The sequence below is a fragment of the Panthera leo genome, chromosome C2, assembly GCF_018350215.1.
Source record: "Panthera leo isolate Ple1 chromosome C2, P.leo_Ple1_pat1.1, whole genome shotgun sequence".
In the NCBI taxonomy this organism is placed as follows: Eukaryota; Metazoa; Chordata; class Mammalia; order Carnivora; family Felidae; genus Panthera; species Panthera leo.
The window spans coordinates 113747884-113819972 of NC_056687.1; the positions used below are offsets into that span (position 1 = coordinate 113747884).

At 43.6% G+C, this 72089-nt stretch overlaps 2 long non-coding RNA genes across 3 annotated transcripts; both read right to left on the reverse strand.

Moving 5' to 3' along the window:
• Positions 1-11386: 11386 nt before the first annotated feature.
• LOC122198634 lies at positions 11387-34795 on the reverse strand. Of its 2 annotated transcripts, none has more exons than XR_006193072.1 (5): positions 34700-34795; positions 33489-33880; positions 18447-18620; positions 13255-13356; positions 11387-11665 (listed from the first exon to the last, which is right to left on the reverse strand). It is a non-coding gene; the product is annotated as an uncharacterized LOC122198634 (long non-coding RNA). The 2 variants fall into 2 exon arrangements; XR_006193073.1 differs by lacking the exon at positions 34700-34795 and adding an exon at positions 34118-34218.
• Positions 34796-37378: 2583 nt separating this feature from the next.
• LOC122198635 lies at positions 37379-49439 on the reverse strand. The gene is made up of 3 exons (XR_006193074.1): positions 49050-49439; positions 38720-38902; positions 37379-37433 (listed from the first exon to the last, which is right to left on the reverse strand). It is a non-coding gene; the product is annotated as an uncharacterized LOC122198635 (long non-coding RNA).
• Between the last annotated feature and the right edge of the window lie 22650 nt (positions 49440-72089).

Below are 72089 nucleotides of genomic sequence, written 5' to 3' on the forward strand. Positions count from 1 at the left end.
TTCCTTTGTTCCCAATAGCCACATCCATTTGAAGATCAAGGTGTGAAATGTAGTCTGTATTCTGTACAGCTATGTACTCAGCTAAAAATGATGGGAGTGGGGGTTGTTCGAGTCTAAGGAAGGAGGCAAGAAAGGACATGGGAGGACAGTTAGCACTCTCAGTCACATAACCTTAACTGTCCCTTCTCCCTCCTACAAGCTCACGGTTTTCTTCTTCCTGACTTCTCAGGTCCCAACATCACCCCCATCCCTGGTGATAATCTTGGTGCTACTGCTGATGTCATTTTTTGTCACTTTGCCCACTCCCCCTCCCTGGATTATTTTGCTTAGAGTACTTCCCTTAGCATTAGTAACTTTACTTTTAAAATTCTTTCTGGGGCACCTGGGTGGCTCAGGCGATTAAGTGTCACCCAACTCTTGATTTCAGCTCAGGTCATGATCTCACAGTTTGTGAGATTGAGTCTTGCATCCGGCTCTGCACTGACAGTGCAGAGCCTGCTGGGGATTCTCTCTCTCTGTCTCCCTCTCTCTGTCCCTCCCCTACTCAAGCCCTCTCTCAGTCTCTCAAATTAAATAAATAAGCTTTTAAAAAAACAAAACAAAATAAAATTTTTTTCTCCATCAGCTTAACCCTGACCATCTGACCCTCCCCCTCTCATCTTTTAGGGCTCCTGAAAACGTAATACACAATCTGTGCCTCAGGCCAAACTTCTATAAACCCTCTTGTAAAGTCACCTTGACCCGGTTTCTAGATCCTTTTCCAGGAAGGGCTTCAGACTGTATTGCCCTTCTCCTGACCCATCATTTTATTTTGCCCTCTAAAAGCCCCTTTAAAAGTTCCTGACAACATCTTCCTTGAAACTTCTTTCAACGAACCACAGCGCTTTGACACTTTGCACAGAGCTGCAACCAATGTCCCTTCTGTGCCTTTCCAGGGCTACAAATTATTTTCTGCAATATAAACTGCATCTCTTCTGATTTGCAGCCAGTATTCTTTTGGAGCCCTTTAGTCTGTGAGTTTTCCCCAACCATCTTTTTCTCTTTGCATTTTTTTTCCCTTTCACATTAAAAACTGCTCAGGGAGTGGGGCCCTCTGACCTCATAAATATATGAAAACAGATACTTTATTCATGCATTCTGTTGAAGTTTCTCTCTTGGCTCCCTTTAGCCTGAGCAAGACTCAGTGACCATCTTCCTGCATCTTCTGGGACTGTCACGGCTCTTATCTGCAACACTTTGGACTTCTCAAAACTTAAGGCTTTAAGATGCAACTGTAGTCAATCAACTTCCATGCAACTCCCTAGAGAAATGCCCTGGCTTTGCAAGCTCCTGCTGCCTAAATAAGGTGAAGATGCTTTCCCAAGGAAGTTGAGGATTCTACCTCAGTGTAATTCTGTGAGTGCAACAGGGCAAGGAAAGGAGACTCTTCTGGGCCTCCAGCAATTACAATAATCCAGGTTATGTTGCTGGAAACCCTCAACTCTTAGTGGCTTTAAACCAAAGAGGTCGATTTCTTGTTCATGCTACTTATCTCTTGTGGCAGGAGGAGGGGGGCTGGTGGAGAAGCCACCATCTCAAATACTGGTGGTCCCCATTCCAAAGAGGAAAGAAAGCTCTGGAGCATTTTGCATCAGTAATTCAATACTCCAGCCTGGAAGAGACCCTTATCACTTCTACTCATTAGCTAGAACCACATGGCCCTATCCAACCACAAGGAGACCAGGAAGTGCAATCCACCTTGTGCTTGAAAGGGCAGAGAACTGGAAATATTTAGAGAACAGCACTAATCGTATCTACAGAACCTAAGAAAAGTTGAGCCAATTGTGATAACTAACCTTCCTAGGCCACTGTTTGGCCCAGACTAACTTGAGGCAATTGCAATCCGGATTTCTAAACCTTGTGTTTCAGTCAGAGGAAAGAACTTTCAACATTTTGCTCCTAATTACCCTGTATCCCTCTCAAACTGTTCCTACTTCGAGGTAAAATGTTTTGAGAACCCTGGCGCAAAGTCCCAGGACTGTCTCCGCTTCCTCGCTAACATCCTTGGCACTTGGGCTCTCCTTGAGCATCCCCCCCACCCCCACCGCCAACCCCAGCCTCCCCTGCCACCCTGGGAGCTGCTTGCATGCATCACTGTTTCAGTGGATGGCAGCAATACACAAGGGCACCTCATTGTTGGAAAGGAACTGCCTTCTGCCTGCCAAGGACAAATGCAGACACACAAAGCTGTATCAAGCAAGACTTCACATCAAAGGGAACCCTGCCTGGGCTTGCCAAGAGCAGGGCTGCTTCTGAGCCTCTCCCCTTAGCCTTGTTAGTATTCTTAGGGCCCAAGGGGCCCCTGGTGCTCCTGGCAGGCCCCCTCATTTACCCAGCACTCCTCTTCACTCCGACACCTGAAGCCCAGGCTCTCCCTGAATTTGGCCTCGACCACTTGACAGAGCAGAATGCCAAGTGTTTAACAACGTTGAGCGATTAGGAAAGAAAATTCATGAGAAATATTTACTCTGTGAACTCCATTTGAGTAGAACAGAATACTTAACTTCTTTGGTGCAACAACACACAGAAAATCAAAAAGTTCCTGCCTGAGGCCTCAGGGAAAAGAGCACCAGAAGGAAAGCTTACCTACTGACGAAGCAAGGATGCTTTAGGAGCAGAGGTTGGGAGCGCTGGAACCAAGGTTGAAAATGGAGACTGGCCAGTTGTAGGCATTTAGACCTGGTGAGAAGTGGTGAACTAAAGATCCAGACAAACTTTCTACTTTAAAATCGACATAAGAATTCAGGTCCTATTACTTTAAGGAAAAGAAAAGGTCTTTGTTTTAAAAGAAGGATGAGGGAAAAATTGAATAAGGGACTGATAGCGACAGAGAAAGGGATAAAAACTTTTAATTTAGAAAACAGTTAAGGCCTTCTGTTCTGGAGGCCGAAGAACGCTTTTGGAAAGAGACATTAAGTATCAAAATACAATGGAAGTTTTAAAACACTGTAAAGTCACATATTATGAGAGCTGGAAGGGGAACTTGGAGATGGTCTTTTCCAAATGATTTCTTTAAGAAAATCTGAAACTCAGGGATGTCAAGGGGCTTTTTCACAGTCACATAGCTGGTTAGTTGCAAAGCTATAGTCAGAGATCCTGACTCTCAGGCTTGTAAGGGAGAGCAATGCTTGGCATGGCATGTGATCAGAATACATAGGTCTACAACTACATCAGGTACAGTATTTCTAACGCAGTGGCTTCAACCCTTTGACTAAGAACTTCCACTGTGGCCAACCCTACCACCCTGTTCCAACAGCTTCCCAGAATAGTAATTATAGCAAAAAAAATAAAAATTAAAAAAAAAAATGATGGATAGGGCCCAGAGAAAATGTCACATTTCTAGAAGTGGGAGGAGGTGGAGATAATACATTTACATCATTTCCAACTTTCAGAGCACTTCATGTGACCATGGGTCCATGGAAAGAACTCAAGCATTCCACGGTGGGGAAAAAAAGGTTACATCTTTTATTAACCTCCCACTGAAGGAAGCATTTCCTTCATTACAAATGTAGGCAACAAACCACAACAGTATTTGCACTACTTCTCTTTGTCACTCACAGAAGTAATAAGCATTCTCATATTATATTAATTGTGGTGGAGATCTTGAAATATCTTTACCCTCATTACCACTCTGCAATTATGGTAGTTAGATCTCCCACTAGATCTTGTTATTTAGTGTTTAATAAGTGAGCACGTATATTACTATGCCACAGATTTTTATAAATATTTTGATAACAAAATTTCAACACCAGATTCCTTTATAATTATGTGTTTTATTTTATTCAGTTAAAGGTATTATTCTGAGAAGGCATCTGTAGATTTCACCTGGCTGTCAAAGGGGTAATTGGCATAAAGATTAGCAACCCCTGACATGTGAGGGCTAAACAAGTGTCAGGTTGCTGTCGGACACCCATGACACTTGGTCCCACATCCCTGCTCCATCGCCCTGTGGGCTCAGAGTGACAGGGATGCTCACTTGTCATTCTGGGTTGGAGAACTGCCAGTGCCTCCTGCCACAGCCCGTGTTTGTAATTTCAGGGCACACCAGCCTTTGAAAGCTGGTATGACTACATTACAAAATGTGACAGGAGAGACTCCATTGTTGGCATTTTTATTACAATTAAGGCTGATAGGGATTTTGTGACATTGATTTTAAGAGGGTTGTGTTCACACGTCCCACGGAAGTTGACTTTTCTCAGGGAATTGGCACTCCAAGTTCTACTCAAAAGGAAACTAGTTTTTTCAAAGATGGATAAGCTGGTTTGGCATGATAAATAAATACTTCAAGGAACCATTTTCCATCTCTCAAATACGCAAAGAATTTTTAAGATGATAATTCTCAGGATTGGCAGAGTGTAATGAAATGGGTATTTTCGTTTTTGTAAATTTCCCACAAGACCAAGGGTTGGCGTAACTTTTCTACGTGGTAGTTTAAGCCCTGTGTTTTAAGTATTTTTCACCCAGTAATTTCACTTCTAGGAATTTATCCTATGAAAAGAATATAAAGATTTTCTTACATATATTTTTATGAATATCCTTGAGACAGTAAAAAATCGGAAACAGGAATGCCAACAATGGGAGGCTGGTGAAGTAAATTATGCTACATCTACATGACAACTTATGACAACTTAATGTAGCTAACTTAAAAAAAGAAAAAAAAAATAGCCATTCCGGGGCGCCTGGGTGGTTCAGTTGGTTAAGTGGCCGATTCTGATTTAGCTCAGGTCACGATCTCACAGTTCATGCAATCAGGCCCAGCATTGGGCTCTGTGCTGACAGCACAAGAATCCCAAGCCTGCTTGGGATTCTCTCCCCTCCCTCCCTCGCTCTCTCCGCCCCTCCCCCGTTCTCCCTTTCAAGATAAATAACCAAACATCTTTTAAAAAAACAAAAATAGCCATTCCAAGAATATGTAACGATACGGAAAAATGTGTAAATATAATGTTCGGCTTAAAATGCAAGGCATAAAACTGCAGGTGTAAGATAATCCTGTTTTTTAGTTGGAAAAACATTCGTCGGATTTCTTTGCAATCTTACTTATGTACATATGCCTGTAGAATATATAGGTGTTTAGAAAAGCTAGCAGGGACTGTGTCTAAGTGTTAGTGTTGGCAGTCTTTGAATAGCGATATTTTAATTATTTTTATTTTCTTTTTATACTTTTTTGTATAATGTAACATTAGCTAAAGCTGTAAGACATTGTTTTTACAAGGATGTTTTGAAGAAGATGAGCGGGTGCCACACGAGCTGATCTGTGTTTGCAGTGCCTTCTTGTTGCTCCAGACAAAAGTTTGTTTTGCTGGTTGCTACTGAGTGTTATTTTTCTCCTAACCTTTGCTCTCTTTCTCCACCATTGGCTTCCAGATGTCTGATTGAACCAAGTTCGGGGCACTCAACTCATGTCATTCTTTCCTCTCGTTTGGACAGAAACTTCAGAAACGACACCCCGGCTGCCAATCTGATAGTCGGCACCCACATGAATGTCAATCAGAAACCTCTTGGCATAATGAAAAATAGTCCAATTGGGAATTTGAAGCTTTTGTAAACACAACAGAGGATTGAGGTTAAAATAGGGTGCGAATCTGGGGAAGCATCTGCCCCTCTGCTCTCTTCACCCTGGACTGCACCTGCGTAGCCGCACTTTGTGCTTGTCCAGGACCAGGAAGGGAGATGAGAAAACATCTTGCGGAATCACTTCACCTTTCGCTGATATTTGGTTGAAAGGGGTACAGTTTTGACTTCCAGTGATTATTTAGCATGTAGTATATAAATCAGCTGGAAAAAAAAATCTGGAGAGATGAAGACATGTTTTCTCTTGGTTTTACCTTGAAAGTGAGAATTATGAAGGTAGTTTTCCATATGTACATGTTTAAGGTTCTACTATTTTGCGGTGCCACTTAGAATTTTGAAACCACTAGAGCCCATATTCCATTCCTTCTCTCTTTCTTAAACTTGGATCGATCTTCTCCTGGGTGAAGTTTAAAATAATAAAAACCGAGAAAACCATTTACTCAATGCCTCTGGTTGCATAGCAATCTAAACAAACAAGCCCCTTTCCTCTGTTAAGAACTTCCAATAAAACAAATCACAAAGGTTGTGTTTTAAAAAGATGATTTCCAAGCCGTTTTTTTTTTTTTTTTTTTTAAGGAAGCTTTAAAAAAAAAAAAAAAAATAGAGGCCAAAGATTGCAGGCAAAAAAACTCAATTGGCTTTTTAGTGAGTCACTTCACTTCTCATGCTACTGAAGGGATTTGAAAAGGTTTTTGATTGTGGTGAGGCCACAAGGGCTGAGCTGGATACAGGGATACCAAACCGACCGAAGCAGGAAAAACACTAAGAAATAATAGTTACTGTCAAGTCTTCAGTGTCTTCTGTGTGCCAGGCTCTGGGCCATGTCAATGATCTGATCCCGTAACAAACCTTCCATGTGGGGTGTCTTCCACTCGCACCCCTGGGTCACTCCCTACTCTTCTCCATCCTGCTCTCTGCCCAGGAACCATGACCTATACGGACTGAACAGAGGGGCCCTTGCCCAGGGCACTGGCAGGAGAGAGGAGGGAGGAGGGAGGAGGGAAGATGGGGTATTGATTTTCCTGGCTCCTTCCCTGCTCGTTACAGCAGGTTGGCTGTGTCCCTCCACCCAGAGCCACAGCTTCTGCCAGGCAGCCTTTCCCTCCCTGAGTCCAGGAATTGGACCTCACCCTCTGGCCCTTCAGAGCTCGTGGTGGGAAGAGCTGCCGGCTGTTGCTAGCTGCAGAGGATGACTCTACCCCTGACGGCAGAGTCCAGCCCTAGCAAGACCTCTGGGAAGAGTCTCTCTGTTAACCCTTTTCAGCCAGCCATTTTGTGTATGTCATTGGTTTTCCACTTGTCTGTTTTCCCTGCCACCACCCTCAGGGAGACCAGTGATGGTTCCGGTTAAGGGGACTGCACCGGCCCCCTAATTGACTCTTACTTTCCAGCTTAGGAAATATACTCTTGCAGAGCAAACCTTTCAAAGGCACTACTAAGGCCCTCAATCAACCCCCAGTCCCCGGAGGAAAGTATTCAAATCTGCCATCTTCAGACTTTCCTGAGCTCTTGGCTTTGGTCAACCAGTTCGTGCTCTATTTCTCAGAGAGATGATGCAATTTTCTCCTTCCACATGATTGCTCACACAGTCAATGGGCCTTTTCTACCCTTCCAAAATTACACTCATCCCTCAAGGTCGTCTTCTAACCCCACCTCTTCCAGTCAGACTTCTTTCCCTGATGTTCCATCTGGAAGTGAACTCACAGCAATGCCTTCCCATGCGATGTGTTGGGAAATTGTTCAGCTATCACTTTGCTATACATCTTCTGGTGTCTTTGGAAACATTAATTTTAAAATTATTTGTCTTTTCAAAATCATTGGCTTTGGTGCTAAGGCATTTCCGCCTTAACTATAAGTTCTGTCAACATTGGAAACTCGTACAAGTTATTAACCTGGCAGAGTCTTCCTCACTCAAAATGAAAGAGTTATAGTAATACCTGCCTTATACTATATTGTGAGGATGTTTTTATATATATAGATATATATATATAGATATATATAATGTATATATATATAAACATATATCTCTATATATTATATATGTATATATTATATATAATATATAATACAATGTATGTAGATGTTATATATGTATATATGTTTATATGTATATATGTATATATATATATACGTATATATATACGTATATATATATATAATTCTTATTACACAGTATGGCAGGTAAATATTTTACTTTTTTCCTTTTTCTTCCAAATAGTGCTCAAAACTAGCTAAAATTCATTGAGTGCTTATTTATTATGTGTCATGTACTATTCAAAGCATTTCATACATTATATGTACTATTATACTCCCTACTTTCCAGATGGAAAAACTGAGGTACCAAGAGGTTAGGAAACTTGTCCAAAGTATACCAAGGGCATAAGATGGGAGCATTGATTCACAACTAGATTGTAAATTTTTGAAGCAAAGATCTATTTTATACAAATTTCTTTCTCTCTTTCACGAGGTCTAGTGTGATGTCTTACATAAAATATAGTCAGTGTTCAATAAATGTTGATTTCATTCCAAGAGGCAGAGGCAATTAGGCTAGTGTCGCAATAGGCAGGGGGCTAGAAACACACTTGGGCAAAGCAGCAGCTGTCTGCACGAAGTGAGCGGTACCGTGTGCAGTCAGGAAGGGCTAGGATGGGAGATTCTGGCAATTGAGAAAGGCGGCTGCTGCCGGAAGTCAGAGAGCGGCCAGCGAAGGGCTCGGCAAGAAAGAACCTGAGCAGGGAGCTCGGCCACAGTGGAAAGTTGCTCAAATGAAGCCTCGACTCCTCTCTCAGCAGTCCTCCCGGGTCTGAGGAGACAGTAAATCTCACTCCATCCTGTGGTTATGCCACTGGAGCATCTTTAAAAATACTTAGCCCCAAGCTGATGAGCCCTTTCCTGCTGCTTTTCTACCTGAGCCAGCAACCTCAGAGCTTTCTGCGATTTCTGTTAAAAACACCCAGATCCCAGGAATCATTCCCCACCGACACAATTGTTGCTCACGCCAAGCACGGGACATATGGCCGAGCATCTGGGAGGGGGCAGATTAGCCAGGAGTGCTGGCGAGCGGCACATGCTTTCATTAGGATGGATGTGTCACAGTAAATCATTTTGTAAAATGTTCCCTCCCTTCTCTCTGCATAGCGAAACATAAAGGAAGATGAATTACCCCAAGCACCATAATGCTGTTTGAATATGCCAAAGCTTGTGCCTGAGACACTTACTGACATTTCCTTAAATATCTTTTTAATATCTTGGCCAGGTCAGGCATACCAATGGCATTACAGAGCTTGCAAATCAATGCCCCAGCTGTTTTGGTTTTTTAATAAAACTGAATGTGATCTCTTTAAAATGATTGCCTTCCGCCCCCCTAGCTTTTTTACAGGGCTTTCAGAGAGCGGGACTGTGGGAGCCCTGAAGTCAGGAGTTGGCTCTGAAAGAGTGGTTGTTCCTTTGGCGGGTGGGGGTGGGGGTGGGGGGCAGAACTCAACCATTTGCTGGATTGTTGTCGTCATCTTTTCCTAGTCCCCTGCCTCACAGATCCCGATCTACACGATTCCCAAGACCAATTTGCGGTTTGCTGTTTTTAAGAAACGAATTGACCAAAATCTCGCTGAAAAATCTAGAGGTTTCAACTTCTAAAAATTCATCCCATCGGTTTCTACATCTGGGATCAGCCCAAGTGATTTATTCATAATTTTATTAGAGATCCTTTTCCAGGGAAATTCTTTGTATCAACATAATAGAAATTGAAAGAACCCCCTACCAAGAATCCGACCATATGCATGTGACTTTTGCCCCCTGAAAAAAATGGGATATGTAAAACTGTCATCAACAGTAACCATCTTGGCCACTGGATATCCACAGTCCCCAGTCACAACAGGAATTCCTCATGCAAATAGGGACGTGGTCCTGTCAAATTTGAGGTCCCAGTAGGAGGAAAAATCCAATATAAGTGCCTATAAATCAGAGTTTTATAATGATATTAGTTGACTGCTACTTATGTGGGTCATAAATGTGACACCACAATAAACAGTCAAGTTTCTTTGAGGATATTTGAGCACTCTTTTATTGGCTTTGAGGAATCACAGCACCTCCATCAGGAAAGTCTCATTTGCTTTTGTGCTTTAATGCTTTTATTTTCTGTAGTTTGTACAAAATGTCTAAGCTTTTTCCCTTCCCATATTTTGCCTGGGCTACATTAGTGCAAGTCTGTGTTTTCCCTGGGCCTGTAGAACCACAAGCCAAATTAAGACAAATGGGGAGCCGGAGCCTCAGCTGGGCCCCCAGAGAGGCCTCCTCCCTCTGCCTTCCCCTGCGCCGACTTCTCACAAACCAGCTTCGAAGCAACTGAAATTTCCCTTTTTGATTTTTTTTTTTTTCTGACCACAGGCAAAGTCCTGTCTCCTCAGTTCTCTCAAAGTTATCCGTTCCCGAATTTTACCCTTAACCACAGTGGAGGAAAGGGAATAGCTGAGGTTAGGAAATATGGAAAGAATGTTAGCAATGTACCACTAAAATATACATTAAGAATATTTTCAGCAAGTATAATCTCCACGTTGAACTTCTAAATCTAGAATTCTCCTGTCATGTGACCATGTTCACATTTATGTGCGCCCCTTTCGGCCTCAGTTCAGCCCTTCCTGAATGAACTCTCTGTCAAAGGTAGGACTGATTAAAAATAGACAGATTAAGTTTCCAAGTTTTCCTTCCTATTCAACATTTGGCTGCACCAATTATAAATGTCACAGCGGTTAGGTTAAAATAGTTGTCTTTTGCATGAGCCAGGACGTGAATATCATCAGAGATTTTTAATAGGCAGAAAAACAGAAGTGAAAATATACACAGAGACAGTGCCTTCAATCGAACATTATTTCTGTTAATAGAAATTCAAAGTCATGAGTACTTTTGCTTTAAGATTGTCACCGAATATTACAATTAGAAAGGGACTTAGAGATCTTTTCATTCATTCCCCCATTTTATGTAGGACAAAATTAACAATAGTCACCATGGCCATTGTATATGTATCCCCTCATTTGGTCCTAACCACCCTAGAATGGGTCACCCCCATTTTGCAGATGGGAAACAAGGCAGAGAGAGGTGAAGTAACTTGCCCAAGGCGAAATGGTAGAGGGAGGATATCGGGTTCCTAATTCAAACATTAGGTCAGAGAGCCTCCAAGGCCTTGAACCCTTGTGTCCAACAACTGGCCTCTTTGCTCTGCTCTGGGGCATGTGGAGGGCTGCTGGCTGCCCGGCTTTGCCGGCTCCTTCTGTGTGACACGTCTCCCCCTCACGCTATTTTCAGGTTGGTCTGGAGTGGCTGTCATGATCCAAGATGAATCTGCCTTGGTCCCAAGGGCCGTAGCCAGCCTCCCCAGACATGCATGCTGGGCTGCATCTGTTGCTAATGGCATTTCCAGATTTCTCCCTCTTCGTGAGCCCCCCGCTTGGCAGCCTTGCATTTCCGTGAATCTAATGTGTATAGTCGTGCTCCTCAGCTGTTCCAGTCTTGGCAAGAAAGCAGTGATGTCTGTGGCCAGGTTAACTCTGAGGGCAGATGCATTGTGGAAGAGATGGCATCTTACAGGGGTTAGGTCTCTGAGTCCATCTCTGCAGGGCTGAAGCTACCTTGGGAATGCAACGTGTGTGATACTGATGGCCCCGGACATGCCCAACACTCATACATTCTTTCTGTGTAAGTGAATTTTCCTTAGAGGTGTTTTCCCTCCCCCCCCCCCCCTTTTCTTAGTGATATATTATAGTCACTTGAAGGTCACGGTCTTGTTCAACTTTTTTCTCTGTTAGCTAGCAGAGGGCATTCAACTTTGGAAACCAACAAATGGTTGTTACATGCAAAAAAGAATAGCCTGTAGTAAAGCCCTCTTTTCTTATTTGATGTGCGTGGTGGATTTTGGCATTTCTCAGCTACCCACGACAATGCTGTATCCCAACTTCCCTTTTAGGGAATTCTCTCTCTCTCACAGCATGAGACTTTAGCAGTCTGTAAGTTCAAGCAGCCACTGTCCACTCTGGAAGCTGAAAGGGGAGGTCCCTGTCTCCTAGGGTAATAACAAATGTGTAAGGAGAGAATTCAGAATAGCATCTAAAACATGGAGTAACTGCTAAGTACTTGTCTTTCTTCTTCATCTTGATCTTGCTTGCCTTCTCTTTTTGTTCCTATTATTCGATGACTATTCCTCTATGGCAGCCAGCAGTCCGAACTTGGCCACTCAGACTCTTTCCCCTAGTGTATTGAATGTTGTAGGATTGACACAGGACAGGAGGTAGGGTCTTATTTTTTAATTGTGAAATATTAACAACACTCCGGGAAGAGTGCATAAAACCATATGAAAGGTTTACAAGTAATTGAAAGCAAGTGTCATGTAGCACCACTGTCAGGATTATTTGCCTCCTGAAGCCTTCTATGTGCCCCTCACCAATTGAAACCCTCTTCCTCGCTCAGGGATGGCTCCATGGGTGTGGCAACCTGTGCAGCCACACAGGACTTCATGCTCAGAATCGTCCGGGGCTTCGTTTAATGCTCTGCAGTTGCCATCTTGAAACTCTATAATCTTTGAAGAAATGATTCTGCATTTTGCACTGGGCCCTATCCTATTTTTACTTCTAAATAGGCTAATCCTATTTTTACTTCTCGAGGTAACTATTATCCCAACTTTCGTGAAAATGATTTTCTTGCTTTGCTTTATAATTTCACCATCTACCTGAGCATCTGGAACTTTCATCCCAGTGGCATGCTCTGACACACTGCTCCTTCTGTAAAGGCTTGCCAGTCCCACGATTCCTGTTTCAAAGCCCCCATGTTTCCTTTCAGTATTCTCCCAATAATTTTACTTTGCTTAGATTTGCCGGTATTGATTTCTGTTGCTTGCAACCAAAGAAACACAACTGGTACTGTTTGTTACTAAAAGATGCTTGATGGAGAGAAAGTGTATAATAGGTTTTCTTTGTTCTGTTCCTTTTTGCACACACCCCAAACTCCTATGAAGGTTCTACAGATTTGAGACTAAAAACCAGCTAACATTCAATCTGACACATTCTTATCTTCTAGCAGAAGAAATTAAAACTTGAAATTGTGAAAGCATTTACTTATATTTAGGAAAATATCATCTTCAGGACAGGGTATGAAGCCCAAAGTACCTGCCAAGGGCACTTTTTTTCTTTTTGGAAATATTACTTCAGGTTGCTAATGGGTCACCACTTTCTTGGAGACTACCCACCCCCCCCCCCCCCAACATGTGGCTGAGATAGGGCTCTAAATCTCTGGCAACATGTGTGTCCTATCCCCCTAACCTCAATGATTGGTGCAGGGATAGGCATGTGACCTAAAAGAACCAATAATAATTCTCTCTAGAAGTTTTCTGCTTGAACTATCAGGGAAGTTGATCTCTTATCTTTGGAGATCCTGGAAAGATATAGGTTTAGGATCGCCAAGTTGTGGAGATTGAGGTCAACACACAATAGGCGGTAAGCAGAAGCCATAAGCAGTAGAAGCTGTGAGGTACTCAGGGATTTGGTAGTTGGTTATGGCATAAAAGCAGAGGCAGAGAAATGCCAGCTACCAGACTGCTTTGAGCCTCTTGGGTTACTGTGGGGTCTAGAGGAACATTTAGTGCTCCATGAAGCTCACCTTTGTCTCTGTCAAGATGGTTTCCTCTGCTTCCTTACTTCCTGGCATGTCCTCAAGTCAACTTCCAACACCTGTCTCAGCCTCTACCATCAGAACTCGTGGCTGTAATGAAAAACAGTTACAAACCCTGGACTTGGTCATTTCACTTGAGACCCTTAAAAGAACCCTTCTGCAGACTCACAGGGCTTAACCAACCACTGTTCTTACGAACTAGGAAGCTTCTCTAGGCTCAGTCCCTGATGAGGGAAAACAGCTCAAAGTCAACAACATCAAAATGGTAACCTAATGAAGGGGAGCTGAGAGAACAGCCTACAACATTGGGATATTGACCTGATGAGTCCCGAGTTCTTTTTTCTTCATCTCCACGCTCTCTACTGTATTTCAGGCTATTAGAACACTTCATCTGGATCAAGGTTGCTCTCCCTGCTTGCAGTCTGATTCCCCTCAACTCCATAGAGCAACCAAAGCAGACATTATAAAGTAATATTAAAGCAGCTTCCCATTGCTCTCAGGATATGGCCCGAAATTCTTAGCATGATTTTGATACATTTTTCATCTTGGTCCTTGCTTACTTTTACTTCCCCAGCCTTGCTCCCACTTCCCCAGCCTTGCTCCCACTTCCCCACCTCCACCCCATAGCTTACATTCTCTGTTCCAGAGCATCACCCTCTTCGCTGAACTCACTCTTTTGCCTTTCTCACCTTTTATGCAACTTTCCTCACTTCTTTAAAAGGTTTTAGCTTAATGACCCTTCCTCCAGATTTTTCCCTGAGCCCCAAAGACTGGGGCATCGAATGCATCCATAGAGTTCTTCGTTTTAAATTAGGAGAACCCTTTAACTCGTCTGTCTCTTGTAAGTTCCTTGAGGGTGACTGGCTCATGTTTGGTGCACAAGTGCAGGTATGAGATAAGAAACATGGAACGCTTCTCTCCTGCAGCTGGAGCCCAAGGCTGTGGAGAGGGTAAAAGGAGACCAGAGGGCTGTACTAGCTGCTGGGACAAAAGTTGGGCCAGGGGTCCCACCCACTGGTCTAGTAAGATTACTAGGAACCATGAATTACTTGGTGAACTACCACCCCAATCAGTTTCATTTAAGGCAATCCGGCAAACCCAACCCATCTTCTTTTCTTGAGTATTTTAACTGGCAGAAACTAACAGCCCTTCCCAGCCAGTCAATACTTCCATGGCGGACAAATTGCCGATCTCATCATTTCTAATAAAAAACAAAGCCAAACAAACCAAAAAAGTAACAAAAATCACAAACTAGGATGCCTGATGAGCTGTACTAAAATCCTGGCTTGGGAGCCCATTAGTTGAAATTGGACTGGTGGCAGCAGGAAGTGGAAATTGTTAAACAGATTCCTTAAAATCTGTTAAAATAGGAGGAAAGATAAAGAAAACCAGAACTGTCACCTCTAGCCTGGCCAACATGGGAAGAGTTGATAAGTAGATGACAGTAGATTTTCAGCAGATAGGAATGTTGGTTTGTTTTCTTTCTCCTTTTAAAAGATTCCCTTTCTTTAGGAGACCCTGATATAAGCAAACAGACAGACACTGGAAGGTAACAGCTTGTTCAGAGAGCACCGAGCTGACAAAAAGATTCTGGGAAAGTCACCTGAATTCTTGGAGCCCCAGTTTCTTTATCTGTAAAATGGGATTAATGATGACAACCGAGCTTTCCTGCCTGCTGAGAGATGCCTCAGGAGAGAGTGTTTTAGAAACAGCTCTGCAAAAGCCAGAGGCCTCTGTAAATGCAAGGTGGCTTTAACCCTACCCATCATGGCCTACAGAAGAAACAAAGCCAAGGAAATGGGGTCAGTATGCATTAGATTTGGGGAAGTGTTTCTGAACAAAAGTGAGGAGATCAAACTTTATGATAGCCGTAAGTAGGAGGGAAGCACAGAAATCACATTTGCTTTCAAATTAATTATTTTAAATAAATTCCCCTTATCAATTGTGGTCTATTGTTTTGGGGCATCCCAGACGGTTTTATGCAACGTCATGTTGTGTTTAATGCTCTTTGTTCATCAATTTATTTTTATTATTTTTTAATTAAAAAATTTTTTTTAACGTTTATTCATTTTTGGGAGAGAGAGAGTCAGAGCACGAGTGGGGTAGGGCCAGAGAGAGAGGGAGACACAATCTGAAGCAGGCTCCAGGCTCTGAGCGGTCAGCACAGAGCCTGATGTAGGGCTGGAACCCACGCACTGTGAGATCATAGCCTGAGCCGAAATCAGACAGCCAACCGACTGAGCCACCCAGGAGCCCCGTTTTTGTTCATCAACTTAAATCAGTTGGCAAAATAGTTGTAGGAATGGAGGTTCCCCTCTCTCTTCAGACAGAGAGGGGACACCAAAGGAATGTTCAAGAATGTATTTCTATCTGGGTCTAAAGTAAAGGTGGACATTGGTAGCAGTCAAAACCCGACTGAGGATAACCACAGGACACGCACGTAGCTACATCCTCTTACCATAGCAGACATCGGCAATCAACCACAGCACCTTTTCCCTCCTTAAGCCTGGAGATGGCCTCAGAACCCTTCCTAACTCAATGGTAACTTGATCAGGTCAGGGTAAAATCCATTTGTCATGCCTGGTCTAGAGCTGAAGCGTGACTCTTCATAATCAAAGTGTTAAGCAGGTATTAGGTTATGCCTTAATTCCCTGTGGAGGAAATTAAACCAGCAACTTATGAGTTTGTGACTTATTCTTTCATTTTCAGAACACTTATTGGTTGTGCTTAATTCTAGGCGAAGCAAACAAGTTAGCAGAGTTAAAACGAAATGCCTGGGTTGTAATTCCATAGACGTTCCTCTCTCTTCATGCAGCTATCCAGGATATTTGATCCTTCTGATGCCATTAGCTGTTGGCTTCAAACAACTGCGAAGAAGAGGAGGAAACCTGACACTTTAGTTGGATGATGTTTATACAGATGCAGCTTCTTCCTCAGCATATTTGGTTAGGAAGAGCTCAATGAGCTCGAGGCTGAATCTCAGGAATGTGTAAATAAAGTGACATTGACACAGACCTTTAGGAACATTTACAAGCCCCATTCTAACCCCACTTAGAGCAGAGGTTCTTAATCTTTATTGGGCATGGACCACTTTGGCAGTCTGGTGAAGTTAATGGAGAGCCCTCTCAGAATATGGTCTTTAAATAAAACAGTAAAAGAAAACACATGGGTCATACAGGAATCTGGTTGTATTGAAATCGTTATTGGAATATTTTTTAAAATCGATGATATAATAATGTATGTGCTTTTTAGAAAATTTTCTTAATGTTCATTTTTGAGAGACAGCAAGAGCGAGCACGGACAGGGTAGGGGCAGAGCGAGAGGGAGACAGAATCCCAAGCAGGCTCTGTGCCATCAGCACAGAGCCCAATGCAGGGCTCGAACCCACAAATCGGGAGATCATGACCTGAGCCGAAACCAAGAGTTGGACACTTAACCGATTGAGCCACCCGGGTGCCCCATATATGCTTCTTTATTAAGCAGTAAAGATGTATGGGACAATTGTCATGTTCTATAAAATTATCTGTAATTTAATTTTTTTTAATGTTTATTTTTGAGACAGAGAGACAGAGCATGAATGGGGGAGAGAGGGAGACACAGAAGGTGAAGCAGGCTCCAGGCTCTGAGCTGTCAGCAGAGCCCGACGCGGCTCGAACTCACGGACCAGGAGGTCATGACCTGAGCCGAAGTCGGAAGCTCAACCGACTGAGCCAGGCAGGCGCCCTAAAATTATCTGTAATTTCTATTGGTGGCTAAGTCACAGGTACCGACCGCTAACACTGCTGTGGTTTGTGAGCACATATAAAAAGAGTTAATGAGTTTCAGAAAGAGGTTAGTAAAAATGAAGACGGATTTTTGTGCCCCGCATCCAACTAATTGAAGAGCCCTCTGCAATTATGTCCTCGGATCCCAGTTACAAACCTCCGACTTCAACAACTTTGGACTTGGGGATCTCCAGGCTTAGGAGGGGCAACATCCTTACCCCTAGTGCTTCATTTAGAGAACACTTTATGCAAAAGAAAACAGTTCTACAGATTGCTTTGCTCTGGTGTGTGACTGCCAGGCTCTCTGCTGCCAGTAGAGAATCTCTTCTACTTTCAGAGTGTTTCCCTCGAGGGTCACACACAGCTTAAACACATTCTCTGGCATAGAAACTGTGTGGATGTGCGGAAATGGGGGCTTAAGCAGGTTAAGTGACCTGACCTACCGAACTAAACAATGGCAAAGCCATCATAGCCTGCAGCCTCCGGTTTCTAGAGTCAGGAGGAAGTTCTGTTACTGACGGCCATTTTCTATCCCTGGCAAATTGAGGGTTAAGAAGGCCAGAGGCTCTTTCTAGATCTGACCTGAACCAGAGGTCCAGGAAAAGAATTTCGCAGATAATCAGGGACTCCTCACAGTCTGGTTGGGTTTATTTGACACAGCACCTACCCTTGAAATTTTCTACAGGCTTCTGCAGGGAGATTTCAAAGAGGTAAATGACCCCCTACGCCCACCAGGTGTTGGTGGAAGTACTCTAACAGTATTATTATTGAAGCATTGTCAGTGGTAGATACTTGTGTTTTGTGGTTGGTTTTATACTAGGTCAAATGAAATCATGGGGTATATGGGTAGGGGTGGGAACTGGGTAAGAGGAGACATTAAAAAAAATTTTTTTTTAATGTTTATTTTTGAGAGAGAGAGAGGGACAGAATGTGAGAAGGGGAGTGGCAGAGAGAAAAGAGGGAGAGACACAGAATCCGAAGCAGGCTCCAGGCTCTGAGCTGACAGCACAGAGCCCAAAGCGGGGCTCAAACCCACGTATCATGAGATCGTGACCTTAGCCCAAGTCAGACGCTTAACAAACTGAGCCACCCAGGTGCTTTTTTTTTTTTTTTCCTTCTTTTTAAGAGGAGACATTTAAGAAAATATTATCCTTGGGTCCAGTAGCCTCTGACACATTATAATTTACATTCATGTTAGAATTTAGGTTATATTCTTTAGGTCAGCATTAAAGTTGATTAATGATTTATTTTCATTGCAATTTCACTTTTTTATTTACTCATAGGTAATCACAAAAAGTCTCCCTAGAGTGACTTAATACTAGGAAAATAACTCCTGAGAGTAAATCAAATAAACCCTCTCCCTTCAGCAATAAGGATGCTTGCAAACAAGTCCAGTACTCCTAGGACACTGCTTACTCAGATTCTTGGTGTTGGCATTATTCATGATGGCACTTGCAGAGGTGAGCTTCTGGGGCATCTCAGTTTCTCCTGGATTTAGGTGATGTTGGGGAGTGATGGGAAGGAGTAAAGACCACTTTCTGGGACTTCTTGGAAGAACTTGGGCTTTTGATTCAGTTGCTTTTTCTCCCACTGGCAAGAAAAAGTTACCCAATATATGCTCATGTAAAAAATATAAATAATACAGAAGTGAATTAAATAAAAAGTTAAAGTCCCTTTTCTTTTGCCATCTTCCAACCCCACTCCCCTCCCCAGAAGTTGAGTATCTTTCTATGAACCTTTTTCTATATATAGGTAAGTACACAGAAAATACATAAATGCAAATAAAACACATAGCTCTTTACATAAATGGGAACCTGTTAGAATTATGCATATTTTTATGTTCCTTTTTTATTAACAGTGTTTCTTAGATCTCTGTGTTTGCACACAGAGAGCTATCTTATTCTTTTAGGTTTTTTAACATTTGTATTCATTTTTGAGAGAGAGAGAAAGACACAGCATGAATGGGGGACGGGCAGAGAGAGAGGGAGACACAGAATCTGAAGCAGGCTCCAGGCTCTGAGCTGTCAGCACAGAGCCCAACACAGGGCTCGAATCCATGAACCATGAGGTCATGACGTGAGTCAAAGTCAGACACTTAAGTGACTGAGTCACCCAGGCGCCCTTAGATCTTATTCTTTTTAATGACTACATGCAGTCCATAAGGTAGCTGGGTATACTGTATTTGTGTAACTAGTTTTCCATGCCTGGACATTCATGTTGTTTGCAGGTTGCGTTTTTGTTGGTTTAGTTGCTATTAGAAACTATATTCCAATATTATTCTACCTCTTTTAAGCTGCTAAAAACCCTCCTTCAGTGTGCCTTGCCCTCTGCAGGAATCAGGGCTGAGTGAGAAGAATAGAGAAGTCAGAGGATGCAATCAATCCCTTTTCTTCCCGCTCGCTGATCCTGATCCCTTCCTTTCCCCTTTCCATCTCCCACCTGAGTTTGGTCCAATGCACAAAAGGAGAGCTCCCCCTGCTGGGAATGCCCTTCGCTTCCTCCCTCTCACCTGGGTAACTCCTTTCATCCTGCAAGCCCGGCCTCGAATTTTATCTTCCAAGGCCAGGCCCCACCGCTCTGGTAAGTGGGCCCCTCCTCCCTGCTCTCTTGGCTCCTGCTCCATCCCAGATCATTTTAAAATCGCCTGCCTGTACACCCGGCCCCTGAGCGGAGGGAAGGAACTCACTGTGGTCACCGTGTGTCCTCAGCTTCTAGTAGCATAATTAGCATGTTGCCCAGTGACAATACAGGTGACCTGAACTGCGGGGCCTTCAGGTGAGCAGCTCCTGACATAATGTATGCTTGGTCTAGTTACCTTTAAATGTGTGTTGAAGCCGACATTAGATTATGAATCATCTGGATAGCATCTGAGATGGAGCCAGGTGTCCAGATGAAGAATAACATTGCAAAAAGGTTATAATAACACACACGGTTGCCAGCATCGGTCAGTCCCCTCTGTGGCCTTCCTCACTCTCATGACATCCATGGGGATCATTCTGATCTCGGCAGTAGGCTCCAACAGACTCAAGAAGAGCAGTACCTGTTCTGCAGGTTCTATTTTAAATTTTTATTAGCATTTTCACCCATGCCCTGCCTGCTATCTCTCAGGCACGTTGCTCCCCCACAACCGGTTCAGTTATTCCCTTCCCAGCAGCAGCCCTGCCCATCCTCACGCCTCTGTCAGGGCTGCTGGGATGTGAAGGGCTTCCCGCTCCCAACTCTGTGACACAGAGACGGCCGGCAGGCAAACAGCTGGGGCCCAAAGGGGACTGCATTTCTGTAGCCTGCTTGACCTGGGAAAGCAGAGCAGGAGAGGAGGGAAGGCAGAGAGCACAGAAGGGCTGGAGAGAGAGGCAACCTGAAGCAGCTGTTGAGGCTGAAGACCCCAGGGTTGAGGCTGACATTTTGAATCCTGAAACTCCAGACTATAAGGTATCCTGGGGATCAGCTGGTAAGTATTGGAGCCAACGCACAGCTTGGGTACAGGCAGGGAGGACACCGTCCTACGTAAAGCACAACGCATTCCAACTCCACCCCTTCCACCAGACTGTTGCTTCCTAATTCAACCTGCATAGAAATTCTGGGGTGACTTGGGAGTAGGCCACAATTTCCCACTCTGGCTTACACAGCTGGCCAGGAGGAAACTCTTATCTATACAGTGGCCCCAACAGTGAGGGAGGAGGGAGAGGAGGGTGGAGGAGGAGGAGGAAGAGAGGAGACGGTGGAAGAAATGGTGTGGACCGGGGCCTCCTCCTAGCCTTCGTTCTGCAGAGACTCAAACTGACACCTAGAAAGGTGAACACCCACCCAAGTCACTCGGATGCTAAACCCGTGATAAACCTCCACACTAGTCTCTGCTCTTTTCCACATCACACGTTTCTAAGAAGGTAGAACAGGCATCAGCCACACTTCTGGGATAATCTAGGTCTCGGGGAGGGGTGTAGTATGGCTAAAATGCCTCTTCCACCAGCCTTGCAATTCCTCGTATACAGTAGTTTTACTCACTGATCTCATGTTTGGTTCTTTTACGAATGCAGACACCCTGGGGAGAAGCAACACAATCTCATCAGGAATCATTTCATTAAATCTTTTCTGTACAGGGGCACCTGGGTGGCTCAGTCGGTTAAGTGTCCAACTTCGGCTCAAGTCACGATCCTGCGGTCTGCAGGTTTGAGCTCTGCATTGAACTCTGTGCTGACAGCTCAGAGCCTGGAGCCTGCTTCGGATTCTATGTCTCCCTCTCTCCCTCTGTACCTCCCCTGCTCTCTCTCTGTAAAAAATAAGAAACATTAAAAAATTATAAAAAAATCTTTTCTGTAAAGCAGATTTGAGCAAAGCTAAGGTGTAGACTAATAAAGGCCTGGGGAAGCTATGTGTGTGTGTGTTAAGGTTTCCAACACTCTGAGGGAATACAGATGCCCAAAGGAAAGAGGTTTCAAGGTTTACTTCTTGCCTAGAGACTATCTGACTCTTCCCCTGAGAGTGTGTGCATGGTCACTCTGGCCACAAAGTACAATATGGAGTCACCATAGTTCACATCCTGGGCTAGCTCTCCTACAACTAGAACCTCCCACTGACCCACATACTTCTTGGCAGCGCACAGGAAGGTGAGTCTATGCTGATCAGCTGATTCGTTCTTTAAAGTGGAAGACAGCCAGGGAGATGCGTCAGCCACGGTCTTTGGCAGCAGAAGGTGGGAGAGCCGCCCTTTCGAGCAAGGTGCATCCTGGGCCAAGAGCTCGTGTCCAGGCTCCTGAAGTCATGTGCTTGTTCCCATGAAGTAAGGAGCCCCCTTTCCTTCCTCATAGGTGGACTTACAAGGTCATTGCTTTGCTCCAAAGGGGTCTCTCTAAACCCTGGCAAGTGCTCACATTCTGGTGGCTCTACCTTTGATAGTTATTTTAGGTTGCTTCTAAGCTTTGTCAAGTCTCCACACATCTCCTTAGAGAAGTCCAGAATGGAAAATAAACATGGTGCTATGATAGCTGAGCATGTCGGGAAGACTGTTTAGAGCCTAGCCCCCTCATTTTCTTCGTGTCCCTTGTGAGGATGAATAAAAGAAAGTAATGTATCCAAAGCTCTCTGAGCTCCTTGGGGAGAGGGATTACGAATGCCCAGATTCCGTGGTTATACAGGGCATTTAATAATACACTAACAGCTAGACTTTCCCCTCCTTGGCAGAATTTGATTACATGAATCTCCCAAAGGTCTCCTCTGAAATAGAATTTTCTAAAAGTCAACAAAAGTGGAAAACATTACAGTCTTCCAATAATGACTGACCCCAGACGAGGTTCTGCTAAATCTGGGGGAGGGGCTGCATTTCCTATGGGACTCACAGAATTCTTCCTCTCTGGAAAGTCTCAAAGACTGGAGCGGTAATGGGAAACACAAGAGCGAGTTTGACTACTGAGACTTAATAAGGCCTGACATTTCTATGCCTAATCCTCATATATATTCCATTATGGTGATTTTCAAGACAGACACTAAAATGAGTCCCTCTTATGTACATGGCAGGGGGCGTAGGGGTGGTGCAAGGCAAGGGGTGAGGGAGGAGAAACTATAATCGTAAAAATAAGAAAAATCACAATTAATCCCAACCAAATTTCTGGAGAGACCAGCACTGACTTCTATTTCTCAGAACACTGCCCCTTTAACTTATCTGCCAGGTTTCAGTGAAATCCTAAACTATGTTCTCATATACTTACAATACGAAATCCAACGTAAAACCAAATGTTTTAGCAGTAGAGACGCAAAATGACATTGTGGAAAGCTGGGAGAAAGAAGGTTTGGTAAGTCGACTCTTTAAAATATCCGAGCCTGCCTGGGCCTGGACAAGGGAGGAGTTTGGACCCCAGCTGCCCAGCTTCTCCCTGTGGCTGCTCAGACATCCTTTGGTGGTTCTGGTGGCAAAACAAACAAAACAAAACAAAACAAAAAACCCAAACACGAAACAAAACAAAAACCAACATATAACTTGCTGCACAAAAACTGAGCCGCTCCCAATTGTAACCGTTAGAACGTGCAGAAAATCGCGACTATATTCACGCTGGCCCCATCAATGGAAGATTACATGTCTCATGTAAAGCTGCAGTACCGTCCACCCTCAAACAGGAGTAATTTTGTGCTATTTTTGGATGGTGTGGTTCTTTAAAACAAAGTGATAAATTAAAGTGGCCTCAGTAATGCAGCAAAAATGTTCAGCTGTTTTAAGGCAAATGGAAAATGTGGTCTTCGTGTACAAAGGAGGAGTCAGCAGATGGAAAGGTTTGGAGTCGGCTCTCAACTGAGTTCAAAAGAATTTCAGCCAGTCAGTCTGGTATTGAACTTTGGAAACTATGCTGTGCCCCAAATTGTGCCTGGGCATGAGGAGTTATTAAGGAGAATTGTTTTTTTCTTCTGGAATTTCCAATTAATAGAGAATTCCTTGAGGGCAGGCACAATGCCTGTTTTTTCATGATAGGACCCTGACTTGCCTAGCCATGTTAATGGTCCACCTTCTCCGGCTCTCCCAGACCACTCAAATGGCTCAGTTTCGGTCACTGGCAGCATCCGTCACCTCTTCCAATGTTCTCCAAATGCAGGCCCTGCTTCTCCGCATTTCTCTTAGCTAAATCCTACATCCCACGCATCCTTCAAGGTCCAAAGTAAACCCTCGATTGTTTCTTAAAGTTTTCAGCCTGTGCTGGCCCCTCCTTTTTTCCTCTCCTATTGCACTTAGGGTTGGATCCCAGGGAGGAGTTTGGCTGAGCAGCAGGGAGAAGGGGAACATCCAGAAATAGCAAGGGCAAAGGCAGAGTAGGTACACCCCAGTGATGCTGAGGACGGGGGAGAAGGGGAGAGGATGAGGGGAGCAGGAAGGCGGTCTTAGAAGATGAATCCAAGTTAAAGTCTAGGTCACTCCGTACCTGAGTGGGTCATTTGGGGGCAAAGGAGGTCATGTGCTGGAAAGCTGCGTTCCTCTACTTGCAGAGACCTCCCTGGGGTGAGTGCCCATAGTATCCGTAAGTCAAATAAGTGAATTTATGCTAAACCCATCAAACCTAAATCAAAGTGGTGCATTGGCATGAGGAGGGGATGAGGTAAAGGGAGTTTCAGGAAGTCTTTCTGAATTAGGGTCTCCCCCACAATCCCCTCCGCAACACCAAGTTCTTTTGTTGCTGTTGCTGTTGTGCTGTATCAGTTGGAGCCTGGAGAGGTACATGTATGCATGGGTGTCTGGCTCCCTCCCTAGGCTGTATGCTCCCTGGACAGGAATGTGGTTATTATTTCACTCACTGTCGTATCCCCAGGGCCAAGCCCAACACCTCAATACGTATGTGTGAGATAAATGAAGGAGTTCACCCTCGATGAGCTGGTAGCATTTAAAGAGCGCTTTAGAAAGAGTGTTCTGGCAATGGTGTGCTGTGCAGGGGGAGAGGGGGAGAGGGGGAGAGGGGGAGAGGGGGAGAGGGGGAGAGGGGGAGAGGGGGAGAGGGGGAGAGGGGGAGAGGGGGAGAGGGGGAGAGGGGGAGAGGGGGAGAGGGGGAGAGGGGGAGAGGGGGAGAGGGGGAGAGGGGGAGAGGGGGAGAGGGGGAGAGGGGGAGAGGCTCAGAACCACAGCTTCCGTAGCGTATCTTCTGGACTTGAGAAATTTCTGGGATTTGTTGTTGCATTGTATTTCTTGCCTAGGAGAAAACTCCTCTTCTCAGTCCTAGCAGGATCTTCCCAGACAGCCCTCCATGCAGCAGCAATTAACTTCATGTTTGGTCCAACGTGATGCATCGTGCTTGGTGTATGGTAGACACTGTCCTAAGGACTTGACAGGTTGTTAGTCCAAGTTCTCCAGAGGAACAGGAACAATAGGATATACACACACATATGTGTAAAAAAAGATTAAGGAGATTGGCTCACGTGACTATGGAAACTGAGAAATCCCAAGGTCTGCATCTGGCAAGCAGGCGACCCAGGAGAGCCAAGGGTATAGTTCTAGTTCAAGTTGCGTCTGAAGGCAGAAGACGACTGATGTCCCAGCTTCAAGACGTTCAGGCAGGGAGAGAGAGAGATCTTCAATGGATTGGAGGACACCCACCCACGTCAGGGAAGGCCACCTGCTTTACTTAGTTTACTGATTCAAGTGTTAAGCTCTTTCAGCACAAGCTTACAGACACACAGAACAACGTTTGACCAAATAAATACCTGGGCACCATGTGGCTCAGTCAAGTCGATACATGAATTATCCATCACGCATGTGTTAGTTCAATTAACCCTCACAACAATCCTATGAAATAGTAGAACCATTATCCTCATCATTTGGGGGAGCCAGGATTCCAGCCTGACAATAGGTTTCAGACACTGTAGTATTATTTCACGCTGCCTTGGAAAACCATCCTAGGGCTTTCCTTCACACTTGCAAGTGATTTTCATTTTATTTTATTGAGTAAGATAACTTAGCAACATCAAATAAAAATTTTAAAAAGAGTTCATTTTTATGTGTTACTTTCTGGTTCTCACACACTTCTACATGTAATTTCAAACAGAGCCTGGTTTGCCTCAAGTTTATACGCAAATTTAGAAGTAATGATGGCATAAACAGTGTCACCCTCACCTGGCCCTAGTCATGAATAAAAACAGCATGAAATGATTACCAACTAATTGTACTAATTATTATTCTTTAATGAATGTTTAATATACAACATTCACTTGGTTTGTGGTTCACTTTCCTAAACAGGAGCCAAAAAAAGTGAATCTATCAGTTATCATAGAAGATATTTACATCAGATTCTCTTCAGATCAAGGGAATATGAGAGATGTCAAATGTTGGATCTGAGAGATAGGAATACAGGTAATTTTCTCTTGGTCTCCTTTTTTGCCCTTTTTTACATATCCTAATGGAAACCTCTGTAACTCACCTTATGTTTTTTTAATGTTGTACAATTATAGCACTAATTAAAATAAGACAAAACTGGGCCGAACCGCCCATAAGAAACACTTCTATGGCTGCAGGACCATCAGGGCTGGTGGTCTATATGCCACCCATGCTCCCAAAGACCCTTTAGTGGCCTTTCTTATCATGGCTCAACCCACAACAGGGCCAGAACATAGGGATCCCCACATCAATATCCCAACATACTGGTTTTCTCTGAGATTAGAAGTTATTTAGTGACAGGCCAAAGAACAGAACCCAGGCTTCCTGATTCCCCACTTATCTGTTAATTATATCCCAAATGAGCCAGCTTCCTGAATTTTTTTTAGGAAGGTTTATCACATGCATTTTCCTGCTTTGTATTGGGTTCACGGGTTCATGGCTGTAGGAACCGAAATACGGTAATTAGGTGCAGGGTAGCAAAAATACAGTGTGCCCTCACCCTCCTCACCCATGGTGGACATCATTCACGGGTCAGAGAACGCTCTTCCTTGAGCTCAGCTTTCCTTCAGATCCTTCTCAACACAGTGCTCCAGGTAACCACTACAAACAGCTGGCTCCAGATGAACCTACTTGCTCTGCCTGGATAGGGTGGGGATGTCAACACGGATTCTTTTTCTATCTGGACTTGCTTCTAACACTAATCATGGCTATAAAACCTGTACTTGCTCACTCTGCTTGAGAGAACACATTTTGAACAGAGGTACTCAGGCTGGAAGCTACTTTCATCCCAAAGCAGGTTCCGGACACAGGAGAGCTAGGGAATCCCGTCTAACCTGTTTACTGTGCATGCTTAGAAAGCCTTAAATGACCAGTTCAAGCTCCCACAGCTGGATTCAGGACAGAGCAGAAACCAGCCCCCAGGCAAGCAGACGCTTCGTCCAGTGCTCTTCGCCACTGCCTATCTGACTCTGGGCTTTATCAGACAGAACAGAGAAAATGTTCCTGGGATCTGACATGTGTAAACACTCCTCCATCACCCTGGCCATGGCCGCTTGCCAAAACAGGAATGAGGCCAGATTTAGTGGGTCCTTCAGCCCGGTGACCCTGGTGGAAACAATCCCCTGATATAGAACAGAGAGAGCCAGAGAAAAATGTGCTGTCCTACAAAGAACAAAGCCTGGGATGATTCATTCTCCTGATCCTGGTGATTTACCACTGGATGCCGGTCACTCATACATGGCTGTCAGCAACTTTGCAGGAATTCTAATCTGGATGCTTGTCCTGAACACATAATTCCCTAGTTACTTCCTCATGGTTCCCAAACATTCAGAGATTTCCTGGGAATGCTTTCCTGGTTGGCCTGCTAGTACTTTGCAAGAGACTTTTTTAAATACCAAATAGCCGGGGGGCCTTGGGTAGAACTTCCTTAGCTTCCCTGGACGTCAGCTTTCTCATCCTTAAAAATCAGAAACTGGACTAGCTTGACTTGCAAGTCTCTTCTGGCCTTGAAGCCCTAGGACAAGACACATTTGAGGAAACACTTTTAGATAGAAAACTCAAACAAGTGTTTCCTAGATCTTAAAACTTGGCTGGTTACCTATGTATTGACGGGACCAGGCAGATAGGTGGGCATAGCCTCTGGGGAGGAACCCACCATGTTCCCACTCCACGGAGGGATCACTAATGCTCAGATCACTATTGATTTATTTCTTGCCAAAGTTAGTAAGCACTTATAAAGAAAACTAAATTATATAAGCACCATGAATGTATTATGAAAAACAACACAGAATATGTATAAAGTCTTATGTATATAAGTAAACATTTACATACAAACAATATGCCATTTGTAAGGGGACATATTCTAAGTGGTTTTTTCCTAGGCATGTAAATTTAGTTTTATTTTTATAGAAATGGAATCAATTGGAACACATTACTCCGTTAAGATGCTTTTTGCACTAAACAGTAGGTCTTGAAGTCCTTTGCCATGTCAGCTCACAAATCTCTTTTTAAATGGCTACAGAGGATTCATCGTGTGGATCTATCATGTTTAAACTACTCCTTTTTGTGAATCACCTATTGGTGGATATTTAGTCTGCTTCTAGGGTGTTGCTATTTCAAAAAAATATTGCAATAAATAAATTTTTGCAACATAGATAAATTTGTGTCCATATATTTGACCATTTCTCTAGAACAGATATACCTAGAAGAAAAACTATTGGTTTTACAGAAATGCACAGCTTACATTTTGAAAAATTCTGCCAGACTGTCCTTCAATATGGCAATACTAACAGAAGTAACTATTTCCCCATCATCTCATTGATCTTTCATTGTTGTTTTATATTTGCATTTTCTTTAGTACTAGCAAGATTGAGCACATTTGCATGTTTTTTTTAGCCATGTGTATTTCTCTCATGGATTGTCTATTTATGCCCTTTGCATATTTATTAGATTGCCTTTTTTGTTATCAATTTATAAGAATGTTAAAAAAAATGTTTTTAATGAGCTCACGTACTCACCACCAAGGTTTGATATTATTGACTCATGGCCAATATATTCTCCCGTCCACTTGTACCACACACATGGATTATTTTGAAGCAAATCCCCAATATCATACCATTTCATTTTTTTTTTTTAACGTTTATTTATTTTTGAGACAGAGACAGAGCATGAATGGGGGAGGGTCAGAGAGACCGGGAGACACAGAATCGGAAGCAGGCTCCAGGCTCTGAGCCATCAGCCCAGAGCCCGACGCGGGGCTCGAACTCACGGACCGCGAGATCGTGACCTGAGCCGAAGTCGGCCGCTTAACCGACTGAGCCACCCAGGCACCCCTCATACCATTTCATTTTTAAGTAAAGCTAAAAGATCAGAGCTCTTAAAAATATCCAAATCATATCCAAAAAGAAAAATAATTTCCTTAATATCACTAACCATCCAGTGTTCACATTTCCTTCATTAGCTCTTACATTTAAAAACACAAAAACAAACAAACAAAAAAAAACACCTCAAGGTCAAATACCCAGTAAATTTCCTATTCTCATAAATCTTTAACAATGTGAATTCAGACCCAAAGAAGGCCTATGAATTTTAATTGGTTAATAGGCCTTGCAAGTCTCTTTTAATTTGTAGATTCTTTCTCTTATTTGTTGAATTCTGGTTATTTTTCCTTAGAGTTTTCCACAGCCTGGATGTTGCTGATTGGATCTGATAGTATCATTTAACATGTTCCTGTAACTTTGAGTTTCTTGAGTATTTGTATCTAAGGCTTTCTTATATTATTCAAGATGGAGGTTTTGACAAGAATACCTTATAGGTATGTTGTATATTTCCAACAAGGCCAGGTGACTCTAGCTGTCTCTTTGTGAGGTTAGCAGCCATTCCTGACTGTGTTAGTCTGGGCCCACCCAGGAAACAGAAATCACACATGAATCCAAATATTGGGGGGGGGGGGGAATATAAAAAGTTAACTATGATATGAGAGCAACTATGAAAAAGTAGAAATCTCTACATGTTACCCTAGGTCTTGGTAAAAGGAGATTAGAAGTGGGGTTCCCTGAAGGCTGGGGCTCCAACTTCCGGTTGCAGCACACTAGATGAAGGAAGTTCAGTTCACTGGGCTTCCCCACCAGAGCTAGTCCACAGTCATCAGGCAAGCCAGAAAGAACCCATGCTTGCTTGCATCCAAGCAAGATAGCAGGATGCCACTATGGGTGGAAGGCCTGTTGTGCAGCATTTACGTTGGGAGGACGGTGGGAAGCAATGTTCTCAGGCCCAGGGTAGCTGATGGTGGAGAAGAGCGCACAAGGGGAGCTGGGGCTCTGCAGCGGTGGGAGGCCTGGAACGCACAGCGTCCACATCACAAGTGCTGAGGTGAAGGTGGTCACTGGGCCCAGGCTGGGGCCCTGAGGTCTCTGAGGGACTGCACATCCTAAGCACATGGCTGAAGCAGAGCAATCACTGTTGAGGGGCCATGCAGCTAGAGCAGGAAAAATACTCAGACACGGACGGAGAGAAGCCCCCCTCCTCCAGCGACGTCCCTCCTGCGCCCTCTACTGACAAAGCCTAACATCGCACTCATTGTAAAAGATGCTTCAAGAGTCCAATCCATTATTACAGAGCAGGTACTGAAGGGTGGATGGGAGGGCTGAGAGGAAATAGATTGTTAACTCACACCTTGATCAGTAGCTCAGTCCTTTATTCCATTAGGGGTTACAAGATAGTTAAATTCTAACTCTATCTTTGTTCACTAGCTGGAATGCTCCTAGAGGAAGAAACTTCCTCCAGCTCTTTGGTTGCCCTGAGACACAGTATGTACAAGAAACTGGCTCTTTCTCCACAGTCACCATTTTTCCGCTTCTCACATATTTTAAGTCTTTAGGGCCCCAGTTTTCTTTGCTCATTCACCAGGTCTGATGTGAACGCTCGCTAATTTTGGCTCCCCAGCATCCCCTTCTTGCTCTGGTCCAGTGCCTGATTTCAGGTCAAAGCTATTTTATTAGCATCTCTTGAATCCTGACTCTGCCTATAAATCCCCTGAACAAATGGGAAGTGGACCTTTTCATTCACAAATCACAGAACAGTCACAAACACCTTATGAAATGGGTGTCCTCATCCCGGCTCCACAGATGGGCCACCTGAGGGCTTGGAGGAGAGAAGCCAGCACTTCCAGGTCCCCAGCTGGTAACGGGCCGAGCCGGGGCTAGATATGCTTCACTCCTGCACCATTAGAGCTTGCCGGCCCTAGAAAGTCCCAGCCTTCTGCTTATTTCTCTCTAGGTGCCTTCAAATGCATTTGTTTCCTGACTTCCACCAGTTCTCCGCTTGCTTCTGAATTTCTAGGTCATGAAAAATGTTCTCTTAGAATCATCACTAGGAACGCTCTTCCAGGATAACCTCCTCCAATATCCAGCCCAGGTCTTAATTCCCAGGCTGCGGTTTCTTCTCAAACAGGAGCCTAATTCCATTTAACCGCGTTTTGATCCACACAATTTAATTGCCGTGTATGTTCTCTGGTGTCAGGTTGATGGGACAGGCACCTCTCTAGCTTTCAAGATGCTGTTTTGGCCTCCCCCACCTCCACCCCCGCTCCCTCAACACATACAGACAGAAGAGAATGAGGATAGAGGTGAGAACTTCTCTTCCCAAAGGCAGTTATGCTACTCAGGGAATTGTAAAGAAGGAAATACACAACACCAAACTTGGCACCGACATTAAAAGTGGCTCTCTTCATTCTCCACTTTCAGGAAACCATGGGCCAGCTGTAAAGTCTTGACCATTCCAGCTGCGTAAAGACCGCTGAAAATCATACTGAAGCCCTTTTCCTCTCTTCCCTCTCCAGTTCACTTTTCTTCCTCAAGCAAACACCTGCCACTTTTCCTTTTCTCGAGTCACCTCCTCCACCCCGCGGTTATCACCCCCACCTCCTGGTCTTCCTTAGCCCTCTCCCCAGCATTCCTTCCTTTTGGTCCATGGCCCCCTTGTCTTCCTCTCTTTCCTTCCTCCTACCCTAGCTTTACTGGCAAAAATCAAGCAAAATAACAAAAGAATGGGGAATAAGTAAACAGCTGCCTGCCCTCGCTTGGAAGTCCCTGAAAGCAGCTTCCTTCACCTCCATTGATAGAGCGTCTCTGCGTTTCAAAGTGTTTGGCCCTCATTCAAGGCCAGTCACAGTGGCCGTGGAGTCATTGTGTTGAGATGAAGGTAAATCCAGGCAGTTTCTATTTTTAGATGCAATTGTGTTTCTGGAAAAGGCTGCACATAATAGGAAATCCTGAGTGTGAAGACTGTTTCCTGCCAGTTGAAGCATTGTTGTCTTTGGCCGTTCTGACAATAGCAGAAGCCCTCGAGTAAGTGGACAAAGGTGTATGGGCAGGGTGAGGAAGGAACCCGGCCATGTGGGGCGGAGAAGCAGTCAAGTGTGGAGGAGTTGAGGAAAGTGGGGATTGCTGGGGAAGGTGATTTAACACTGCAAGTGAAAGCAATTAAGTTATAGACTCCGGTCAGGATGGGAAAAAAATGGTTTACTTTTTAAAGATATCTGTGGAAACGGGGTCAGCTAGGGTAAGACATTGTCTGCTCGATATGTGCAGTTATAAAAACGGTCGATAATGAAGGGCCTACCACGCAGCTATTGCTTGACGATCTTGGGGACGATCACTGACAAGGAATATGACCGGGATAGGGATAATGGTATTGGGAGAAAGGGAGTTTATCCAGCCCTAAGAAACTGAAGACTTTCCGCTGGAGTCTCTAGAGAGTTCTGAAACAGAGCCTCCCATCCTTAAATATGGATACAAATCACCTGGAATCTCATTAAGACAGATTCTGATTCAATGTCTGGGAGGAACCGGAGATTCTGTATTTCTAACCAACTCCCAGGTTGGTTCTGCCAGGTGACCATCTGTTTACACACCGAGGGACCAGGAGAACACCTATGGAAATGCATCTTGAGAGTGTGGAGTCAGGGTCAGGGGACAGGAAATAAGGGCGAAGGTACGGTAGGAGTGGCACTCTTATAACTCAAGGCTCAAATCCTGGTGAGATCACGGCAGACACTTGCTTTATGGAGTAAGGAACCCGTTAGTTGGGACGGCTGGCACCAACATCGCCGAGAAGCTCATCAGTGGCCGACTTCTGCAGGCCAAGTCTGACTGAAAGGAGGTGCCGCATTAGATCTGGGCTTCAGTTATCTGTGGGGGAAGGGTGGCGGCAGGTTCTAACCTGGAAGATCAGAGGCCAGGTGGAGTCACTAGCCTATTTAGGAAAGGTGAAAGTAATTGCCATAACGGGAAGCAAGGTAGAGAGACAACCCTCGGGCCTCTAAGGGCTTTTGGTGAGGATTGACGGACCATAGTGCACCCAGGGGTCAGACAGGGGAAGCCGGAATGGGTATTCTCGGCCTATGTAACCAAAAAGGTGAAGGGCAAATGAACAAAAGGCCGGTGTCAGCAGCCACAATGAAGAACTGTAACCTTTCACCCAGTTTCTAGAAGCCAGTTCTCAGAGGCAGAGTACATGGAGGAAGGACCCTACCACATGCCATACAAGTAGATTGTGTAGCTCTACACCTAATTCTTTTTAAATTCTTGAGAGAGAAAGCGGGAGTGGGGGAAGGGGCAGAGAGAGAAAAATCCCAAGCAGGCTCCACAGCCCAACACGGGGCTTGAACTCACGAAACCATGAACCCCTGACCCGAGCTCAAAGAGCTAGAGACTTAACCTACTGAGCCACCCAGGTGCCCTTACCCCTCATTGTTTCCCAAAGGTTCCCGTAGACTTTTGCTCCAGTAATTCTACACCAAGGAAAGGAAAACACCTAGATCTTTTCAGGATTTGAGTGAGAACTGGTAACAGGAGACCCAAAACACCCCCATAGCCCCTGTTAGAGTAGACCACAACAGAACTAGGAGATAAGCAGCCTAGGTCAGTCTCAAAACAGGCCCAATAGACTTGCGGACCATTCTTTCTCCCCACCCGGAATTGTTCCCCCAACTCGAGTTCTTAGGCCTGACCACAAAAACAAGGCAGAATGCAGCCAAAAGATACAGCACGCAACCCGCCCCCCGCCCCCAAGACCAGTTACGCCAGTCTACCAGAACAAGGGGGAAGCCTTACCTTATATAAGGAAAGTACCCTCTCAGGTTCCCACTCAGGTCCGATATGCTAATAGGAAAACGAAAAAAAAGTGCTTCATCCCAATTGGTTGGAAGAGCCTAATCGTGATTGGTTGAAGAGCCTAATCGTGATTGGTTGGAAGAGCCTAATTGTGATTGGTCAATAGTGGCACAGGCAACTCAGGCAGCTCATTGGTGCTCTTTGGAGCCGTGGTCTTCTGTGTTAAGCCCGGCTTGTGTGTCAGGCTAACTCCTGGCCGCGTTCTGATTCTGTTTTGCAGTTTGGTCTGACGATAACAACTAGTAGAAGGCACCGTGGCTGCACAGTATTTCTCATTTGGAACTTATTCCCATGGTCTGTGTTTCAGAATGGTATGCTGATGATCCAGTTCTCTATGAAGGAGAAGGAGCGGGGAATGGAGGGGGAGCGGGTTAAGGAGGGAGAAGAAAAAAAAAAAAAAAAGCTCGATTTGGATGCGTGGCATTTGCTGACTTTTAGTTTGTGCACACTCCCACCATGGCCAGTTTCAAGCCACCAACATGAAGTCGTTGAACACAAAGGTGGGACGAGATGTCTCCGTTCCTCAGAGTATAAACAAGGTGGTATATGGAACAGCTGGCAGAACTCACCTGAGAGCCCATTAGAAATCAGACCAGGTCCTGTGAATGATACCTGCCTTCCTGTAGCTGGGATACTAGTCACTTCCTAAGCCTTACTGAGATTTGACCCCAATCATCTGCAGCAATCAGCTGCAAGGAGGAGATGCAGGAGCAAAGCTTGAATCTAGCAAACAGTGTCTAGCAAGGGGTCTGGCTCTAGGGAGGCCTTCCTCTAATCTCTAGGTAACAGGAGGCTGCTCCCTTAGCACGTGGGAGGGGCTCCTTTTGCCAGCCCTGAGGTTCTAGGGCACGTCACCCCAGGTTTCCCATCTCAGGGTTCCACCCTCTTCTTGTCGGGGCCCTCGTTTCCCCAGAGGAGGCACACCAAGGGTATGACTCCAACTTCTTTTGTTACCGCAACACCCTGACAAGCCAGTCCAAGGCCTGGTGTTGTTCATGATTGGCCCTCCAGCTGCAGTAGATGAGGATTCTAAAGATGCTGCCTTAGAAGCCTTCTGGCTTTCACGGTGTGTTCTAAGCTTATGGTTGGCTCATCTTAACCTGTCATTTTCTTCAACAACTAACCAACTCTATAATCTTTCGCCACTGTACCTCTGACCTGCCAGAGCTTTCGCATAAACTGATGCATTTCCTTCCAGCAGACTCCATCCCCGCTCACTGCAAATTAGCCTTCTTCACAAGCTGAGTAAGAGGAGAATCTGCTAGAATCTTTCAAAGCTCCACTTACGACTAACAATGGGGTCTTGTTACCATGGGGCTAATGAGTGATTCCATTCCACAATTACATCCCAAGGGTCTGTTTCCCAGAATAACTTCCAGCACCAACTGTCTTAGGTTGAGTTCTCCTGAATCAGACCCAGACACAAGGATTTAGGTGCAAGTGATGTATTGGTGAGGAGATCCCAGGAAGCACTTGAAGAGACAGGGAAAGGCGGGAAGCCAATGAAGGGTATATAACCAAGAGCCTTCTGGGGGACACCAGGGCTTAATCCCACGGGGAAACATTCTGGAACATTCCTGTGACCCGCTCCCCAAGGGATAAGAAAGTTGATTACTTATCCACCCATATCTCTGCTGTCTTTGCCCGAGGGCTGCATCTAGGGGCATTAGCTCACTGGAGTCCCAAAACAGCCCTCAGCAAAGAAAAAATCAGGTGTTTACAAAAACAGCTGTTGGTATTTAGAGGTGAGTGCCAAGGAGACATGGGCTGGGCATGTCAGCCCCTGCTACAAACTTGTATCAGAACTGAGCTAAGTGGGTTACCTCACAATGGCAGCAGCAGCAATACCCAAAAAAAATGACCCAGCCCAAATGGGGATGGTGTGTGGAAACTCTTGGGGAAAGAGAGACATGGTAGACACCAGGTGATGTTGGTGTTGGAGTCACTGGGTGACACAATGCTGAGGAGTTGCAGCTAGGGAGCTAGAACCCTGCCTTGCTATGCGGGGTGAGTCACCAGGCCAGTTTCTACATGAGACTTTCCACTGAGCTGCCAGCAGATGGAATCCGCGGATGGGTTAGTCTGACAGAGAGGCTGCTACGGGTTACCTCTGTGCCTTCCAGGTACCCATGCCTAGCCCACTTAGGAAAACCCCTCCAACAGTCCCTTGAAAGTCCCTTAAACAGTGACTCCTGGGGTAAGAATCTTAGGCACAAGTTGTAGGAAGGTTATTTTGAGAAATACAGCTTTTGGTAGCCCCCCCCCCCAAATTATATTGAAAATAATATCTCCCTGCATTTGGAGGGGGTTTTCAGAGCACGTTCGCATATTAGTTCAGCTGACCCTGCTAACAACCCAGTGAAGAAAAATGAGGGGGGTTATTTTTGTCTTCAATTCACAGATGAAGAAAATTGAGACTCCGGTTAAGTGACTAGTTTGAAGGTCACAAAGCTGTGAAGTGGTGGAGGAGAGGCTCAATCTCACATCTTCTGATTCTGTGACATTCAGTGTTTGCTCCTAGGCCAACAGTTCCTATAAACTGTCTCTCCCATTAGCTGTAAACGAATACCTTGGTACCAGGAACATATCTGGTTCATTTCGGTGTCCCCAATGCTGGCATATTCTGATTGCTGAATATCTGTATGTGAAGGAAATGCATTTTAGAATCCCCCCCAGAAGACCTGTAAAGATATGCAGCAGCCTTTGTCAACTCCCCTTTGTCTCTCCTCCCAGCTACATTTGCACACCACACACACACACACACACACACACACACACTTCAGCCCTCTGCTTCAGCAGACTTTGCTCTTTTTCCCCCAGCTATACGGATATATAATTGACATATCAAATTGTAAAATATTTTAAATGTACATCGTGGTGATTTGGTATGTGTATACATTATGAAAAGACGCTCTCCATCTAGTTAATTAACATATCCATCACCATATATATATACATGTATGTACATATATAACATCCATCACCATATAGACATACCTATGTACATATATATGTATATCTTTGAGAATATTTAAGTTCTCACAGCAAATTTCAATTAAGCAACACAGAGTTCAGGATATGCTTTTTTGATACTTCCTGGAAACCTTCACACACGGGAGAACCTGAGAAATCCTGAGGGGGTCACATTTATTACGAGATGCAAACTGCTCTCTGGGAATGTCTTTAGAGTTAGAAGGTAGAATCTTGACTGACTCCTGACAACGTGCAGAATTGTTCAGCTACCTATGGGGGAACTGCTCTTCCTTCCAGGGTCAGTCAGGCCTTCTGGAAGAGACCTGCCGCTCAGTGGTGTGTAGTGACCTTCTACAGCCACAAGAGGGAGCAAGTGGTGCAGGGAGTGGGGCTTAAAAGAGCCACCGGCAGCAAGAAAGACCCCCCCACCCCCCTCTTGTGGGATTGAACCCACAAGAGGAATCTGGAGGGAAAGCCAAAGTGGGAGGAGTAGGAGCCCCCGGGGAGCAGAACAGAGAGAAGGTGAGAGAAAACAGAATTGTAGAGTAAAAACAGGGGGAGGGTGTCAAATCTTTAATTAATCATGTTCTATATAAAAAATAAATTGCTGGGGGACTTTCATCCCTTACTTTGCACTATTCTGATTTTTTTGATAGAAGCATACATTATTTTCACAATTAACAGCACATAAATAAACATATTTAAAACAAGTGGGAAAAAATGGAACAAGCAGTGAGCAAAATGATGGAAAAATCCCAAAGTTGCTCTGGAGTACTAGGAAAAAAATCCATGTCCTTCTTGGATTTTTGCTTTGTTAAGAGGGACTGCCCCCACGCTTTCACATCTGCACTCATTTTCCTTCATTCCTTTTCTTATGAATTGCAACTGTCTCCTGAGCACATTACCTTTAGCCTAAAATGAATAGAAATAAATTAATAGCAGTGCCAATGTTTTGCAGTGATTCTTAACTGAAGCTGTCATTTCCCCTTTTTTATGAAGATAAAACTCTAAATGATCAGTGCCATTAATGAGCTATAAATTCAATGGTTAGAAATTCATTAGAAACAATAGTAAAACTATTTCGGTTGCCTCTTGGAAGCCTCTATTTAGAGAATTTGTTTTGCATATCCTAAGAGGCATAGCTATAAAGCAGTGTGAATGATTTTAATTAAACATCTTAGACATTATATATCTAATTGATGTCTTTCCTGCAAACCACAGGAACCAATATGATTATTGCAGGCATCAAAGCATTTGGCTTAGGAAATTGCCCTCTGAGTCCATTTAGGAAAAAAAAAAAATTTTTAAATTGACTTATGTCATGCTTCTTTGGGACTCCAAATGTTATTAGCCATCTTAAAATGTGTTTTATGCAAGTGAATTTAGTCTTGGGTGACTCAAAGTTTTTCTGGAAATTAATCCACCTTCAGAGTTGATAAAGACTCCCCACCTCCATCATGGGCTACTATTCCAAGACAAGGAGGGAGGAATGAGCAGAATCTAGCCTCTGTGTTGGGACTGCAGCTCTCTGATGAGAGTGGAGGTTAGAAGCTCTAGTTGTCTCTGTACAATGCTCTCTTAGCGTCTCCCTGGTTCCCACACAGCTAAAGAGAAGCCTGGGGGCAGGGGGGAGTCTCTACTCACCCCGACTCCTCTGAAGCTGGGTCTGAACTTGTATGGACCCTGGGGAAGTGGGCTTATACTGTCCCAATGCTTCCCAACAACTTGTATACTCTGTATAAGAAGCTAGAAACTAAGGGTATCTGGAGGCATCACCTTATATTACATAAGTATTGAATTTGTATGAAACTTCCAAATAAAATCTTTTAACACTTTTAATGAGAAGCTTGAGTTTGCTTTCATCACCAGAATTTTTTAAATCAGGTTTTTATGCTTAAAATGGCTCCTTGCAATGATTCCTCAAGACTTTTTAATCATAACCTCTGCAGAATTTTGACAGTCACTGTCAATGACTTTGTTTGCAACAGAAGGTGATAAAAATTTTAAGGCCAGCTTTACAGCCATTCAAATTGACCCTTGTGACAAAAGAGAACGCAACTGCTCTTCCTCTTCTTCCATTGACAAAGGGAATGTTGCATTTCTGGTAGATTATGAATTCAGTGGAATGTTTTCAGATCAAATATTTCAAAATAAGGGCTGTAATTTGCAGAGGGCACATGTGTCATTAGAGGGCTCACCTTGCCCTTGCTGTAGATGGCCAGAAGTATCCCAGGGATACGAAGACATGTATTAGGGAGCCGTGACGCCCAGGAGCTGGGGCTTTTTGTCTCCTCCTTCTCCATTGGCTACCCCTGGGGCTTCATTCTTGCTTCTTGGGTTCCTCATCCAGACAGGCACTGTGCTCTCTGCGGGGGGTGTAGCTGCGAGGGTGGGAGGACACCTCTTTAACTGCCTTCAGCTCAACCATGCACAGCAACCAACACAGATGTCACTGGTGATGCCCCAGCCTCTCGAGCTGGAGGCTTAAGAAAATTGGGGTGTTGGGCACACTGGTAACCCATTCACAAAACCCCACTATAAACCACTGTGGGAAACTCTTTTACATTGAACTCTAGGAGTCTTCTCCACTCGCATCCTGCTCAGCCAGCTCCTCAGAGAGCGGAGCAGAAGATCATCGAGCCATGGCACAGAGTGCCATGGCATCAGAGTGCCCTCCACTGACTTTGCACCCAGGGCCAAGCTCTTTTGGAGCTCACCGAGGTTAGCCACAGCCACAGGAAGAAGATGTTTTAGGGTTCCTGTCCTCAAGGATGTGTTACTTTTGAGATGTGGCCACCAACCTCTTTACTGTTCAAAGTGGAATGTCTAAGAGTTATTCCAGATGTGGTTGGAACAACTCTCACTAGAGTAAATGTACAGTCACCCAAGCAGACTATTTTGAAAGGAATGGCACTCATTTGGATATTAAGCTTCTCATGTTGGGATAACCTATGCTTCCTATCCTCATGCATAGTCCTTTCTCATCCATAGGTCAAGAATTCTGTGTTTCTGAAGCACTGTTACAATACTTCAGTAAGTCAGCATGAATCCAACTTTGTGAGTGGGCTTGTTCTGATACTCATCAGTTGTAGCTTTGTACCTCTCATTTGTTTGTGGCTCCTCACTGAGTAACAGATTACCCCATAGTTTAGCAGCTTAAAATAACAGACATTTACCACCTCATAGTTACTGTGTGTCAGGAATCAGGTGGGGCCCAGCTGGGTGCCTCTGGCTGCAGATGCCTCATGAGGTCGCGGTCAAGCTGTTGGCTGGGGACTGTGGTCTCACCTGAAGACTTGACTCAGGGAGGATCAGTTTGTAAGTTCACTTCATGGCTGTTGGGAGGATTTCGTTCTTTGTAGGCTATTGGACTGAGGACCTCAATTCCTGACTGGCTTTTGGCTGGAGACTTCCCCCAGTTCCTTGCCATATGACTCTTTCCATAGTGCACTTTTCCAACATGGCAGCTATCTTCCCCTCAGAGTGAGCAAGCAAGAGAGAGAAAAAGCTTCTAAGATAGAAGCCACTAGATTTGCAACCTGATCTTGGGAGTGATGTCCCATCCTTTTAGCCTAAATCTATTTCATCAAGTCCAGCCCATGCTCCAGGGGAAGAAATTACACAAGGACATGAAGCATGGGAGGCAGAGGTCATAGAAGCTACCCACCACATTCCCCCAAACACCCACACTTGTTCCGTCTCTCTGAGGCTCCAGCTGGATTATGTGCTGGTTTTCCCATCCTTTTAGGACAGGAGCATTGCTTCATTCTCCTTAGCATCTCCTTCACATTCATTCATTCACTCCTTCGTTGGACAAGTATATATTGAGGCCTACTATGTGCCAGATTCCATGCTAGGCACAGGGGGTGGGGGGCAGTGGAGAAGAGGCACAAAGCTCTTTTCCTTCTGATCGCTTGCCTACCCTGTGGCCTGGCGTAGTCTTCTCAGAGGCCAGCTGGTGCCATGTGGATTGGCCAGGGGAGAGCCACTGTGCCACCTGTCTGCTGATGGGGCCTCTTCCAGATGCCACCTCCGTCCGGGCACCATGCTCCACCACCAGCCTGGTCACCGCCCCCTCCTTCTGGCAGCCGGACTTCGTTTCTCTATCCTGGGCCTTCCCAGGTCAGCTCATCCTCCTGCCTTCTGAGTGATGGCTCAGTCTCCCCACAGGGTAATGACTTGTATAGTAAACTGAGTCAGTATTGTAAAAATACTCCGAGCAGTAGCTGGCAATAGTAAACACGTAAATTATATCCTTCCCCATACTGTTATTCTGCACACCTGTTCAGGCAGCTACAAAATTAGCCATCGTCACAGAATCATACCCACACAGTTGTGTGAATGGGAACATCAGTAAACAGCTATGCCTGTTTCCCTCAATTTAATCATCGCTTTGGAGCTCTTTTCTTAAAGCACATCTGATTTCATTATGGAAACCTGAACATTTTCTCACCACCCAGGTTCTTTGCCCAGAGGCTCCTGCATTGCCTCCACCCCGCCCTGCTCGCTGCAAAGGCTGTTGGGGGACTAATGGCGGTCAGCTGCACTTTGGCTGCAGGGTGCTGCGGGCAGGAGGATTTGGGCCAAGATTTTGTTTCCAGCTCACTGGGATAGCCTGCCTATACATGCCACGTGGTAGACTGCACGCCAGCCATTTGCAAAGGGTCACTCAGAAGCCAGAGACTGTGTTGAAGTTGGGGTCCCCTCCTCCAGCTGTTGGTGAGCTCTATGTAAGGAAGAGGTCTTGGGAAGGGATTGTTGCCCTTCCCCGCTCCATTTTCAGGAGTCTCTCCTAGGTACACCACACCGGCAGGTAAGCTGGGATCATTAGCTCCACGCCTCTGTCAGTGGCTTCCCCTCTGCAGAGCAGGTGTTGCTTGGATATAAGGAAACTTGCCCTCTCTCTCTGTCGCCCTGTCCCCACTGTGTCCCTGGCTGCTGAGAATCAGGGGCTGGCAGCCTGGCTCACTTCTTGTGGTGAAAATAAGTGTTTGCCTTCTCCTCTCAGCCCCCATCTGTGGCCTGATGAATAAACAATTAAGGAAGTTGGAATGTTCATTGCTCACGACAAGCCAAGCTTTCCAGGAGCCAGAGAAGAGGGAGTGTGAGGGAGTACGGGAGTACGGGGGGGGGGGGGGGGTGAATTTAGAAGTGTTGTCACTGAAACACGGAGGTCTGCAGCACTCATCTGGGAACATTTCTCCCCTGATCTGGCTACACCTGCTTGCCCCTTTCTGGTACTTTCCCCCCATCCTCTCGTGATTTTCCTTCTTACACCTCCATCCAGCTGTCACTTCTCCCATAAACTCTCCTCTCTCTCCCTCTCCCTCTCTCTCTGCCTCTCTCTGCCTCTCTCTGCCTCTCTCTGCCTCTCTCTCTCTCAGGTGTCACTCCTCACCCCCTGGATCTTCCATCTGAGAGGAAGCACCCTCCCATATCATAGATGCTCTGATCTTCCCTCTCCCACCCACATACCCCTTCCTCCTCCAATCCCCGCCCCTCTGCTGCAGCTGTGGTTGGAGATGGAAGGCAGGGAATCATGGGGGTGGGGGGCAGGTGTCTCCATCCTTGTGCCACACAGGTTCACAGAGCTTCTGTGCTGGGGGTAACACTCAATAAGCACTGAGAAACAGAATGCAAAGATTTTTCTCAATGGTACAGGGTGACCGCTGTTAGAGCAGGGTAGGTGGGTACGGAATGGTAGATGACTTTTCTTTAGGTTCCCTCCTGGTCTCCTGCTCTCTTCTGCATTCAGGTTCATGTCTTCTATTAAAGACATGTTTGTCTCCACCTGGATCTCTAAGACTACCTGACAGGTGAGTGACCGAGGATTAGCAACTGTCAGTCAAGCAATCTCTGGAGAATATAAAGAATTCCCAGAATGCAATAAAAAGGCAAATGACCCCATTACAAAATGGGAAAAGGACTTGAATAGGCCATACAAATGTCCAATAAGCACCTGAAAAGATGCTCACTGTCGTTACTCCTTAAGGAATGTAAATCCAAACTACACTGAGATGCCATTTCACACCTACTCAGATGACTATTGTCAAAATAAACGAGAAGTGACAACTGTGGCTGAGGATGTGGAGAAATCAGAACCCTTTAACATCGCTAGTGGGATGTAAAATTGTATGGATACCGTAGAAAACAATTTGGCAACTCCTCAAAAAGCTAAACATACAATTATCATATGGCCCAGTAATTCCACTCCTAAGTATATATCCCAAAGAATTAAAAACAGGGACTCAGGGGTGCCTGGGTGGCTCAATCAGTTAAGTGCCTGACTTCAGCTCAGGTCATGATCTCATGGTTCACGAGTTCGAGCCCCACGTCGGGCTCTGTGCTGACAGCTCAGAGCCTGGAGCCTGCTTTGGATTCTGTGTCTCTATCTCTCTGCCCTTCCCCTGTTTGTGCTCTCTCTCTCTCTCTCTCTCTCTTTTAAAAATAAACATTAAAAAAATGGTTCAAATGGTAAATTTTATGTTATATATGTTTCACCACAATAAAAACAACACAAAACCAAAAAAAAGAGAGCTCTGAAGGGTAGATATATGAACATGGGCTCTAGAGGTTGCATTTTCTGGGCCATTTACTAAGAGAGTGACCTTGGGCAAGTCTTGTCATCTTGGACAAATCCTGGCGGAGTGTTGGTTTTCTCACCTGGGAGCAGCTCAGTGAAGTGCATGAGAGGGTAGGCTCGGACTAGGATTGCTTGGCTCCAACTCCCACTTTGATAGTCACTTTGATAGTCACTTTGATAGTCACTTTGATACTGAGTCCCCTTGCTCCATTTCGCACCTGTGAAATGGACGCAGTACTACTCACCTCATTGTTAGTTTTGTTAATTTCTGTCAAGTTCTCTAAAACAGTGCCTGGCGGGGTGCCTGGGTGGCTCAGTCAGTTGAGCGCCTGACTTGGGCTCAGGTCATGATCTCGCGGTTTGCGAGTTCGAGCCCTGTGTCAGGCTCATTGCTGACAACTTGGAGCCTGGAGCCTGCTTCGGATTCTGTGTCTCCTTCTCTCTCTGCCCCTCCCCCTCTCATGCTCTCTCTCTCTCTCTCTCTCTCTCTCTCTCTCTCTCTGTCAAAAGTAAAAAAACATTAAAAAATTTTTTTAATTAAAAATTCCAAAATACTAAAACAAAAAAAACCTTTTAGGTATACTAGCATTATAATAGCTTTATTTATTTCTCCTAAACTTTTAGACTTTGCAAATTCCACGTAAGTTTATTGAAGCTTAAATTTTCCTTTTCTTTTTCAATCCTGCTGCACTAGTGCCCTATGCATTTTTTAAGTCGGCCCAGGTGGTAATTCACAGTGGCTATGGGGAGAGTCACCAGAAAAATTATATCTACATCCATAGGTGATTTTGAGGCTTAAATAAGATAAATGTATGTGGAAAACTCCGTTTCATGGTATGCGATGTTCCTCAGTTCTATGAGAGCCAAAGTCCCCTTCTTACAACAGATAATTGTTTACAGCCAGTGGCAGGCAGAAATCTAAGAGAGTTTCCCCAACCCCGCTAGGTACACACCCCTTTAATCCCCTCCCACAGGGTGTGGGCAGGACCACTAAATATTATGGGATGGATGTCCCTCCCATAATTAGATGACTAATCAATTGATTGTGAGTTAATAAAAAAGATTATCTCAGGTGGATCCAATCTTTACAAGAAAGTGAAATATTACGTTCTCTCAAACTACCACCCTATTAGATGTTTTAAACCACTACATCTGTGGAAATCTGTTACACCACCCTGGAAGTAATATCCCCTTTTCCATCTTGAAATAAAATTCAGAGATAACATAGTCTGCTTATATACCTCATATCAGAAGTTCAACATAATGTCTGAACTATACTATAAGAAGTAAAAGGAGAATAATGTATGTATTTCAACAAGTGAGTGCCCAGTCCTAATCACACAAGAAGACATATGAGAGAGCCAGATGTTTGCACCTGTGTATAGAACCATAGAGAATGTCACGGGTGCAAATGCAGACTGACCAAAATTTTCCAAACTAGTGAAAAATCCCTGGTAAAATTTTGTATGAAACAAAGTACAATCTTCTGTCCGTTTGTATGCTAGCTGCATTTCCCAAAATGTCAGTATATATTAAAACCTCACAAAAGGCACCTTGTAATTCAAGTTGTGTTTTATACACCTATAACTATAAACAGCTTTCTCATTTATACAGCTGTCCGGTGGGACATCTACAAGTTATCCAGGATGCAGAAAAATTCTTGGTGGAGATGGGAGCCCATCTCCTAAAAGCCAGGAGCCCCCTTTCCAAGTCATGGTGCAATCCCAAGCTCCCCCACAAATTTCCTAAATGGCTCCCACGGGAAGGTGCTGCTGGGACTGCTGCAGAACATCCAGGTGCTATTATTACTTGGTGGTGCTCACTTCCTGTGCCCTCCTGGGTTGGTTTTTTGGGGTGGTCATGCTGCAAAAAGGTACATTGGGTATAAGGGGTTTTTTTTTCGTATCTTTTTTTTTTTTTTTTAACATTTATTTATTGTTGAGACAGAGAGAGACAGAGCATGAACAGGGGAGGGGCAGAGAGAGAGGGAGACACAGAATCCGAAACAGGCTCCAGGCTCTGAGCTGTCAGCACAGAGCCCGACGCGGGGCTCGAACTCACGGACCGTGAGATCATGACTTGAGCCAAAGTCGGACGCTTAACTGACCAAGCCACCCAGGCGCCCCGGGTATAAGGGTTTGTGTGTGTGTGTGTGTGTGGTTTTTTTTTTTTTTTTTTTTTTTTTTGCTTGTTTGGCAAGATGACAATATTGAAATTAAAAATCCAAAGCCCTCCAGTGGCGATGGCCAAGAAAAAGGCCACTGCAGAGTGTCCCTCTCCTTGCATAGGCAGCTTCCCAGCAGAGCCATGTGTGGGGGCAAAGCTGTGAGGCCCAGCGGGGTGCGCCAGAGTTCTGGAAGCACAGGAAGTCAGTGGAGCCGCCTGCCCACGGTTTTCTGGTTTTCCATAGCTGTAAATGTTGTGGGTGACAAGGTCACTCTGGCTAGTTACCAAGATGCCTGGCTTGGTGTACAGGGATCACTGATGCTCATTTCTGCTGCCCCAAAGGGTGCAGTGGTGATATGCAGCATGCTTCCCAGACGAAAAGCAGAAGGCACTGAGTGAGAGCATCTCCACCCAAACTGAGGGCCTGAGAAGTGTGACCGCCCCCACTTGCAGGGAGAGTGGGCAGGGGGTGCTGAGTGTGCAGAAGGAAGGTCCGTGGGTTCAGCCTGGGCACAGTAAAAGAGCACCAGTTAAATCCTCCCGTGAGAGACTCTGAAAGGAGAAATGCTCAAAGGTCACCGGCTTCCAGCCCCGGGAGCCCAGCACCCCACTGCTTCCACTGGAGGGTTTCCTGCTGGGATCCCAGCTGCATAGGGCCTCTACAGGGAGACTGAGAATAGAGCAGTTCTCCAGCAAGCCCACAGCCTCCCTTGGCACCTCAGGGCCTCAGAATCCCGAGTGGGTTTTTAACTAGGTGTCAGAAAAACCTCACTGCTTCCCCAATACCACCAGAGTGAATCCACTGCCAGGATGTGCAACCCCCACAGGACAGAAAGCTTCTGATGTTCAGTTAATCTGGATGCTGGATTTTAGTGTGCGTGCCTGCCTAATGGGATCCGGGGGGGAATATTCAGCCCTCCGTTCTGGTGTGGACTTGTCCTGGAAAGTGTGCAATATATTTGAGTCCTGTGCTGGTTCCCATTCATTATGAATCATCTCGTCTCTTGGATTTGCAGACCTGTTCTTTTGTAGTCTACCTGTAAGGGAACACTTCGGCTTCAAGCCGGCAATGAGAAGGGCCCTATTTCATGAAATTCACTGGTCAGACACAGACAAATCTCATAACATCTTTGTTATGTTTGTTGAAACCTCATTGGGCAGTACTTTCATTGCTGAGCAACAATCTTTTCCCCAGCAGATGGGGATAGCAAAGGGATCTCCGCTCCGTTTGGCACCACTGAGGAAAGAGCTGCTCTCTTAATGTGAACCCTGGGAAAGGAACCCAGAGTAAGACAGGGACTTTCAGTTTTAGGACCAGTACCATGATCTGGAAATGCTTGATTCTTTCTCCTTCCTAGAGCCACCGGGAGAGTCCCTCCTTGTACCCAGGGCCATAGAGTCCTCAGTTACGAATCATACATTTCTTACATTTCAACATCTTTAAAATTAGATGCGTCTTGTATATTTCTTAACAGAATGATACACTCAGTGCAGAGCCCGCTTGAGATTCTCTCCCTCTCTGCCCCTCTCCCTGCTCTCTCAAATAAAAAAAATCCAAAAAAATTTTTTCTTAAATAACAAGGGCATTAATCCTTCATGAGAACCCCACCTTCATGAGCTCATCTAAACCTAATTACTTCCTATCTTAACCTGGTCCCACTGCTATCACAAAAATACCACAAACTGGGTGACTTATAAAGAGCAGAAAGTTATTTCTCATGGTTCTGGAGGCTGGAAGGCCAAGATCAGGGTGCCAGCAAGGTCCGGTCCTGGTGAGGGCCTTTTTCTGGGCTGCAGACTGCCAACTTACTGTGTTTTCACACGATAGAGGGAGTAAGGGAGCTCTCTCAGACCTTGTTTATAAAGGCACAAATCCCCTTCATGAAGGCTCTGCCCTCATGACTTAATTACCTCCCAAAGGCCCTACCTCCTAACACCATTACCTTGGGGGGTAGGACTTCAACATATGAATTTGGGGGAGGGCACAGGAACATTCAGGTCTTAGCACCTCCCACAGGCTTCATCTCCAAATATCATCACATTGGGGGTTAGGGCTTCAACATATGAATGGGGGTAGGGAGTACAATTTAGTCTATACCAGATATCATTGCCAGTGAGGTGTGATCATTTGGATGAGAGTTTTCCTAAGTCATTTCTGGTTGAACATAACACATGTGACATAATGGTTAATTTCTGTGTCCAGCTGATGGTTATTTTTCGATGTGCCACAAAACACCCAAACTTGGCTCTTTTCTGGTCAACGATTTTCTTATTTATCTATCTATTTATTTAAATATTAGTTAACATACAGTACAATATTGGTTTCAGGAGTAGATTTCAGTGATTCATCACCTACATACAACACCCAGTGCTATCCCAACAATTGCCCTTTTTAGTACCCATCACCCATCTAGTCCATCTCCCACCCACATCAATTGATCCCTTCATCAGTTTGTCTCTATCATTAAGAGTCTCTTGTGGTTAGTTTCCCTTTCTTCTCTTCTCCCTCTTCCCATATGTTCATCTGTTTTGTTTCTTAAATTCCACATATGGGTGAAATCGTATGGTATTTGTCTTTCTCCAATTGACTTATTTTACTTAGCATAATACATCCTAGCTCCATCCACGTCATTTCCAATGGCAAGATTTCATTCTTTTTGATGGCTGAGTACTGGGCAATGATTTTCTATCAATAATTTTAACAAAGGTATCATAAAGTTGTTTATCTAGTTATTTATAGTTTATTCAAAGCTAGGAGGACAACTTGTATCCTACTTGGAAAACACTTCCCACTAAATGAAATCGGCAATGTGGAATTTAACAAAACAAAAGAAGTATTCATTTGCATTCAAAGAATCAATGGCACTGTGTAAGATGAGGAAGAAGGTGATCAGACCATTCTGTGTAGAGGAAGGTTTAGTCAATATAAAGTTTGATGCGAAGCAAGACTGTCATAGAGTCATGAAAATAGGTAGCAAAGAATTACATTTTATTTATTAAACATTTATTTTGAGAGAGGGAGAGAGATAGAATATGAGCAGGGGATGGGCTTAGAGACAGAGACAGAGAGAGAGAGACAGTTTCAAGCAGTCTCTGCACTGTCAGCACAGAGCCCAATGAGGGGCTCAATCCCACGAACCTCAAGATCGCGATCTGAGCCGAAATCAAGAGTCAGACGCTTAACCTACTGAGCCACGGAGGTGCCCCAAGAAGTACACTTTAGAAAGTATTCTGACCTTAAAATATAATGGTTCTATTGGACTCTGGACACAGATTCATATAAAGGAGTTTCTCAGCCTCAACACTATTGACACTTTGGACCAGGTAATCCTTTGCTGTAGGGGCTGTCCTGTGTATTATAGGATATTTAGCAGAAGCGAGAGAGAGAGAGCACACAAGTGAACACATGAGCCATGCTCTAGGGGTGGGGGAGAGCACACAAATATGGCAATATGCTAACAATTGTTAAAAACTAGGTGGAGTGTATGTGGTTGTTTTTGTACTAGTTTGCTTTTTCCATGTGTGTGAAAATGTTGGGGGAATAAATGGTTTGGGAGAAAAGCTGGCCTCATTTTTCAAATGGAGACCAAGTAATTTTCTTATTTATTTTTAGAGCCAAAAAAGATTGACCTTTTCTCCAAATAGAGCCCAAATAACTTTATTTATTTCTCTAGCCTTTTCTCATTTGTGGAGGCACTTGGAGTTCACCTTTGAGAGTACAAACTGTCTATAATAATTGAACCTGAAAAATCCCCCAAAGGGGAAGGGTGTGTACTTACACAGGGGGCGTCATCCACACAGGTGACTTCATGAAGACTCCCCTACCCTGGCCTCCGGGAGCCTGAAGCCTGGAGCTGTGTGGGTAGGATGGCCAGTGTATCCCAGTCTGCCCCGGGTGGTTCCAGTGCTAGCAGGAAAAGCCCCAGCTGGGTTGTCGGTCACTCTTGTGCAGTGCGGAGGGCCTGGCTGTGTTTACAATGTTGAGCAATGAGGAGGAGGGCAGTGTGCATCCTTGACCCTTTATAGCTCACAATGAGCTGTTGTTCTGTTAGTAGATGGTTCTAGCTCCAGGCATGATTCCACTAGGCTACACCTCTACCTGCCAGCAGGTGCCTTCCACCCACAAAAGTCTAGTCCAAAGGGCTAGACGTCAATGTCAAGGACACTCTTCAGAAACTATGACCTAGACTGGAGGCTCTGAAATAAGGCAGAACAAAAGGCCAACGTCACCAGCCCAACATGAGAAACTTAGTTTTGACCTTGTTGCCTTTCCCTGTTATTTCCCCCTCTTAGTGTTTATAAACCGCTTATTTCATTCCTCCCTCATCCTCTGCCTTCTCCACTCTTTGTAATCCTGTAATTACCACTTGGGAGAAGATTGAGACCTGGAGAAATTACGCAGTTTGCCCAAGGGCCCAGACCTGGTAAGGGCAGACACAGGACTTGAGACCAGGTTTCTCTGAATCCAGAGTTCCTGCTGCTAATCACTTCATTCCTGCTGTAGACCGAATGTCTGAGTCCCCCTAACATTCACATGTTGAAATCCTAACCTACAATATGATGGAGTTGGGAAATGGAAGGTACTTAGGCCTGGGAGTGGAGACCTCATGAATGGAATTAGTGCTCTTATTAAAGAGGCCCCGGCTCTACCATGTGTGGATACAGCAAGAAGTAGCTTGTCTACAACCCCAAATAGGGCTGTCACCAGAACCCAATCGTGTTGGCACCCTGATGTCAGGCTTTCAGCCCCCGGAGTCATAAGAAATAACTTTCTGTTGTTTACAAGCCACCCAGCGTATGGTAATTTGTTACAGCAGCCCAAACAGACCAAGGCCATTCCTTTCCCACTCATCACGTTCATGAGCAGTGGTTCACCTCAGTGGCTCTGCCTTCCCAGGAAGACTTTGCATTTTTACAGGAATTTATAAAGCCAGAAACCCCTGCAGGACCCCGAGAAAAGAGAGCACACATGTATTTCTCACAGCATTTCTCATGTGGCATTTCATGTGGCATTTCTCACAGCACTGGGAATGCTCTGCACGTATCACAAGGGCATCCCACCCATGACTGGGCGTTCTCAGCCTCCTAACTATTGGTCTAGAGGAGCCTCCTAACTATTGGTCTAGAGGAACAGCCGAGAGCCACGCTTCGGCAGGAGATAGACAAGGGCTCAGTACCCGGCTCTGCCCCACAAGCGGTGACCTTGGACAAGACGTTTAAACCTCTCTAAGCTGTAGTATTCCCAGGCATAGCATGGGGATACTAAGAGCCCCTAAATCGTAAAGTTACTGTTAATTTCAACAAATTAGTTCATGTGAAGGAGTGAGAGCAGTGCCTGGCCCACTGTGAGAGAATCTTAAGAAAAACACTCTAAGATGCCTACAATATTGAGGGGGAATCATGGGTTCCATTTTCTCTATAAGATAAGCTAACACATTTCATGTACCTCGGTGGAGCCAAGTGACACATGATTCAAACTGAGAATAGAGTCATATTTTTAACATTTAAATATGAAAAAAAATCGGTTTTAAAAATTCAGTTTTTATTCGACTCTGTTGAAGGAATGTAAGGGTAATCAAATATAATCCTTAATCATCTTTCTAGTACCTCCTTGTCTCTTCTTCCTGTTTTGATGAACCTCAGCGTCTCCCCCGGTCCCAGCTAGCTCAACCCCAAACTCTCCCCCTCATCCTCAATCCAGCAGCTCTTGAGGACGCTGCTTTTGGCCAGTCCTTTCCACCTCCCCTTCTGCCCACCCCTCCCCCACTGCTCTTTCCCCTCCTCCCCCTCGTTTTGCTCAACTCCATCCTTCGCTGTCCCTTTTCTGATTTTACAGCATAGAAGTGTTGGAATTACATATTTTTTGTGTGTTTCGGGAAACACACCGACGTGTGTGGGAGTGAAATAACGTGACTTTTGAGATCCGTTTTTAAATACTTGGGGAAAGAAAAAAAAATAAATGAAATAAATGTGGCAAAATCTTGACAATTGTTCAATCTGGGCGAGGGCAATATGGGTGTTTTTGTTTTTAATTATGCCCTCTTCTTTTGTGGAGGTTAGAAATTTTTCACAATTACACAAATACTAAGTCTTAGGCCAATGTGGCAGAAAGACTCTCTATAAAATGGGAGGGAGAGAGGGGGAGGATTAGGGGGTAAGCAGTCGAGTCAGGCCTCATGGGGGCTGGGGAAAGAACCAGGATCTGTAGCCTGTCAGGAACTGAGACTGGCACTCTGGGCTATCTCTTTCTGGGGCTACGTGGTTTCTAGTCTTTCTTTTTTTCTTCTTTTTTTTCAACATGTTTGTTTATTATTTAGAGAGAGAGTGAGAGAGAAAGCGCGCACAAGGGAGGGGCGGAAAGAGAGAGAGACAGAGTATCCAGCAGACTCTGCTTGTCAACACCTGATGTGGGGCTTGAACTCACAAACCACCGTGAGATCGACCTGAGCTGAAATCGGGGTCAGATGCTTAACCAACTGAACCACCCAGGCACCCCTCTCGTCTTTCTTCATTCAGCATAATTAACTCCTGCTGCTTCTTTCTCTCCCATCTGGCTCTTTGTGTCTCTATGCACAAGGCGGAAAACAGTCACTCCCTACATCCCAAGTTCTCCTATCTTTGATTACAGGCGACCAGGAGAGACTGCAGGGATTTTCCCCGTATTCCGATTTTCAACTTGCCAGGACAGAGAATCTGAGTGTCTCCCTTTGGTCAAGGGTTGCTCCTGGCCCAATTATCTGTGGTCAAAGGGCCACTCAGTACAAACATGTTCACTAGGTGCCTGCATGAACATGTCGGGGAGTAATTCTCCAAGAAGCACTCCTCAGCCAGAATGGGGGCTTTCTCCTGTAAGTAACCATAACTTCAGTTTATAAAAATAATCAGTTCAAATGTTTTTAAATTCTGAAATGTAAAATTGAGGCCTTGCCAGACCCTGAAATGCCATCTGAATCACCCCATCAAGAGAAGCCTGGTTAGATCCTATATCATCCTTCAGAGCTTTCTGTATCATTCTGGGTCTTTACAAAAATCTGTCATTTATTTCTGAGCTGGGTGGGGATGCCCAGCTAACCAGAATATCCTATTCTTGGGCCTGCCAAATAAATAGGGGTTTACTGTCTTCCCTGGAGTCTGGAATGGTTTCGGTCAAATAGGCTCCACATTTCCATGAGTTTTAAGATGCTGAATATCAGCCAGCTCCACCCCACCAAGTGTAATTGTTGACAGCTGTGTCTTGAAAAGACTTTCTTTTGTTGCTCATCCTGCTGAGTGAGCCGAATTGCTTCATTAACATTTAGGCCATGTTACACGTTCAAGTGCTTGCGAGGTATTTGGATTTCAGATGAGGTTGTTTTAAAAAAAAAAAAAAAAAAAATTTCTTGCAAACATGACAAGCCTCCATTTTTGTAATGAGTTTTTGTGTATATGGGTGCTATTGAAAGCGGATTTGCATCTTTGTTCATTTGTCATGCAAAGATGTACAGAAATGATTGGTATGGGTTGACCTAGTTATTAAGGCCTTTTATATTTGTGAAGAGCAAATTTCAAATCATTCCCTAGAGTGGCTGCCAGAGAAGACAGTGTCAGTTCCAAAGGGTGCTCAATGGGGGAGGGGAGTCGCTCCCCTACTAAAAATCACAGGCTTCCCTAAGCCTTCCCAATGAACGTACAAATGGATATAAGCAAAAACGAAACCAAAACAAAACCAAAAACAAACCCCAAAAAACCCCCAAAACAAAACAAAAAACAAAACAAAACAACAACAGTAAAAACCAGTGAACTTGCCCGGAAAGTTCAGCTTCAAGGTAAGATCAGCTTCCTCCACCTACCCTTCTGAAGAGATCGATGCTTTCAACCATTCCTCTATGGGAATGCAGGTGCTATTGCAGCAAGCAGTTCCCCTTTTCTGCTTGAGGCTCCAGGACAGAAAGAATTCCCCGTGGCATCCGCTCACACCGTATCTATTATAGAGATTAGAAGAATGTCTAATACCCATTCTTCTTTCCTAACTTCAGGTATCACGAGGGCGGCAATGTGCTGTGCTAAAATACTTAGCTTCTCAGACTCCTTTGCAGCTAGGGATGGCCCACGTGATCCAAATCTTGCCAATGAAATACACGGGAAAGTCACTGAAGGAAACGTCCAGAAAAACCTTTCTGATGGAGCAGATTCGCCTGGCAATGTCATAGGCCTTTGTCCCCTCACAGCTCTGTCCTCACCTCTTCTCGCTGTCTTGAACACTGCTGCAGTGGCTGGAGAGACTGTAGTCATCCGATAGAGCAGGAAGGCAGAAGGAGCCCAGCCCTTGAGGGCCTCCTGGACAAGTTCAACCATTCCAGGATGCCTGCCTCTGGACTTCTATTATCTGTTCAAGCCACTAAATAGAGTTTTCTGTTATTTGCAGCCGAACATATTCTTCATTGAGATCCTCCATAAGGGCACGGAAAGGGGTTTATGGGTTTTGTTTGGATCCTCTTCATTTATCTATCATTGCGTAACAAATTACTCCCAACTTATAGCTTAAAGCAACAACTACTTTATAATCTTTCTTGGCTTTGTGAATCAGGAATTTAGGCAGTGTCAGCTGAGCAATTATTCCGATCCATATGGCACCAACCAAAGTCACTGGGTGGTACTCAGTGGGTGGATGATCTAGTCTGGAGGGTCCAAGACAGCTCCACCCACATGTCTGGTGCCTTGGCAGGGAGCCCCTAAAACAGGACTCAGTGGGATCTCTCAACTACAGCACTTCCACATGGCTTCTCCAGCACCATGGCGGCTCAGGGCACCTGAAAAGAAAGAGACCAAACAGAAATTTCTGGTTTCTCAAACCTGACCCTGGAAATAGGCACTGCATCACTTTTACCGAATTATATTGGTCAAAGCAGTTACAGAGCTTATCTGGACTCTGGAGCAAGGGGACTTAGACCTACCTCTCAATTGGAGTATTACCTGGGAATTTGTGGCCATCTTTAATCCACCATGGGGGCAACGAGCTATAAGATTACCTGGACGAAGTTTGATCTATAGGCCTAGAATAGATAGGAACCTATCTATCTATATCTGTCTGAGAGCAGGCCTAATATTCACTCCCTGTGGTATCTGTAGGGAATACAGATTGTCTGTGTGGAACTAGTCTAGGCTCTGGAATGTGATGAACACAACCAACAAAGTCCCCTTCTGTTAAGTCTGAGGTTCTTATTGGACATACAAGAGGAGATACAAGACATAGTTGAAAATCTATGGTAACTATAACAGTTAACTTTATGTATCCGCTTGATTGGGCAAAGGGATGCCCAGATCGCTGATAAAACATTATTTCTGAGTCTGTCTGTAAAGGATGTTTCTGGAAGGAATTATCATTTGAATCAGTAGACTGAGTAAAGAAGATCAACCTCATCATTGAGGCTGGGCATTATCCGATCTGCTGAGGGCCTGAAGAGAACAGAAAGGAAGGAGGAAGGACAAATTTGCTCTCTGCTTGAACTGGGACATCCATCTTCTTCTGCCTTTGTACCTCAGTGCTCCTGATTTTGTGGCTTTTAGACGTGGCCTGGGACTTATGCCATTGGCTACCCTGATTCTTAGGACTTCAGGTTTGGACTGGAACCAGTACCACCAGCTTTTCTGAGGCTTCAGCTTGCAGACAGCAGATCATGGGACTTCTTAATCTCCATAATCATGTCAGTCAATCCTCCTAATAGACCTCTTTCTGGGGTGCCTGGGTGGCTCAGTCGGTTGAGCGTCTGACTTCAGCTCAGGTCATGATCTCTCAGTTTGTGAGTTTGAGCCTCACATCGGGCTCTGTGCTGATAGCTCAGAGCCTAGACCCTGCTTTGGATTCTGTGTCTCGCTCTCTCTCTCTCTGCCCCTCCCCTGCTCACGTTCTGTCTCTGTCTCTCAATAATAAATAAATGTTAAAAAAAATTTTAAACCTCTTTCTGTGTATCTCTATATGTCCTTATTGGCTTTGTTTCTCTGGAGAACCCTAATTCAGTGACCTAAAGTGGCTGTTATGATAATGCAAAGATCCTGGCCTGCAGATGAGGCGTCCTGGGTTTTCATCTTCAGCTTGGTGCGAAGAATCTGTGTCACTATGAGAAAGTCCAGTAACACCTTCAGGCTTTAGTTTCATCATCAGTAAAGTGACGGGACTCGATTTTATAATCTCTGAGGTCTCTCCCATTGTAAAGTTTTATGGGTCCGGGCAATCGGTATTTATGATTATGAAAAGAATTGGAGTCATGATTTCTTCTTTTAATTCTTAAAAATAACATGCTTTTACTGTTGTCAAATTCCACTGCACTTTTCTTCCACAGACTGAGTTCATTTATAGAGAGCAGACCTCAGAGAGAACTCAGGGTAAAGGCAATATTTTTGTGAAAATTAAATCTTCCTGGATAATTTGATTTCCCTGACTTTCCCTGAGAACTTGTTCTTTCCAAACTTACCCTGCTGTTCTCTTTTTAACATTATAATATAAAATGTTTCCATTGTCATTGGAACATGACAGCAGACTCAGGATGGCCAAATGTTCCAGGGTTCATTGGGTTCTGGACCACAAGGGAATCTGAGAAGTCTTAACAACAAAGTGAAAGAACAAGAGCCTCACAGTGAGTAACTTGGGGTTCAGTGAAGACAAGCAGACCCTTCGTGACAGGAAGATGAATATGACTAGAAGTGTAATATTGAACTTGGGGGGGGGGGGGACAACCGTAGTTACTTTGTTCAGGGAATCTATTCCTTTCTTTCCACCTCAAAGATTTGTAGTAATAATAAGTCATTTAATCCCATAAGAAGTTAGGCATGTCTAGTGAATTCATTGAACATCTGAGTGGCTCAGAGAACCATGGCAAGTCTTGGGGATACGAGACTATCATAGAAAAAGCAGAGCTGGAGACTGTTCAAGCAGTAAAAACTGATTTCATTCAGGACTGTTGCAACAGGAGAAAAGAAACCTCGTCACAGAGCTGGGCTCAATTCTGAATACAACCTGGGCAAGTGGGAATTTATTGCCAAGGACTAGAGTGGGACTCAGTGGGTGGAAAATTACTGCAAGGAAACATCAGGAAGAAAGGGGGGATCTGGCTCAACTGACCTAACAGGATTCTCGCTGCAGACAGGCATGGGTGACCAGATATCCCGCGGGGAAGGTGGGAGGGTGAGGAAGCTGAGTATACACCCAGAGTGATCAGATATGAAGGATTGGGGATCCTTGGTAAACTGACTTAGTGGGGTTTTTGCTGATACTGAATTTTGTAAAGAATTGCACAGATGGGCCTAGGAAAAGCTTCAGGAGCCTGACAGAAGTGTGGTCAAGCAAAGAATCTTTGTCAAGAGGTAGAAAAACCTGGGTTTCTTTCTGAGGGACAAAAATATGTATGATTTTGGCTTTGACTCCCTGCAGTTTTCTGGGTAAATCTATTATTTTATGATTATGTTATGGATATGTTCTTTGGGTTTCAAGAAGAGAAAAAAGGATCTGCACTATATGCCCTCTACTATTATATTAATACAAAATACTACCATGTAAGGCTTATCATCTGGGGAAATAAATGTTATAAGACCTCCCTGTAACTCTATCCTTGGGATCCATTCCTGAAGACAGCCTTGCAAAGTAAGACTGCTTCAAACAGAGGCCTTTGTGATTCATCAGTAACTAGTCTTCTTTGGACCGGCCCAGGAAAGATGCAATGCTCACAAAATGACATTTTATAGTGAATAGTGTCATACTGAAGAACAACTTAATAATAATAATAATAATGATAATAATAATAATAATAATAATATAACCAAGATATTTACCAAGGGCTACGGGCCAACAATGTGCCAGACACCGTGCTGGCAGCTTCTTTATACATCATTTCTAATCCTCACAATAGTACTGGAAGGTGGTACTGTCTCCATCTGAAAAGGCTGAGGTTCAGGGATGCTGAATCTTCATACAAGTGAGTAGTGGGGCTGGAATTCTAACCCAGTCTGTCTGTTGCGAAAGCCCAAGTTTTCTTCACTTTTGTCTGTATCCAATTATCCCTTTGTGGGTAATGCAAATATCGGCAGAACACCATAGAACAACTGCAAACAAACAATTTGTATTTTGCTCACTTGGTAACAAAAGACAAGACAATGGGGCAGCAATTAACATTGTTGAAACAGGATATTTTTCCCTTTAAGATTTATATGGTAAATACCCATTGTCAAGTATTTCTGGATTCTACTGAGCTCTCTCTCACCTCAATAAATGCTATTCAGAGGTTCATGGAAACCACAACACAGACTAGCTCTGTCTGTCTGGTGGATGAGAAGTTAAAATGCTTGTAATTTTATCAAGTACTGCCTCTTTGGGTTATTTTTATTTTTGAATTTATAGTCTCCTCCACTCACCTTGTCTTTTGAGTGAATTCTTCTCTCCTAAATCTCTTCTTTGTTAGCTTCACTCTTCTTTTTTGCCCCCCAAGATTCCCCCTCCTGCCCTTTCATTTGCAAGTATCTCGTCTCTAACACTGTCTGGCTGCCCTCACTCCTGTCTATTTAAGATCATTAAAAAGTAAACACCTGGAGAAAAACATCACTTTCAGTAATGACTGCATGCAATACTCCCCTGCCCTAGCCCAAATTCTTGGTGTTTTTCCCTCTCTTCCTCTGCTAGGTGATTTTGTAGATACTTCTATTCAATTCAGGGTCCTTGTCGTCAATTTGTGAAGAATAGATAGTAGAAAAATAAATCACCTCAATTTACTACTTGCTGGCATCTTCTGTAAAGATTTTGAAGAAAGGAGAGTAAGACCAGTGACAAAAATGTGGCATTTAAAAATATTTCTCATATTGAAATAACTCTGAATTCATAGGAAGTTGCAAAAGTAGCATAGAGAGGTCCTGTGTATGTACCCTTCACCCAGTTTTCCCCAAAGATAACAGCTAACAGCTATTACACATTATCAAAACAAGGAAATTGACATTGGTACAATTCACCGAACTTAGTCACATTTCACCAGTTTTTTGTCTGTTTGTTTGTTTTTGTATTTTTTGCTTTTTTAATGGGCTTCATGCCCAACATGGAGCCCAACAAGTGGCTTGAACTCATAAACCTGAGATCAAGATCTGAGGTGAGATCAAGAGACTGACGCTTAACTGACTGAGCCACCAAGAGCCCCAAGATTTCACCAGTTTTATACGCATCATTTGTATGTGTGTGCGCGCGCACATGCATGCATGCATACACGTTCTGTGTAATGTTATCGCATGCGTACATTCATGTACCCACCATCACAGTCAAGATACAGAGCTATTTGATTACCATGAAGGTTCCTCATTCTACCCCTTCATAATCACACTCACCCTCCGATCTCTCCCATCATCTTCTAATGCTTGGCAACCAATCATCTGTTCACCATCTGCATAATTTCCTCATTTTGAAATGTTGCATAAATGGAGTTATATACCTTTTGAGATTGGCTTTTTGTTTTTTTGTTTTTTTTTTTACTCAGCACAATTCCATTCAGATCATTTTTGGTAAAATGTCTGTTCATGTCTTTTGCCCATTTTCTAATTGAATTATTTTTGTTTTGTTTTGTGTTACTGTTGAGTTTTTAAATACATACGTATCCTAGACATGTCTTTTGTCAAATATGTGGTTTGCAAATATTTTCTCCCAGTCTATATCTAGTCCATTCATTTTCTTAGCAGAGTCACAGAGCAAAATTCATAATTTCCATGAAGTTCAACTGACCAAATTTTTTCTTTTTTAAAAATTTTTTAAAGTTTATTTATTTTGAAAGAGAGGGAGCATGAGTGGGGTAGGGGCAGAGAGAGAATCCTAAGCAGATTCCACACTGTTAGCGCAAACCCCCACGCAGGGCTTGAACTCAGGAACTGTGAAATCATGATCTGAGCCAAGATCAAGAGTTGGACACTTAACCAACTGAGCCACTCAGTCACCTCATGTATTTCTTAAATCTTAAGCATAACTCCCAAAATATATAGACTTAAAGCCAACTCTCCTTATTGTATTAATTGTTCTTTTCATCTATGTGCATTAGCTATACATACAAAGGAAAGGCATGGAAATCCACTTTTTTATATCTAATAACAGATCAGTGGTTCCATATCAAATGATATTATTGACAGTAAGCTGTGTTTTGTTCATTAGAATGACAAATACTATACATGTCTTGTGCATTAGTCAGTGGGTGGGAAAATAGGATTATATAGTTACCTCATAAATAGATTTTCTTTAAGCACAGCTCTAGCTAAGTGCTTTCTAAATAAGAAAAACATATCCTGAGTACTTTTGCTCTAGCATATAAACTGGGTAAGGGTAGGGTGGATAATGGAAGGTAATATATTCAGATCTGCCTGTAGATCCTTAGACCTTAAAACCCAGGGCCAGGCAAGGGTGAGTCTAGTCAAACCAGAACAGGTGTCCTGGGGTCCCGCTCTCTCTGACTGTGGTAATACCTAAGTGGACCAAATATCATATTTGTGGTGAGGAAGAGTTAAAATAATGTTTCTAGTCAATATGCTATGCCTAAGGTGAATTAATTTGTTTTAGGGCATTTCTTCAAACTTATATTTTTCTTTGATATCTTTATTTTTGTACTTAAATAAAGTTTTAGTATTTCTTTGTTTTCCCAAGCTTTTCCTCCCTTAAAATTAGTTAAAACAATTAGTTTAAAAAACCCTAATTCTGGACTTCCAAAATCTGGAAATGCGGAGCTAGATAAATGAGACCAACCCATTCACTGAGAAAAATGAGTAAAAAACTGAATAAATTATATATAAATAGTTATGTCTGAAAATATGAGAGAGCTTTTACGGCCAAGAATGGGATGATGATGAAAACCCATAAAGGTGATGCCTATGCCTTGAAATTTTTGTTGATTTAGAAGAAGCAGCTGAAATGCCAGGAGGCCAATCAGTACTCTTATTAGTTTTTGTTTGTTTGTTTGTTTTAATGTTTATTTTTGGGAGAGAGAGACAGTGGGGGAGAAGCAGAGAGAGAGAGAGGGAGACACAGAAACAGAAGCAGGCTCCAGGCTCTGAACTGTCAGCACACAGCCGGATGCAGGGCTCGAACCCATGAACTGACATCGTGGCCAGAGTGAAGTCAGACGCTTACCACCTGAGCCACCCAGGTACCCCCTCTTGTTAGTTTTAAAGAGTTAGAGAGATAAAGGTTGGAATAAATGATCTGCTCAGATAAGTCTTTGGTGAGTCCCTACATTTTGGTCTGGGACACAAAGAGCTAGCCCTGGAACTAAGAGCGAACCTAAAAAAAGTCTCTCACAGCCCTTTTACAGATCTCACACAAGTAACCCAGTAATGCTAGGTACTCCAGGTGCTTGGCAAAAGCAAGCCAAAATGCTCTCTGGAGAAATAGAATATTACCTTGGTTTCAAATAATTTCAAGAAGCAATTTTTCAAATACAATGCCTGGTATACAAAGGTAACTGAGTACACAAGAAGATAGGACCACATGAACTATCATCAGTAGAAATAATGGTGATAGAAAAAGATTTATGGAAACTGCGTAGCTATTGGAGTCATCAGAAATAAGTATTAAAATAACTGCATTCTACATTCAAGAAGACAAAGACAAAATTGATTATCTGGTGAAAGAACTGAAAACTTATTGTATAGCCAATTAAAAAAACAAATATAAACCCTAGAACTGAAAATACAACAGTGAAATTAAGAATGCAATGGATGGGTTTAATAGTCAATTATTCACAGCTGAGGAAAAAATAGTGAACTGGAAATAGGTCAGAAGAAAATATGCAGAATGAAGCACAGATATGAAAGAATGCAGTAAACATAAAAGAACACAATGAGAAGGTCTAATTTAAATTAAAGTTAGAAAGAGAGGAGGAGAAAAATGTGGCAAAAGCAATATTTGAAAAGAAAATGGCTGAGAATTTTCTAAACCTGATGAAAGATATCAATCCATAGAATCAAGAATACAAGTTAATTCCAACCAGGATAAATACATAAAAATACAAATATATGCATCTAACCAAAAGAGAGAAAGAGAGAGGGAAAATCTTAGGAAGATTACTGAGAATACTCAATCTGAATGGAGTCAAAGAAAGGAACTCTATGTGAAAAATTAGTACGAAGAGTAACAGAAATAAAATCCAAATATCTGTCAATTACAGTAACTATAAACCGAATAAATCTTTGAGTTAAAAAACAAAGATTATTAAATTGCTTTGAAAAATAATAGCGCTGTCAGTTTCTGGTCCAGCTTGTAAGGAGTTTGGAAATCATTGCTCTATTTTAAAACAAGTAAAAGCTGAACAAATGGAAAAATCAATTCTTCTTAGATTTGTCAAGAGAATTGAGGTAAGAGGGCAAACCACTGCCCCCTAAATTAGAGAGACAGGCAAATACAGAGAATCCCAACTTTCTGAAGCAGAAACCCATGAGGAGAAACCTCCCTGGGAAACAGTACTGGGGTAGGAAAACCTAAACTGTAATTGACAAGTTGCTGGAGGCCCAGTGTGAATACATCTGAGAGTTAAAATCCCAGTCCTAGGGGGTCTCCACATATTTGTGAGTTTTATGTCAAAACACAGCAAATTTCAAAGCAAGGAAAATGGTATGCTCAGTTCTGAGCTTGAGGATGTCCCAGTAGAACTTTCAAAACTGAAAAACAAAGAAAAAAGAAAGACTGATAAAAGCAGAATATTCTCCAAACTGAAATACTTAGCTATAAATCTAACAAGATATGTACAAGATACGTATAAGGAAAACTACAACCCTTTAATGAATGAAACCAAAGAGGAACTAAATAAATAGAGAGATATCCCATATTTGTGCAAAGGAAGACTCAATCTTGTCAAGAAGTCAGTTCTTTTCAACTTAACCTATAGATTCAATGCTATCCCAATCAAAATCCCATCAAATTATTTTGTGGATATTGACAAGGTGATTCTAAAGTTTATGTGAAGAAGTAAAAGACTCAGAATAGTCAGCACAAGAGTAAGGAGAAGAGCAAAGCTGGAGGACTAATACTATTCAACATCAAAACTCTCTATAAAGCTACATGGTGGTCAAGACCATGTGGTATCGGTGAAAGAAGAGACAAACAGATCAAGGGAACAGAATAGAGAGCCCAGAAATAGACCCCCACAAACATAGTCAAGTGGTCTTTGACCGAAGAGCAAAGGCAATACAATGAAGCAAAGATAGTCTTTTCAACAAATGATGTTGGAACAACTAGACATCAACAGGCTAAAAAGTAAATCTAGACACAGAGCTTATACTCTTCACAAAAATTAACTCAAAATGGATCACAGATCTGAATGTAAAATATAAAACTTTAAAACTCCTAGAAGATAAGAGAGGAGAAAATCCAGATGAACTTGGGTTTGATAAAGACTTTTCAGATACAATACTAATGTCATGATTCATAAAAGAAATAATGAATGACCCAGGTTTAATTAAAATTAAAAATGTCTGCTCTGCCAAAGATTCTGTCAAAAAGAATGAGAAGACAAGTCCTAGGTGGGGAGAAAGAGATATTTGATAAAGGGCTACAAAAGTCTTATCTGATAAAGGGCTGTTATCTAAAATATACAAAGAACCGTTACATCTCAGCCATAAGAAAATGAACAACCTGATTTTCAAAGTGGGTAAAAGACCAGAACAGACAGGCGCCACCAAAAAAGAAATACAGATGGAAAACAAGTATATGAAAAGACGCTCAACATCCTATGTCATTAGGGAATTGCAAATTAAAACAAGAATGAGATACCACTAGACCCCTACTTGAATGGCTGCAATCTGGAACCCTGACGACACCAAATGCAGTCAAGGATGTGGCGCGACAGGAACCCTGATTCATTGCTGGTGGAATGCAAAATGGCACAGCCACTGTGGAAAACAATTTGGCAGTTTCTTACAAAACGAAACACACTCCTATTATAGAATCTAGCAATCACAGTCCTCGTTATTTACCCAAAAGAACTGCAAACTCACATCTACACAAAAACCTGCACAAGGATGTTTATAGCAGCTTTCTTCAAAATTGTCAAAACTTTAGAAGAAACCAAAATGTCCCTCCCTTCAGCCAAGCCATGCAAAGATGTAGAGGAGCTTTAAAGGCATATTACTAAGTGAAAGAAGCCCACCTGAAAAGGCTATTTGCAGTAGGATTCCAACTATATAACACTCTGGAAAAGGAGAAACTATGGAGATAGTAAAAGGATCAGGAGTTAGGGTGGTGGGAGGGATGAACAGGTTGAGCACAGAGGATTTTTAGGGGGCTGCAACTGGGTGATAGTATAGTGTGGATACAGAGACACGTCATTATACATTTGTCAAAATCCGTTCAATGTACAATAGCAAAAGTGACCACTAATGTCAATTATGGACTTGGGGTGATAATGATTTATCGTGTGTGTTCATTGGTTGTAACGAATGTGCCACTTTGGTAAGTGATGTTGACAACGGGGGAAGTTATGCCTGTGTGGGGGCAGAGCATATACGAGAACTCTCTGTACTTTTTTGCTGTGAAGCTAAAACTGCTCTAACAAAGTCTATTTTAAAAATTACATGTTGTATGTGGGTGATGAATCACTGGGTTCTACTCCAGAAACCAATACTACACTGTATGCTAACTAACTTGAATTTAAATAAATAAATTTCTAAAAAAAAATTATAAAGCATAAAACAATCAAATACCTAGAACTAAGTCCAATAAAAGATGTCCAAGATCTCTACATGGAAAATTACCAAGTATTATGGGGAGAAATTAAAGAAGACCTATATAAATAATCACCTTTATTGATTGCATACTTAATATTATAAGTATATATAAGTATATAAGTATATAATATTATATATTATATATATATACTATATATAATATATATTATATATAAGTATATATAAGTATATAAGATGTCAATTATCTTCTAGTAACCTACTGATTTAATGCAGTCTTGTGATTATAAATTTTATTCAGAAATACAAAGGTTTAAGAATGGCCAAGACACTTGAACCAGGTGAGAAGAGTAGCTATCTAGGATATGAAGACATATTATAAACTTTGAGCAATTGGGAAGGTTTGATATTGGGGAAAGGTGGAACCGTGGAATTGGATAGAACATTCCAAAACACACCTAATTTAAGACGAGGGTGGTACTGCAGAACAGTGGGAAGAGGATGATCTTCCCAATAGACAGATCCAGGAAAATGGGAAATCCACATGAAAGAAAATAAAATATGAGTGCTAACTCCTACCGATGAAATTTCAGTTTCAGGAGAGTGCAGACTTAAACGCAAAAAGCAAAACCATGAAGCTTTTGAAAGATAATATAGGGCAATGACTTCTTGTCCTCAAGATAGGGAAACATTTTAAAAATAGGTGGAATACAAACCATAAAAGAAAAAAAAAAATTATACACTGAATTCCATTAGAGCTTCTGTCCATCCAAGGGATGCCATGAAAGAAAAGGAAAAGCCTGAGACATATGCGATAAAGGCCTCCTAACTAGAATATGTAATCGTACACATACTTAAGAAAAAAGATCATGGACAAATGGCCGATAGGTAATTCATAAAGGAAGAAATCCAGAAAACCAAGAAATGTATGAAAAGTGCTTGACTTCACCACTAACTAGGAAAATGAAAATTAAGACACCACAAGGTGTGGTCATACCCATCAGAATGACAAAAATGAAAATGGCTGATAATACCAAGTTTTGGAGACAACAAGGAGTAAAAGGAATTCTCCTGCAGTGTTGGCGAGAGCATAAACCATTATATCCCATTTTGGAAAACAAGTCTGTCATTATTTATGAAGGCTAAAGATATGCGAAACTCATGACACATCAGTTATGAAAATAAAGCTCCAAAAAGTCATACACGTGCAGGACCCAGTTTATGTGTCTCCCCAGAGTCTTCTGAATGTTGTCAGGTCCCCAGGCCCTGGCTTAATAACGAGCAACGAACCTGCGCATAGTGCTGGGGTCTGCTCTTCTAGGAGGAAACATTTTACCAGTAGTCACTGATGAGCAAGATCTTAAGACCACTTAGCCTTCCTTCCCAGACAAAGGTGAAGCCCGACTTCTAGTTTGTGCCAAACTCCCACAACCCAGCAGTTCTGGCTTTTTAGGTACTATTTCTTGACACAAGACAAGGAGTGTTTGTTCCCCTGATAAGTCGTTCAGGATGCCTTTTGGTCTTGCTTTGTAACACTAGATGGAGCTCCTTCTTTTCGTTCCCTGCCGACTCCCGCAGGCAGCTGGCAGCACGCGTGGGCTCAGCAGTTTCTCAGAACCCAGAGCCCTGGCACCGCCAGCTTTCCAAGGACGTCATCATCCGCCAACACAGACGTCTTTACTCGGGGGGAGGGTGGAGTGCGTCTTCCCTCAGGACAGCTAAGGAGCTTAACCCGTCTTCTAGGCAGCTTTATTCTTCTGCCTCTAGACAAGTGTGAGATCAAATCATTTCAAACAGCAGATCACTGCCTTTTCCTTTGGGACCCGAGGGAAGCAGAATCCATGAACCCCTTCTTCAGCGGCAACCTTGATTTTATCCTTTTGAGTAGCAAATCTCTCTCCACGGCATACAAAGAAGGGTTCAATACATGTTTGTTGCCCATTGAAAAAGAACGCTGCATCGTTGTGGAGAAGAGGGAAAGAATGAGCAGCAGAAATGAGGATTAGTCTGTAAGGTACATGTATGGGGGTGGCTGTGCTCCTGGGAAACCAGACTTCTACCCCCCTCAGGTGTTAGCAAATTCCTGATGGAACTGTCTCTGCTTCAATATTGCCTCTGCAAGGTGACCACCCGTTCTCAAGTACAGCTTCCACTCATATCACATCCCTCGCTTTGTTTTCTCATGTATTTGTCCAGTTATTTATTGCCCATCATTCCACTAGACTGGGTGTTCCCAGAGACCTTGTCTATTTTGTTCAAGGAGTTGTCCTCGTGTCCTAGAATAGGGCCCGGGACATATTTGGTGCTCAATGTTTGCGGCATGGATGGTCACCTGTGATTCCGAGCTCCCCCAGGATCAGTTTTGTTCATAGGTCTTCACCCACCCTGCGCAATGATGTCCCCGGTCCACAGCTTGTCAAGTAATCTGCAAAACTCTAGCCGTTGCTTGGTGCCCCTGCAAAACCTCCCACATAAGATGTCTTTGGTGTGAAAGACTTCACTGATAATGGAAGAAGGAAGGCCCCACGTGGAAGTGACCAGATAGTTTGACACTGAACATCAGTGTTTCCTGGATGTGGAGGTTCCATCTTCCTCCCCATAACATCCGGAATTCTCTCAGTCTGTCAACCTTCTGGCGTCTCAGGATTTTGCTGTCACTTCTCTCTGCCTTTCTTCCTTTCCTCAGTTCTCATCCTTACACTTCCACGCAGAGTAAGTCAACTCAACTCTTCTCCAGTCACTCCTCCCAAACTGGGTTCTCCGCCCAGCTTTGCCCCCCTAAAACCCAAGGAATATTAGCCTGACTAAAGAACCACCTCCCCTAGCACACCCACAGGTCAGAGATACTACAGTCTGCTCTTATGATAGCCTTCTTCTTCACAACTGATTTTCTCCTGTTTATCTGATTCTGTGACTCTACCCCTTCTCCCTGCAAACAAGAGTTAGGCTAAACACCGAGTGTCCTTCCAATTCTACAATGTTTTTATCTCGAATCAAAGTGGTTTAAAAGCTGACAGATGAAGATCTTAAGAAACAGACATCAATCCCCCTGAAGCCTGGAACTTGAAGCCTAGTGTAGAAATGGGAAGGAGGCGGGAAGTTTCCCCTTACTTGGCCTCGGTGGTTGCCTAAGATGCATGTGGGGTAGTTGTATTTATCAGCCTGTGGTCTTTTTTAAACTGCCTTTGGGGGGCAGTTCAAAAGAGTCATCACCTTGATTTTTGAATTGCCTCTTTTCCCCATAGGCCTCCTCTGACTTTTTATATGCGTTAGGTAAAGCTAGCTGCTGAAATACATAAGCCCTGAAATCTCAGAGACTTAAAACAATAAAGTTTCGGGGCACCTGGGTGACTCAGTCAGTTAAGCGCCTGACTCTTGATTTTGCCTCAGGTCATGATCACATGGTTTTGTGAGTTTGAGCCTCGTCCCTCTGTCAGGCTCTTCCTGTGGACCTGCTGACCACACGGACCCTGCTTGGGATTCTCCCCCTCTCTCTGCCCCTCCCACGCGTGTGCTCTCTCTGTCTCTCCCAAAATAAATAAATAAACTTAAAAACAAAACAAAACAGAAACAATAATGTTTCATTCCAATTCCTGTTGCAGTCGAATGCTAGTCTTAATGGCCTGCCATGTGATCGTTAAGAGGCCCAGACCTCTTTCATCTTGGGTTTCCTTCTTCCATCTTCATGTACTGAGAAGCTGGCAAATGAAGAAACAGATTCTATGGAGATACATGTGTTTCTTGGCTCATTGGCTCGCTTGACTTTTTATAAAAATCTTCTCACATTCCATTGGTGAGAACCAATCACACAGCCCCCCTCCATGTAAAGGGTGGGAAGGCTGTGAAATGCAGCCTCTGGCTGGCCAGGGGGAGCATGACCAAATTTCCATCTGGAGTTTTGTCTCTTATACTGGGCCTCCCTGCCTTCTTCTAGCATAATATCCCATCTTTCCAGCCAAGGCTGCTACTCTCAATCCCTTATAAACTCCCCAAACGCTTTCCCTTCTCTTCTCGCAGACAAGTACCTAACTTAACACCTTCCTTCTCCCTGAAAAAGCTAATTTATTTGGGGGGCGGGGCACCTGTGCACTGACCTGTTTCTTGACCTTAGCTTTTCCCTTGCTGGCCAAGCCTGTGTCTCTCTGTTTCTGACTGCTCTTCATGAACGTGCTGTCACCCTGCTCAGCCAGGGGCTACACTTCTCAGCCTCCCCCACCTACATGCCCACTTCTGTCTAGATGAGCGAAGTGACTGATTCTCACCAAAGGATTGTGAGCACAAGAGTTTTTTTTAAGACCTGAGTAGTTAAAAACCAGGAGCCTTCTCCGTAGTCTCTTTCCCCATCTGCCAGCTGCTGAGAGGAACAAGGTGCCATTCAGTGCAGGGGGCTTGGGCTCCGAATGATCACACAGGCTATGCACCCTGCCTTGGACTGCTGTCTCCCTTTCAGGAAAGCAGCATCTTTAGTAATGATGTCATATGTATGAAAGTTAGCTTCCAACACCACCTCAACTCCTTCCTGACTTCTGTCTTCCCATGTGGCCACTGTCCCCTGTTTTTTCCTTCTTCCTTCCTAGACTATTAAAAGCTTAAGGGATAAGCCCTTCAAAATAACCTCAAGAAAAGTCTTTTCCAATAAGACTTCAAAACTCAGTGAAGGAATTATCGGCACTGGGACAGGTGGAGAGGGAGAGACGTTTTTGAACAAGGTGCTTGTCCACAGTTATCAATATCTACCATTTGTTGGTGAGGATCACATACTGTGTTTAGTACTATACACATGCTCTCACTGAATTTTTTCTACAAACTTAGGAGGTTTATATTAATATTTGTCTTCTCTAACCTTTGGGCATCTGAACTAGGAACGCTTCCTGGAAAATCTGCTCAGCTGTCTCCTTCTTTGTTCCTTAGTTTCAAACATCTTTATTTTCTCCTGGCATCATAGTTCCATTCTATTGTCTCCATCTCCCTGGACTGTAAGCTGATGTCTGAGAACATCTCTGTCACCTACTTGTGTACCTTTCTAGTCCTCTGTTCATGTTCAAAGGCATGTGAGGCAGCCTAAGTCTTATACATATTTATAAGCCCCACAGAACCTAAGTAACTTTTCCATAGAAGATGCTTAATAACCATATATTAAAATAACGGATGAATCCCAATGATTTAAGTGTTACATTCTAACTATGCCTATAGTTTCTAAACCTAATTGCGTATCAGAATCAAGCAGAAATTGTTATTATATCAAAAGTTTTTAGGATGGGTTTCAGAAATCTCAATTTGTTTAATGTTTATTTATTTTGAGAGAAAGAGAATGAAAGCGAGCAAGGGGGAGGGGCAGAGAGAGAGAGAGAGAGAAGAGAGAGAATCCCAAGCAGGCTCCACACTGTCAGTGCAGAGCCTGATGCAGGGCTCAATCCCATGAACCATGAGATCATGACCTGAGCCAAGATCAAGAGTCAGACACTCAATCAACTGAACCACACAAATGCCCCCAGACATCTCTATTTTTAAGAGATTTCTGGAGTGATTCTGAAGCAGCCAGCTTGATCCCAGCCTGCACACTGGCATTTGAGAACCCGTAGAGCACTCTATCTTTCTTTACCTCAGAATCCCGTAATGTTTCCCCTTTCCTCCACCATCCATACTGCCTTATTTTTTCTTAGCAACCAAAAACGAGCAACCAAGTTGATCCATTCTGAGATTCTCACCAGGAGACAAAGAACTGTCCCAAAGTCTAGAAAATGGTAAGCTCTACTAGACATCACAACCTTCCCCTACCAATCAGCCCCTTCCTACAAATGGAGGACTGTTTCTGCAATTCAAGTAAAAAAAAAAAAAAAAAAAGACCTTTTTCCTGGACATGTTTCACCATGTCGCATATTTTACCCAGTGACAGACCCTTGAAAGTCTCCACACTGAGTTTTGTCTTTAGACTGTCTTCATGTCTACTTGGTGTTTAGGGAATCCCGTGTCTCAGATGACCTGAATCCACTATTCTCTCATGCTGACCCTACCTGCAGCATACTCTTTTGGGGAGCTTTTGCAGAGAGGCTGTTAAAGTAGAACAGGCAGATTCAAGAAAACTGCCATCTGGTTTCCATGCTGCAGATGCCCACACGAGTCTTGAAAAATCTAGCTGGGGAGGAGGTGGAAGATCCTGTGGGCTGGCTGATAAAGGAGGAGATGAGAAGGGTACTTTTTTCCCCTTAATGTTCCTACAATTGGGCCTAATCACCATGATTTGAGAAAGAGAAACAAAGAACGGGCTCTTATCACTGTTGGGTAGAGAGATCTAAAGGCCTAAGAATACAACCTTATTTTTGAATCCTATATTCTAGAGACACACAGTGTATGGACCCTTGGAAGCTCCTCAGGGCTGCCCAAGAAGGGAGTTCTTATCTAATCACTCCCACTTGTCCTCTTGCTTGTACTTCCTGGCCAAGCTCCTGTTGTGACAAAAGGAACAAGATGATTTTCCATCTATTTGTATGCATGTGTGTATCTTTTCGTTGCATATATAACATAGGATTCTTTTCTACATTTACCAAAGACAAGGTAGAAGTCAGGCTATGAAAATTTATTTTGATTTTTAAAATTTTAGAATTTTAGAGCTGAAAGAAATCCTAGAGGTCATCTAATCAACCAGCCCTTTCCTAGGAAATAAAGTTGAAGCCCAAAGTGATCTGCCCGAGTGCACAGAGTTGGTTAGGACCAGCTCCACGGTGGTCTTAGTGATGGGTCCCCTAGATATCTCTTGAAGAATTTGTTGCCTGTGCTGCGGGGAGGACTGTTGGGCTGGCAAATAGCTTTTAGTTGTCAGCCTTGATTTGCTTCAGTTGCAGACAGTAGCCTCACCCAGGGACAGGCCTTTCCCAGAGCACCCATATCCAGTGACTGATTGAAGTGGCAATAGAAAAGCCCAGTCTTTGGACATCTGAAAGGGCCCTATTAGCTCCAGAGATGTCTGTAGTCCTGGCTAAGGCTGTCAGGTAGTCAATGGGCCTGAATCTTCCTCTATTTTCTTTCCCCCTTTTCACAAATGTTGATCCCAAAAGCGCCACTGAAGAAGCATCCTCCACACTTACCTTCATCTCAGAGTGTGTCCAAGAGAACCAATCTTGAATAAGACCAAAAACAAAAATTGTCTAGGGGCTCCTGGGTGGCTCAGTTGGTTGAGCGTCCAACTTTGGGTCGGGTCATGACCTTGCAGTCTGTGAGTTCCAGCCCCTAACAGGGGTCTGTGCTGACAGCTCAGAGCCTGGAGCCTGCTTTGGATTCCGTGTCTCCCTCTCTCTCTGTCCCTCCCCTGCTCATGTTCTGTCTCTCTCTGTCTCGAAAATAAATAAACGTTAAAAAATTATTTTTTTAATTATTTAAAAAGTAAATAAATAAAAATTGTCTGAACTAAAGAGTGGTTCCTGTTAAAATGTCAATGCTGGAAGTACATGTGTGTGCACATGCATCCATCGGTGAATGTGTGTGCACTTTTTTTTTAATTCAGAAGAAATTATAAGATAATATGACCAGAAGGAAAATAAACACACAGGTACAGTACAGATTTCAATCAGGCCCAAACTTACCCCAGAATTAATCATCTGTTCTTAAGGATCTATATAAATTATTATGTATATATAAAATAGCCACACATTTAAAAACATTCTTACAAATTTGACATTTGAAAAGGAATTCTAAATGTATACCACATTTTCAACTGCTTTGCAAACAACTTAGTTATTTTCATCTCTCTCCTGCTCCTTCTATTTATATTGTACGAACATTACGTTGTAAGTGTATTGACACACTGACATTTTAAAGCCTTTTTTTTTAAGCCATTCATCTTTGAAGATTTTTCACCACCACCACCATCCCCTGTCTACTCCCTCTTAAGAATGAAAATATCAGAGGGATAAGGGAGCAAACAATACAACTAAAAACTGAGTTGCACGTTTGATGAGCAGATAGCCTTATTGGATTATAGAAAAGACAGGCTGTTACTTCCAAATACATTTTGTAGCTCTAGAAGGCCCTAAATTTGTTTCCTAGTGGAGAATAATCAAGATGGAACAGAAGAAAGGAAAAAAAAAAATACTGAAGAATGAAAGTAAAGGATATTTATGTTTAAGAATATAGTATATATTTTTGGAGAAAAACCT